General features: G+C 36.8%; 2 pseudogenes; one reads left to right on the forward strand and one right to left on the reverse strand.

The window, feature by feature from the left end:
- Positions 1-38219: 38219 nt before the first annotated feature.
- Positions 38220-38548, reverse strand: LOC114029267 (annotated as a pseudogene).
- Positions 38549-43407: 4859 nt separating this feature from the next.
- On the forward strand, positions 43408-44229 carry LOC114029268 (annotated as a pseudogene).
- The last annotated feature ends 27860 nt before the right edge of the window (positions 44230-72089 follow it).

The following is a 72089-nucleotide window of genomic DNA, read 5'->3' on the forward strand; positions in this document are numbered from 1 at the left end:
ACTTAGCTTCTCTGGAGGCAGCTTCTCCCCCACTTCCATCCAGAAATGCAGCTGGTCAGTATGGCAACTTGCAGGGTTCCAGCACCCACCAAGTCTGAGAGGCTCAGACTACCTGAGGCTGAAACTTTTCAAATCCCTAGATGAACAGAAACCTGCTTCAGGGAAGCTGAGTATAAGGCCCTCAGGCAGCCTTGTCTTTCAAGAAGTCTCACCATTTTGTTAGGGGAGGAAAAAATAGCCAGGGAAAGGCTGATCCTATCACACCTTTGTAAACTTGACTTAAAATTCGAATATAGAATAGCAAACCAACAAAATGGCAAAGTGGAATTACAACAAAACTTGAAGAAATAAAATAAATTATGAAAAAGTACTAAATTGACACACTGTTATATGCTGTAATAGAATTTGGAGGGGTGGAGGGTGGGGTGGAGGAGGGATCTAAGAGAGTCGGTACTCACCACTCAGGGCTCTTGAAGTTGGAGTCACAAAATAGCAGTAAGAAATCAATTAAGAGTGAAGAAAGAAGCAATTAATTCCAGATATCAAGGGTAGATACCAAGATGGAAGCCATCTACAAAGAGCCTGGCTGGCATAATTTGTTGTTCAGTCGTTTTAATCATGTCTGACTGTTTGTGACTCATTTTTGGCAAAGATACTGGAGTGGCTTGTCATTTCTTCCAGTTCACTTTACAAATGAGGAGACTGAGGCCAAAAGGATTAAGTAACTTGTCTAGCGTCACACAGCTAGTAAGTATAAGGCCAGATTTGAACTCAGGAAGATGAATCTTCGTGACTACAGGCCCGGTACGTTATCCACAGTGCCACCTAGGTGGTGTAAGAGTTTCCTGATATACAAATTTTTAGGGCAGCATTCATAGGCTAACCATTATTCAGTGTATCATTGTGTGAAACAAAGAAAAGAAGGATGGCTATTCGTTAAACACAAGTGGCTATACAAAAAAGGATAGCAACTTGGAGAAAAATGTATATTATTGGTTACAGGAACTAGATAAAGGAGTTATTATCTGAGTAGAACTTGTCTTACTAAATCAAAGGAATATTCTTGTTGAGCCAGACAGGGATGTGAACTTTCCTTGGACCCTGGAATACTCCACCTTTTACAAAAATCAACCATGTAATAGGGCACCAACCTTGCAAAGACAGTAATAGTAAACACATCCCTTACAAATTATAATACAATAGAGATAATAATCAGTTCAGGAGCATATTCAAAAGATGCAGACTTAAATGTAGACTTAAAAATGAAACCCTAAATAATGAATGGGTCAAAGAATAAATCATAGAAATAATAATTATGTGAAAGAAAATGATAACGATGAAACAACATACTAAAATTTGGGGATACTGTTAAAGCATTCCTCAGGAGGAAATTATATGCCTACAAACCCATAATAACAAGTGGTCAGAGAATAGGAATAAACAATTCTTAAAAGAGGAATCACAAACTATTGATAACTAAATGAAAGAATTTCTGAATCACTAATAATAATAGAAATGCACATCAGAACAATCCTGTGGTTTTACTCACACATTGAAATGTGTCAAAAGGGCAATAGATGGGAATAAGTTTCGGAATGGTTGTGAAAAAATAAGCACATTGATGCATTATTGATAGAGCTGTCAATCACTACAACCATTTTGTAAGACAATTTGGAATTATGAAAAGAAGGTGACTAAAATGTCAATACCCTTTGTCTCAGAGATCCCATTGCCTCTAAGGATCTCCTTGATAAGAATTCCTCATATACAGAAAAATATTTATAGCAGCGTTTTTTTATGATAGCAAAGAATTAGAAATAAGGTAAGTGTCCATTGATTGGGGAATGGCTAAACAAATTGTGTCAAATGAATGTAATGGAATATTACTATGCTGTAAGAATAACGAATGGGAGGAATACAGAAAGCATGAAAAGATCTCCATAAAATGATACATAAGGTGTAAGCAGAGCCAAGAAAATGATATACATGATGACTGCAACAATGTGAATGCAGAGAACCACACACATACACACACATATACATGTACACACACATATACATGTACACACACAAGCAAGAGCGAATGTTGGAAAACATTCAATAAGTGTAAACTTGCCAAGTAATTGGGATGAAGAATTGAGGTATGGGGCAAAGCATGCTGTATGTAGTAATAGTTCAGGAAAAAGAAAAAAAAACTGGGTTACAAAAGCAATTAAAGAAAAGTAATTAGAAAGGCTATGTAGATGAAAAAATGGAAATATGTTCCAGCATAGAACAACCCTTAAGAACTTTGTTGAAATGTCCAAAAGCCTTCATATAAATGAAAGTGGTACGAGGGTGTTTTAATTCGGAAAGAAATAAAATTATTACAGTGGACAACATAAGTGTGATATATGTAATATACATATAAATATACACACATACATATATATATATTATACTTACGCTGTATATACCCACCCACAAATATATATGTGTATGGGGGGTGCATGTGTATTAAAGGTTATACACATATATATATGTGTGTGTATATATATACATATACACATATACATATACATACAACATTTAGGAGAGAGACAGACAGAGACACAGAGAGACAGGGGGAGAAAGAGAATAGACCATAAAGCATCAAAGAGTTTTATTCAAAAATTTGCCCCAAAGACAATAGTCTTTGAAAAAATGGGTTCTAAAGAATATTATTTGACAATTGAAACTCTTTCTTGTTATTACATTACTGATCTGAAATTCAAGTATCTTTGGCATATCAGCAAAGGTTCACGTATGATGTCCTTGTTTAGAACATGGTCAAGACTACATTTTAGAAATAATATGAATCACCTTTCACTAAAGGAACTTGGATGTTTTCTATGACTTCGAAGAAGCCTTCTCCTAGAAACATAGTCCTGTATGGACTAGTAACAATCATAATGAATAAACCAAAAACACTCAGTATAGTTGGGCTCTCCCCAACTCAAGTTTATCAAGGGGTGAAATTCTGAAAAATAGTCTATGTTTTGGAATAAATATATTATCCATGACTTTTAGATGATGGAGGGGAGGTGTCATGAAATCAAAGGGTAGACCATCAATTCCCAAAAGCCTGTAAGTCACTATTCCATTTAATTCAAGCAAAAGTCATATAAATCATCTATGAGAACTGTAAGAGCTTCTATATTGGCAAAGTATCTTTTCCTTTCTCTTCCTTTCTTCCTTCTTTCTTTTTTCTTTCTTTTTTCTTTCTTCCTTTCTTTTTTTTCTTTCTTCCTTCCTTCTTTCCTTTCTATCTTTCTTTCTTCCTCTTTCTTTCTTTCTTTTTTCTTTTGAATGACCCATATAAGAGCTGCAAGATATCAAAGCATTAAAGGTTTAGACCTTGGTACTAGGTAATTTACAACATGCCAGTTTATCTTATACTCATCACTTCACAAATGTGCCAATTTGTAAAAACAGATTTTGTCTTATGATTGGATTATCAAGCAGAATCTAATCATTCAACCTTTTACTTTACTTGGGTCTAAGAAACCCAACCTTAGCAGAGTCAGATTTAAGGGAGGAAAGTAATATTTTTTGTTTAAATGTGTGGAAAAGCAATATGTTGTAATTAAAAAAAGATAAATAGTAAAAGCAATCAAAAGGCTATTCTGAGGAGTTAATTAAATTCAACAAACATTTATTGCTACCCTACTATGTACAAAACTTTGTGCTAGACACTTGTAATTCACAGATAAAAACAAAATAGTCTCTGCCTTCAAGGAGTTTATGTTGGGATAATTAGAAAAGGCTTAGAGTAGGAGGTGGTACCTGAGCTTTGAAAGGAACCAGAAGTTCCAAATTGTACAGGTAAGAAGATAGAATGTTCTACATATAAGAAAGGCATATTTAAAAAAAGGCAGAAAAACAAAACAAAACACAAAACAAAGAAAAAAAGCAGAAAATAGAGCACTGCATACACAAAGCAAATAGACCTGTATTATGGACAGGCCTTATTCAAGCTGGTCCTCTTATAGTATAGGCATGTTATTAGAATGAAATGAGGCACTCATAGGTCATTCAACAATTAACAAATAGAGATTTACTTAGGCAAAGCATGAGAAAAAATGTTCACCAAGGATACTGAAGCACTTAGCTTAGATAAATGCAACCTCCCTTACCTCCATAGGGAAATGTGTCTGGTGAGCAGGGCAGAATATAGTAATGCAGGGTCTTGGGATATCAGCCAAGTTTAAAGGACTTTTGTGTAGGTGGGTCTTTAATGTCCTTAGAAGACTAGTATGAGGGGCAGTTAGGTGGTGCAGAGGATAGAGCACTGGCCCTAGAGTCAGGGGGACCTGAGTTCAAATCTGGCTTCAGACACATGATCCTCACTAGCTATGTGACCCTGGGCAAGTCACTTACCCCCGATTGCCTCACTAAAAAACAACAACAAAAAAAACAAACAAACAAAAAAAAAAAAAAAAAGAAGACTAGAATGGTCAGAGGCCACCAGGAAGGTGCAACCCCCTGAGCCAATCAAGTTCAAGAGATAACTCAATCATCTTCCAAGGAAAGACCTATCCTAACCTACATAGTCCAATCATATCTAGAAACAAAAAAACATGTAGGAAGTCATAAACTATTTATTCAACTGTAAAACTGAAACTTTTATGAAATTTTTAAAAGCTATTTTGAAACATTTTTCTCCATTTATTTCATTTTCATGTTTTTATTTTCCAGAAGGATATGAAGATAGAATGTCAAACTGCCAGCATGAGGCATTTTCTTGTATTATTTCTGATTTTATTTAATGGAAAAAAGTTACCAGCATTTTCATGACAAAGTATTTTTGTTCACCAGGAAGCACAATTAATTAAACATCCTATGCTGCTATGTATTGAGCATGAATATGTTCCTGAAACTCTCAGACGTGATGAAGTAGGAAGAGCTTAATTAATTCATGTTGATAAGCAATGAGCATCAAAATCAGCAGTGGGGAACCTGAAGCCTTGAGGCCACACATGGCCCTCTAGGTCCTCAAGTGTGGCCTTTTGACTGAATCCAAATTGCACAGAACAAGGGCAGCTAGGTGGCACAATGGATAGAGCACCACCTTGGAGTCAGGAAGACCTGAGTTCAAATCTGACCTCAGACACTTACTAGCTGTGTGACCATGGGCAATTCACTTAACCCGAATTGCCTAAAAAAGAAAAAAAAAAAGTCAAACAAAGTTCACAGAAAAAATCTCCTTAATAAAAGGATTTGTTTTGTAAAACTTGGACTTAGGCAAAAGGCCCCACTCAAGGACCTAGAAGACCACAAGTGGCTTCCAGGCCACAGGTTCACCACCCCAATCTAAATAAAACTGAATATTGAAACATTTGCTACCATTTTATTTCTCCAGTACAAAGATAAAATTGTACTTGTGATTCAGGTGAATTTGTGTTCATATATAGGTTATGTGAATATTATATACTGATCTATCTCTATTTCCAAAGGTGAATAAATATCACAGTTTCTGACTTCAAGGCAAAAGAGAAAAAAAATGGGTCCTGAGGCATGGCCTTTGGTCTAGTAATACAATATCTCTGAATTCCAAACCCTTATATCCTAAACACTTTCTTTCTAATGTGAAGCAGAAAATCAAAAATAAGGAAGTTCTCAAAAGTATAAAATGGAGTTGATAACCTAAAGAAGTTACTTCTTTAATATTTCTTATGTTCAATTTCCTAGTCTCTCAGGTCTACAGAGAGTTCTCTAGGTGACTTCAGGAAATAAGAAACCACAAATTCTGAAATAGATTGAAAGCTACTGAATTTGAATTGGAAAGATGTGGTCAGCTAGAGACAGATTTAGGCTAAATCTTGAGAGAAATGACTACATTCTAGACATAGTAAAGAGAAGATAGAAAGGGGATTTGAAGAAGTACTCACTTAAAAAAAAAAGAACGTTGAATCTTTATTTCAGTAATTTTTCCCCTTCCTTATTTCCCTTACCCGCCCTTTTCATTCTTTTATAGTCAAGAAAACATAGAAGAACCAATCGTAGGCCCTCTACTAATTTCACTTCATAACCCCGGATGCAGATGTAGTTTCTGATGGAATATCTGTATCTTCAAACAGCTCAGATTTTTTTCATCAGGATTCTTAGAAGTTCTCTATTTCATTAGAGATTCATATTTTTTTTTCCTGCTACAGGGGTATAATCAGCAAAATGACTCAGTTTGGGTGTGTAGGCTATTCTTGGTTGTAAACCCATATCCTTTGCCTTCTGGAACTTCTAAGTTCTCTACTTATTTATGGTGGTAGCAGCTAATTCTTAGTGATTGTTACCATGGTTTCCTTGTTCTTGAATTCTTTGTTTCTGGCTGCTTGTAGTTTTTTGTTTGGTTTGGTTTTTTTTACATGGAAGTTATGAATTTTGGCTGTAATATTCCTGTGAGTTATCATTTTCGAGTTTCTTTCAGGATTCTTCCAAAGAATTCTTTCTGTTTCGATTTTGCTTTCTGTGTCTAAGATATCTAGATAGTTTTCTTGAAATATAATTTCTAGGTTCTTTGTTTTTTGGCTCATAGTCTTCTGACAGTCCAATGATTCTTAAATTATCTCTCATTGCTCTATTTCCCCAGTGAGTTGTTTTTGCTATGAAATACTTACATTTGCTTATTTTTTTAGTCTTTTAACTTTGTTTCATTATTGAGAAATGATTATTTCTCTATTGTATTAATAATTAATAATTGAATCAGAACCAAGGTTTTTCCCTTTTTCTACTCCCTCATCTAGAAATCAACCAGTGTGGGAAATCTTTCTCAAAGATTTACCCAGGCCAATATCTAATCAGACAGTAAAAGAAATTCTGAGTTTGGGCTAATGGGAGGATTCCTGCTCATTTTGTCTACTCAGATAGATCTAGGAAAATGTGGATCCTCCCTTTTGTCAACCAAATGATATGGAAATTGATGTCTCTTTGACCAAGACTTGGGTGATCCAAGTTACACACTTCAAGACCCTCATCATATCCCTGCCCCAGTGTAATATTCATTTTCTCATTAATTGTTAACAATCAGAGTTGATTGCCATGCTCAGGAATATCCCTTCTTCCAAGAGCATACAGACTATGAGCCCATCACCAGGAGGTGTCTTTACCATTCAAGAGTGTCCCTGAGCTTGTTTTATTAATAAAAATCATAGCCTTATTATTAAAATGATTAAATTACCCAGAAACTATGCCTCCTGAACTTTGTAAATGTCATATTATTTCTTGTTGTCTCATGGTATTGTTATTTTCTATTTGGTCTATTCTAATTTTCAAGGAATTTGTTTCTTGGTAAGGTTTTGTACCTCTTGTTCTAAGCTGCTAATTTTCTTTCCAATTCTTTCTTCCATTGCTTTCATTTCTTTTCCATTTTTTTTCATTTAGTTCTCTCATTTGGTTTTAAAAATAATTTCAGGTATTGTTCTTTTAATCTTCAAAATCTGTTCCAAGAATTCTAGTTGAACTTGTGCCCAAGCTGAGTTTTTCTTTGAGGCTTTGATTGTAGATGTTTTGGAGTCATTCTCTTCTTTGGGAGTTGTTTCTTGAGAGGTCTTTATTGAGGGATTTTTCATTTATTTGCTCATTATTCCAGTGCTCTTTCTGACTTCAGACTTTATGTTAAGACCAGGCTTCTCACACTTCTGGATATAATATCTCAGCTAAACTTATATCTCTAAGTTGCTGATGCTGATTTCTTGAGATATTGAGTTTTATGTTATTCCAGAATCTCAAGGATAGCTTTCTTCAATTTAAGTTGGAATTTTGCAATAAGAAGCTCATGATCTGAGCTGCAGTCAGCTACAGGTCTTGTTGTAGCCTACTGTATAGAGCTTTTCCACCTTGTCTGCAAAGTGTTTAATTAATCTGATTTCTATATTGACCATCTGGTGATGTCCATATGAAGAGCTGTCTTTTGGGTTGTTGAAAAAGAGTGTTTGCTATAACAAGCAAGTTATCTTGACAAAACTCTATTAGTTTCTGCCCTGCTTCATTTTATACTCCAAGGCCAAATTGTTATTACAATTAGCTTTTGATTTCCTAGTTTAGCATTCCAATTCCACATGATGAATGTGACATCTTTTTTGCATGCTATTTCTAGAAGATGTTGTAGGTCTTCATAGAACTGATCAACCTTGGTCTCTTCAGCATCAGTGGTTGGAGCATAGACTTGTATTTCTCTGAGGTTGAATGGTTTGCCTTGGATTCAAACAGATATCATTCTGTCATTTTTGAGATTGTACCCCAGTACTGCTTTTTCTCATCTTTTTGTTAATGATGATGGATAATTCATTTCTTTTAAAGTAGTCTTAATTACAGTGGTAGATGTAACGATCACCTGAATTAAATTCACCCATTCCCATCCATTTAAGGGCACTAACATGCAAGATGTCAATGTTTAATCTTTCTGTCTCCTGCTTGACCACATCAAGCTTACCTTGGTTCATAGATCTTACATTTCAGGTTCCTATGCAATATTGACCTTTATGGCATTGGACTTTCCTTCCATCACCAGCTTCCAAAACCAAGCTTCCTTTTACCTTTGATTCAGTTGCTTTATTACTACTGGAACTACTTGTAGTTGTCTTCTGCTCTTCCCTAATAGCATGTTGATCTGAGAGGCTCATCTTCTGGTGTCATGCCTTTTATCATTTTAATACCATTCATAGAGTTTCCCTGGCAAAGATCCTGGAGTGGTTTGCCATTTCCTTCTCCACTGGATCACCTATTGTCAGAACTCTCCACTATGACTTATCCATCTTGAGTAACCCTACATGGCATATTTCATAGTTCCACTAAGCTTTGCAAACCCCTCCATCATGATCCAGGAGGGGGAGATCTGAATAACAGGGAACTATTCTTTGTCCACAAGAAAACATAGGAGGTAATGGAATAATGTGTTCTGAAGAAGAATGGGACTCAAGATGCAGTTCAAGGTAACCTACAAAGCAAATATGAGCCTAATTATAAGTCAAAAAGGATGAACATTCAATAATAAAGAAGTATTCAAAACATTCTTAGAAAGAAAACCAAAGCTCAAGAGATTATTTGCTTCTTAAACATCATCAGTAGAAATCCAAGAAAGGCATTCAAGTGCAGCAACTAAAGACAACAACCACAAAATAACATCAAAGAGACCATTAAAAGATGTTTTATTTTTTTTTCTAAATGCACATGAGGAGACAAGGGAGAAAGCAGAATTTAAGTAGAACTGATGATGGAGAAATAGGCCTGAAATATTATAGTCTAATTTCACATCATCCTGCTTGCAGGTAAATCAATGACTTTTTGTGGGCCTAAATTGCAAAATAGGAGTGCACATGAAAAGGGAGAGTGGAAGAAGAAGAGAGAGTGAAATATGTTATGTACCTTAATCAAATCAAATGCTAACAAAGAAGGGAAAGGGAAACAACTCCAGTTGACTGTAGAAGAAGAAAGCCTACAAGAAAATGGGTTGGGTACTAATGGAAGAGATTGAAAAAAAAAGTGTCAGGGGGCAGCTAGGTGACACAGTGGATAGAGCAACCACCCTGAAGTCAGGAGGACCTGAGTTCAAATCCGGCCTCAGACCAAACACCTGACACTTAGCTAGCTGTGTGACCTCAGGCAAGTCACTTAACCTCAATTGCCTAAAAAAAAAAAGTGACAGGAGATTTTAATGTCACTTTTTTCAGTTTTGGAGAACATAAAGATAAACAAAAGGGAAAATATAGAATTAAACAAATTACTAGAGAAATTAAAGATAAGAGACTTACGGTAGCTTCTAAATGGGACTACTAGAATATACACTTTTCTCAGCACCACATGGAATTTTTTTACAAAAATTCACCATTTATTAATGGAGACATAGATTGCCAAAAAAAAGTAAGAAGAAATAGTAAATAAATCATTTATGGAACATAACACAGTGAAAATAGTCCACCAACAAAGACACAGACCCAAAAGAGACTTAATAATAAAATCCTAAATAATTGGTCAATCCTAAAGGAATTGGTCAAAGAGCAAATCATAGAAACAATAATTATGTGAAATAAAATTATAATGATGAAACAATATACTTAATCTTCTGGGAGGCAGCTAAAACAGTCCTCAGGAGAAAAATCATATCTCTATAAACATATATTAACAAAATAGAAAAAGAAAAGATTAGTGAACTAAACATACATAGAAAAAATGAGAAAACCAAAAATAAATGAAACTAAAATAAGCAAAAGAAGAGATATTGAAAATTAGAGTAGAAATAGATAAACTGAAAACAAAAAATATGGAAATGGTGAATTAAACTAAAAGCTCATTTTTAAAAATAAATTTATTTATTTTTAGTTTTAAACATTCACTTCCATAAGATTTTGAGTTCCAAAGTTTCTCTCCATTTCTCCCTCCAAGACGGCATGTAAATTGATATAAGCTCAACATATACATTCATATTAAACCTATTTTCAAGTTAGTCATGTTGTAAAGAAGAATTTGAACCAATGAGAGAAACTATGAGAAAGAAGCAACGAGAAAGAGAAAGAGAGAAAAAGCAGATAATTTGCTTCAATCTGCATTCAAACTCCATAGTTCTTTTTCTGGACATGGACAGCATTTTCCATCATGAGTCTTTTGGAGTTGTCTTGGATCCGTGTGTTGCTAAGAAGAGATAAGTCTATCAAAGTCAATCATGGCATAATGTGGCTGTTACAGTCTACAATGTTCTCCTGGTTCTGCTCCCTTCACTCAGCATCAGTTCATATAAGTCTTTCCAGGTTTTTCTGAAGTCCACTTGCTCATCATTTCTTGTAGCACAGTAGTATTCCATTACATTCATATACCACAACTTGTTCAGCAGTTCCTCAATTGTTGAACGTCCCCTCAATTTCCAATTTTTTGCCAATAATCCAATCTCAGAAAAAGAAATAGAAATGGTTATAATGGAACTACCAAAGAAAAACTCCTGTTCCTGTTGGATATACAGAACAATGCTATCAAACTTTTAAGAAACAATTGGTACCTATCTATATGTAAGTATATAAATAGGTATATAGATATATTCATGGATAGATAGATAGATAGATAGATAGATAGATAAATAGATAGAAAGGGCTACCTATCTAGTCAGATGTGGTCACTGTAGTAGGTATGTCTCTCTCTCTCTCTCTATACACACACACACACACACACACACACACACACATGTGTGTATGTATATGTATGTATGTGTATGTGTATGTATATGTATGTATGTATCCATATGTCCTTGTATTTCTGTTGTTCAGTTGTTTTCAGTCATGTCCAACACTTGGTGATCCCATTTGGGATTTTCTTGGCAGAGGTACTGAAGTGGTTTTCCATTACCTTCTCCAGATCATTTTATAGGTAAGGAAACTGAGGCAAACAGGGTTAAGTGACTTGCCCAAGGTCACACAGCTACTAAGTGTCTGAAGCCAGATTTGAACTTGGGTCTTCTTGACTCTAGACCCAGAGCTCTATCCACTGTACCACCTAGCTGTATTCCACCAAAATGACCTTAATGCTATTACTGGACAACCATGAGTTCAAGAACATAAGAAATCTCTCTCCCAACTCTGGACATTTTCACTGGCTGTCCCCCATATGTAGAACTCTTTTCTTTATCTCCACCTTCTGGCTTCCCTGACTTCCTTCAACTTTCAGCAAAAGTCTGACCTTTTAAAGAAGTCTTTCCTAATCCTCCTTAATCTTAGTGTTTTCCCTCTGAAGATTAGCTCCCATTTTCTTGTATATGTCTTATCTATACAGTTATTTCTGTGTTGTCTCTTCCATTAGACCATGAGTCCCTTGAGAGGAGGGACTGCTTTTTTTTTTTTTAACTTTCTTTGAATGGCCACTGCTTAGCATAGTGCTTGGTTTATAGTAGGTGCTTAATAAAAGCTTTTTGACTATTGACTAAAAAGAGCACTGGAAGAAAAGCTTAGTGCAAGTAAAAGAAAAACAGAAATGGAAAGACAATTAAAAGAAGTGGGGTGTGTGTGTGAGAAACATGGCAGTACTCTGAAGGAGTGCAGTCTCAGAATAACCAAGACAACCTAGACTCCATTTTAGAACAACTAAGACCCATATGATAGGTGATATTAGAGGCAGTTCACAGTGGATTTCCTGATGGAAAATGGTGACAATGAAGTGGAACAGTACCAGGAATATCAGAGACAAAGCACTGATGATGACATTTCCAGCACAATCACTAAACATTGCAGAGCAGGCGCTACTGTAGTATGGTAACTAAGATGTTATTTTTCTCTTGTGTGTGGCCTTTCCCTATGCTAGGGTTGACACTGAGACTTGTCCTAAACCACCAATCGATGCATCCAACTCACCATCTAAGATCTCTGCATCCTTGGAAGCCCCATAGAAGAGGAGAGGCCGTAGCAGGGAGTGATACTAAAATTTTGCCCCTTTAGTAATTTCTGATGAGGGGCTGCCATGTCTCCTTTTTGAGTTAGGTAAGGACTTTCCCTCACCTTCATCCAGAAACTCAGAATTGCTACTACAATGACTAAGGGGATCCTTATTTGAGAGATTTTATTACCCTATGCCCACTTCAACATGGCATGATAGCCTCCATTTCCCACATTCTCAAAAAGCCTTCACTGGATACATCCATCCCTGTTATCATTCCCTATCTCTACTGCCCTTTGTGGCTAAACTCCTCCAAAAGTTCATCTACAACAGGTTCCTCCTCTTCTCCTCTCTCTCTCCCTTCTTAATTCTCTTATAGTCTGGCTTCTAACCTCATCATTCAACTGAACCTGCTTTCTTCAAAGTCCCTGATAAGCTCTCAGTTGCCAAATCTAATGCCCTTTTCTCAATTCTCATTCTTCTTGACCTCTATGTAGCCTTTGATAGTGCCAACCACCCTTTTCTCTTTGATACTCTCTTTTTTTTTCTATGTTTTTTGGACACCAGTCTCTTCTGGTTCTTCTACAGAGATGCAAGTTCCTTCACAGTCTTCTTTCCAGGATATTTATCCAGGTCATGCCCATTAATTATGGGTGACCCACAGGATTCTGACCTGGGTTCTCTTCTCTTATGATTCCATACTAATTCACTTGGTGCAATTCTATTATCATCTCTATTCTGATGATTCTCAAATCTATGTGTCCAGCCCTAACCTCTGCCCCATCCTCCCAGGCTCAAATCTCCAACTGCCTCTTGGAATCTTGAATTGGATGTCCTGTAGACATCTGAAACTCAGTATGTCCAAAAGTGAATTCATTATGTCTTTCCCCTCAATCCTTTCCCCTTACAAACTTTTCTATTACTGTTAAGGGTACTACCATTGTCTTCATGGAAGTACCTCTGAGATTAATGTGTCTGTTTTCTACAAATTACCTCACCAGGCTGATGCACTGGACACCGAGTAAGCCTCCCAAAAGGAGCCAATCAATAGCCTGTTAGTAAGCCTTGCTTATCCCCAGACTCCTTTGCTGGTATTTGCTGGCTGACCTTTCTGAGCTTTGCCCCACCCCCCAAGCTGACCCAAACCAGCCTTGCAGTCAATTGTTCCTGAAAAACATTCTGCTTCTATGTTCATCTGTTGCTGGGAAAGATTTTCCATTCTTTCTCCAAACTCCTGCCTCAACCTCCCCTTTGTGGTTTTTAAGCATAAGTCTTCCCTGTCTCTCCTGGGCCATGGCCTCCTATGTACCTTGTACTGAGGGCCTCAGCACTAGTGTCTGATTTTCTTCTAATAAAATGTTTCTCCTTTCAACCCAGTTTGGACTCCTCTACATTTTGAGGGGTAGGCTTCACCTGGTTGACGTCTTCAACTCTTCACTCTCACTACTTCCCACATATCTAATCTGTTGTCAAGGCCTATTGATTTTGGTTTGACGGTATTTCTCATATATGACCCCTTCTCTCCTCTAATGCTCACCATACTTTTACAGGTCTTCAACAATTCATACCTAAACTATTGCAATAGCCTGCTGGTTATTACATGCCTTTTCCTCACTCCAGTCCATCTTCCACTCAGCTGCCAAAATGATCTTCCTAAAGTGCAGGTCTGACTATGTCACCCTCCAATTTAAAAAAAAAAACCCACAATGACTCCCTATCACAGCAGACATGTCAAGTGGCCAGCATACAACATTGTGGCTGGCAATACTCCTAAGTGCAGCCCAAACCAGATTAAAATGTAATTGCTAAATATTTAACAAAGTAAATAAAAATGCAATAGAACATAGATTATGTAAATATGTGGTTTTCTAAGTCAATATGTGGCCTGTAGCTATTCTTATGTATAATTTAGAGGACCTGTTTCTGTTTGAGTTTGACACTACTGATTTACAGGATAAAATATTGTTTTTCATTCAAAGCCCTTTATAATCTGGCCTCCACCTACCTTTCCAATCTTCTTAAACTTTATATACTCCTACTATGTTCACTGTGATCCAGTAACAATGACCTCCTTGCTATATGTACTTCATGTAAGACACTCTAGACTCCAGACTTTTTCACTGGCTGGTCTTCAATCATGGAATTCTCTCTCCTTTTCTCTGCCTCCTCACTTTCCTGGCTTCTTCAAGTATCAGCTAAAATGGTGCCTTCTCTAGGAATTTTTTTTTTAGTGAGACAATTGGGGATAAGTGACTTGCCCAGAGTCACACAGCTAGTGAGTGTTACGTGTCTGAGGTCAGATTTGAACTCAGGTTCTCCTGACTCCAGGGCCAGTGCTCCATCCCCTGCACCACCTATAGGTGCCCCTACAGGAATTTTTTTACAGAGCCCTCTTGATTCCAATGCTTTCTTTCTGCTGATTATTTCCAATATATCCTGTATATATCTTGTTTATTCATTATTATTGATGTATTATTTCCCCCATTAGATTTTGAGCTCCTTGAGTAAGTATCTGTTACCTTTCTTCATATCCTGGGTACTTAGCACAGTGCCTGGCACATTTGTTGTTTAGTTGTTTCAGTCATGCCTGACTTTTTGTCACACCATTTGGGGTTTTCTTGGCAAAGATACTGGAATAGTTTGCCATTTCCTTCTCCAGATCATTTTACAGATGAGGGAACTGAGGCAAACAGAATTAAGGGACATGCCCAGGGTCACACAGCTAGTAAGTGTCTGAGGCCAGATTTGAGCTCATGGAGATGAATCTTCTTGACTCCAATCCTGGCACTTTATGTGCTATGGCACCACCTAGCTGTCCTATATATGCTTGGCACATCATAACCAATAAATATTCATTAGCTGATGGATTGAGTTACTGAATTGGTCAATCCTTAACCACAGCAGAAGGTACATAATGTCTCTTATAGTAACTTCACCCACAAACAACTGTATTCAGGAGAAGAAAGTTTGTCCATTGATCTTGATCTCAAAGGGGAAGCCGTATGTGTATTTTGTTTTAATCAGCCAAGATCTACCTTCTCAACTCCCACCTACCCACATACCACATATTTATGGGGAATCAAAACAAATATCCAAATTGATCATGTCCTAAAAATGCATTTGTTTCATTCCATATTCTGAGTCTTCCACTTCTCTGTCAGGAGGTGGATATCAGGTTTCATCATTTGTCCCTTCAAATCCCATTGATCATTACACTGATAAGAGTTCAACACAAGAGTATTTCACTACATTTATATACAATAACTTCTTTATCCATGACCCAATTTATGGGCACTTCCTCAGATCCTCATTCTTTGCTACCTTACAGAGAACTATAAATAATTTTTCATATCCTTAAAATTTGTTTTGCTTGGGACTTATCCCTCCCTTAATCTATCCTCTTGTTGCCCTTTCCCCCTAGTCCCTTTTTTTTCTTCTTACCATTTTGAGCAAAATTTATTTCTGCAAGGTTGAAGGGTCAGCAGCAACCCATACCTTCTCTTCCTTGTTTGTATAGTTATGTACCTGTGCACCCTAATTATATGAAATGATTTCCCCTTCCCCTCCCTTTCCATTCATCTGTTAAGGATGATCAAGAAATAACAAAATCACTCTCAGGCCCTGTCTAATTGAACTCCCTCTATGAACCCCAATGGTGATAGGACTTAAAGGGGATGCATATATTTAAACTTAAGCAGTTTCTTATTTAGTTCCTTATCATTGTTCATTCATGTTTACTTTTTTATGACCTTCACCCCTGTGTTTGTACTTCATTCAAAGTTTCTCTACAGGTCTGTTTTTTGTTTGTTTGTTTTTGTCAGGAATGCTTGGAAGTCTTCTACTTCAACGAAGATCCATTTTTTCCTCTGGAGTATTATACTCAATTTTACAGAGTAAATTATTCTTGGTTGTAAGCCCATATCCTTTACCTTCTGGATTACCATATTCCAAGTTCCCCACTTCTTAATGGTGGTGTCTGCTAAGTCATGTGTGATCCTGACTGTGGCTCCTCTCTAACTGAATTATTTCTTTCTGGTTCCTTATAAAATCTTTTTTCTTTGACCTAGAAGCTCTAGATTTTGGCTCTGACATTCCTGGGAGTTTTTATTTTGAGATTTCTCTCAGGAGGTGACATACAGATTCTTTCTATTTCTACTTTGCCCTCTGGTTATAAAAGATTGGTGCAGTTTTCTTTCGAGACTTCTTTAAATTATATGGTATAAGTTCTCTTTTTGGCCATGGCATTCAGAGAGTCAAATGATTCTTTTCTCCTCTGTTTTCCACAGTTATTAATTCTATGAGATACTTTACATTTTCTCCGATTTTTTCAGTCTTTTGATTCTTTTAATATATATATATAATATTTATAATATATAATATTTAATATATATTGATTTCAATTTGGTTCATTCAAATTTTCAAGGAGTTTGTGGCTTGGACAAGGTTTTGTAGTTCTTTTCCCAAGCTACTTCTTTCTTCCATAGCTCTCATTTCTTTTCCAATTTTTTTTCCTCTAGGGTTCGCATTCCATTTATAAAAACATTTTAAACCATTAATTCCTGCTTCATCTCTTCATCTGTAGTTTAGTTTGTGCCAAAACTGTGTTTTCTCTGAGTTGATGCTTATGGATGTCTTAGAGTAATTCATTTCTGTGGTTATGTTGTCAGTACTATAACTAGAAGGGTTCAGTATGGTAGAGTTGGTTGTTGTTGTCATCTGCCCATTCTTCCAGCCCACTTCTTGACTTCAGACATAATGTTTGAGCTGGGCTCTGTAGCACTTTTGGAGGGCTGGGCTGGGCTGGTCTTGCTGCTTTCTTGAAATATTGTGGACAGTGTTATTCTAAGATCTCAGGGACAGCCTGGGGACTTGCAAGCTTTCGGTGCCACCAGAGTGGTTCGATTCAGGGCAATGTTTAATTGTTGCCCCTTGATCTGAGCTCTGCAAGTTCTTGACCTGGGTTTAAGTCTGAGCAAGAGCAGATAGCTGATGAACTCCTCTATCAGCCAAGTGGGTAGCTCTATTAGCTCAGAGTGGTGGAGTTATAAGCTCCTCTTTGGTCAGGGATTCCCACCTTGAATTTTACTCTGCAGAATGGGCTAGATGATGGAAGTGAGATGCTGCTTTGCTCCTGAGATCTGAGCTACACCACTACTGATGGTTTCTGAACTTCCATTTTTCTTAATATACTGCCCAAGGCCTCTCTCCCAAGGAGCACCACTGTGGTGTGCACACTCTCAGTCCCCAGTGTATGCAGACTTCTCTGTCTATCTCCTTATGCTAAGCTGGGTTGGACAAAGAACTCACTATGACTTTTTCTAGATTTTCCTGTTAGGATTCAATCTGGTACATTTACTAGGTCTGTCAGGAAAAGTTCATGGAGAAGAGCTCTTTGAATTGTTTTTATCACTGTGTTTCACCCAAAAGAATGACTAGATTTTTTAAAAGATTTATTTTCCACCTTTCAACCCTCATATATGTCACTGTAAAATCTAGGGCCTCTGCCACCATGGCCTTGTCTAATGTTGTCAACATTTCATTGTTAATATATTTGTGGGCATCAGTGTACTCTGAAAATGTTGCCTCTTTGAGATGTTTGACTACTAATCTATGGTAGTATGAAGGAGAGATCAGGTAGCTCTGGGGAAGTATGATGAAAGTATGCTGGACTCCTTTCAAGGAATGAACTGCTCCTTACTAGTCTCAGCCATAGAAATATAGAATGAGACTTTATTCATGTTGACAGCCCCATGACAGTCACCTGGCACCTGGCCTACATAGTCCACCATATTGATGAAAACAGGAATAGCCTCTGAAGTTGGTATGACAACTTGATTTAGCTCCCTGGGGTGCACTGTATACAACCAGGTGTCATCTACCTTTATACCAGTCACACAGATTTATTGCAGAGAGAGCTAATGTAGTGATCTATACTTATGGGAAGGAAATAGCTTTAACCTTTCCAGGACTCATTGTTTAGTGTTAACTTTCTAGGGTGTCTTGAGAAACTCCAAGCGCTTCCTTTTGTTCCTACTCACAATCATAGAGGGTTATCATAAGTCCCACAAAGGTACTAGATCCTGAAAGCTCATAATGCTTATTTCTTCAGTAATCTACTCTCACAAATACCACATAGAAGCTGAAGAATCTCAGTGGATCTAGTGGAGGTTTCCTGGTATGATCATACCAGGCTGCTGGTGTCCAAGAGTCATTTATATTCAAGTATGCTGGAGGTTTTAAGGGAGGTCTCAGGCTTGGTCAGGGTTAAAATGTCCTTACTGTCTTAGCCACCTAGAGATGATGCGGATCTTCTGGAATTTATTCTTCAATGATTAGCATATTCCCCATCCCAGTGATTCTGTACCCCTGGTTTTCATATAAACTCCGTTCTCCATCACTTACTACCTGCTCCCTTGTTCCCATTCCCTCAACCCAAATCACTACTCTCCCAACACCTAACTCAAACTCTACCCACCCCTTCCACTGTGCTCTCTGGAATGTATTTCTCCATAGTTAAAAGCTTGCTTTGATCTTAAAACTTTTAACCTCTCATCCCTTTCATCCTTTATTCAATGAGACCTAGATCTCTCCTAATAACAAAGTTTTCCTGACCACCATTTGGTGGTTTGGAAACACTGGACTTTTGCCCATGTCCTCAAACTCACTGGTCATGGTAGAGAAGTTAGAATACTCCTTGCTCTTGTCACTTCTCCGTTGCCACTCCCAGATACTCCCTCTGCATCCATTTTTCAGTAACCTCTCCTCCTCTGAGGTCCACTCAATCCATATTTATCACCCTCTCAAGATTATCATGTATGTGCATATATACATATATGTATTTGTATATACATACCTCTTTTGTATAGACCTCTATGGAGAGGGGGGAAAGAAGTGAACTTTTACCAGTAAGAAATTTGGGAGGCTGCTGAAGTCTAAACAAGAGCCTGATAGGAACCTAGCATAGTGGTTGTTGAGGGTGTGGTCCAATTGGGCAAATGCGATTTTCTCCCAACAGTAGAACTCCACTAAACCATGCAGATCTTTAGAAATATTACTTTTTACAAAGTCAATGGAATCATTTAGAGGCCAGGCCCCTAGTAGAGATCATTCTTAGTCCCTTTTTAAGTGGCAAATATGAAGAGTTCTGCCCCACCGACCACATAAAGATGATTTTCCTTTAGCCAGTGTTTCCCAATGTGGGTTGGTAAGGGGATACTCTCTTTCTCTCTTTCTCTCTCTCTCTCTCTCTCTCTCTCACTCTCTCACTCTCTCAGTCTCTCATATACAGAGAGATATTGTGTGTGTATATATTTATGTATATATACATACACACGTGTGTGTATATATGTATATGTATATACACGTGTGTATATGTATATGTATATATACATACACACGTGTGTGTATATATGTATATGTATATATACATATATGGCTGTAGAATATAATGCCTTCTGTGAATTAACAACCTTCTCTACTCTCATTTGTGTGAATTATCAATATAAACATAGGTTTAATTTGATTCAATAAACATTCATTAAGTACCTACTATGTGCCAGGCACTGTGTGACGCACTGGGGCTGCAAATAAGAAAAATAAACATGGCCGGTGCCCTCAAGGACCTTACAATCTGATGGGGGAAGAAAGCACACAAAAGGATGCCGGAAGCAAGTGGGGGATCTAGAAAGAAGGGAAAGATTCCAGAGAGTATCTTGTTCTGTGGAGGTAAAACCTAGCATAGCATCAGATGCAAAGTGGAGTGAACCGAAAGTTTAATTTTTCTCCTCTTTAAAGAAATGCTTTGGGAGGAGATTGGTACTACATCCTCTATCCTCCAATCAGAGGGGAGAGGAGGCTGAGTAAGGTGGTGTCAAGGCTTGAGCTAGCCTCCTAGCAATGAGATTAGAAGTGATGAGCTTATCCCCAGAGGAAGCTTCTTGTTCTGGTAGTTGAAACTAGACATAGCAGCAGATGAAAAGTGAAGATGTATTATCAGTACTGCTAAGGAAGTTAGAAAGCAGTCTGGCAGAAATTAGGCTTAGACAAACATCTTAAATGACACCTCACAATAAAATGTGTCACCTTTTAAGTCAAAGATCATACTATTAAAAATTAGAATATAAGGTGATATATTTTTCGTTATGGTAGGAAATATTTGTTAAACCAGCAGGAGTAGAGGTAATTACAAAAGATAAAATAGACAATTTTGATTGAGTGACATTAGAAAGTTTAAGCCCTAACAAAATTGATGAGTCTAGTATAAGAACAGAAGTGGTCAAATAATGGGGGAAACATCTTCCTATCAAATATTTCTGATAAGGGTATATACTACCTAAGATATGCAAACAACTGACAGAAACATATGACCAAAAGTTGTTCCTCAATCAAGAATTGTTCAAATATACATGAACAAACAATTCTCAGAAAAAGAATTGCAAACCATTAACAACCACATAAAAGAATGGTCCAAGTCATTAATAGGAGAAATGCAAATCAAAACAATCCTGAAGTTTCACTTCACACCTAGCAAATTGGCAAAGATGACAAAAGATGAGAATAGTCAATGTTGAAGGGATTATGGAAAAAAGGGGCACATTAATATATATTTTTGGTGGATTGGGACAATCATTCTGGAAAACAATTTTGAATTATACAAATAAAGCAACTAAAATGTCTATGCCCTTTAACCCAGAGATTCTGCTATTTGGTGTATACCTCAAGGAGGTCATTGACCAAAAAGAAAGGATACATGTACATCGAAAATATTTATAGCAGTACTTTTTTTCTGGTAGCAAAAAACTGAAAACCTTTGTTTTCAGATATAGGAATGGCTGAACAAATATAATACATGAATGTAGTGGAATATTACTGTGTTATAAGAAATGATGAAGATGATGAATATAGAGAAGCATAGAAAGACTTAACATAAACTGAACCAAAGCAAAAAGAAGTAAGCAAAGGTGAGGTGAAAGGGTGGGGAAGGGGTAGGAGGGAAATATACACAATGACCACAACAAGAAATGAAAAATAACCACAAAATAATCAAAAGTAAATGTTCTGAAATTAATAATAGTAATAATAAATAACACTTACTATTTACCAGGCACTATTCTAAGCACTTTACAATTAACATCTTTTTATGATCAATTTTATCAATCAGTATATCAATATTATCAATTATTGTGTCCTAACTTCACAGATTCACTTATTTTAGACAGGGTTGGTAAATTGTCTAGACTGTTTTGTCTTGTCTACATTTAACATAAACATGACCCTAAGCTTATGAGTCAATTTTCTCTCTAATCATATGAAGTAAAGGGAAAGGATTATTTTAGATTATATGAACACAATAGCATACAAAATCACTCCTTAATTCAGCCATTGCCTCTTTTTGTGGTATTGGAACAGAAATATCTTCATTTCTTTGCCGCTGATTCTCTATAAATGTGAAATAATATCATGCAAGTAGTACTGTAAAATTGTCATGCTATTCTATTCAAACTTCTTAGAGTAGATACTATTAGTTTGTACTAATTTTTCACTTTGTGTTTCTTTAACAAAAAAACAAAAACACAAAAAACTTTTTTTTTTCTCACAAATCTAGAAATATCTTTGGAGTTCCCCAACTCTCTTGTGTGACACAGATTGAAAAAAACATCAGTTCCTTTTCACATAAAGGGAATTTTCTCAAGGTCATATATAACTTCAGAAATGTACACAAAAGAAAAAGATATCTTTGCCTATTCACTGAGTAAGGAAGCTCTCCTTACTGTTTTCTATCACCAATTATAATGTACTCCTATGAATTTTTGTCTGTTTCATGAAAATATGACATAATATACCGTGCCCTGTTTTTTTCTATTAACTACTGAATTTATCATGTTAATGTTTATCACTTGGATGTCAATTAATGAATTTGTTTGAGGAAGAGAGAAGTCTCTGCCATTAAGTCACATGTATATACAGGGCAAGGAATGTATCTCCATAGAGCCATGGTAGGGTCTGTGTTGAGGCACTGGCACAATTAATTTTCTTTTAAAGACACGTGTGTGGGCAAATGTTTCTGATTTTGTCAAGAATTAAAACATTCAAGGATTTAGATCAAAATGTTTTATTATTTTACCTTCCCTACCTTATCTGAGGAGTGTAATGACCTCACAATGGCACACTTTTTGAATTCTTTCCAATTTCAGATCTTTCCTATCTCTTTTAATACCTCATTGCTTTTACATCAATTATAGCCTGACCTAAAGCTGCATGGGAAGTGGATATAATATATAGTGGAATCCATTTAAATGAATTTCTGACTAAAGAATAAAACTGTTAAAAGAATAAATTTATTGCACAAAGATTTATACAAATCCTGAATATACTCTAAATCCTCTTACATGAAAAAGTGATGAAAGATTAAAAAGTTAAATAAATTAAAATCCACCATACCAATGAAATGTAATGATGATTTGACCTACTAAATGAATGGAGCAAATGAAGATATAAATTTTAAGTGCTCCAATGCATGCCAATTTTAAAAGTGTAGTGAGCCAACTGTAATACAAATCCATGATCAATGGTTCTCTCTATTAAAATAATACATTCTTTGTAAAACATGGCTATCATTTTAAAACATCTTTCTTTTGTTCCTTTTAAGAAGGAAAACGCAAAATGTTCCTATTTCCAGGTGCAAAACTAACATTATGCTTTCTCTTAATCCTTGGTCTCTTTGTCAGGCTGAGTTATATTTTATGATCTATAGCATCTAGGAGGCTAATAAGAATTAATCCCCTTCTGTACAATTTTTAATCTTCACCAAGAGTATTTATAAAAATGCAGTGTATATTACTTGCAGGGAACAAATATGCCAAAAGCTAACATTATAACATAAATTTTTAATAAGTATAAGGTGTTATCCAAATAATTTCTATTAAGAATTACCAGGTACCTGACATAATTCTTGCCACTTGTGAATAACATATGTTCTGAGGTTTGTGGAAATTTGAGCAAGTCCGTAAACTAGTCTTTCTTTTGTCTATGAAAAGAAGAGTTCAGACTTAGAATAGGGCACAGATGAAATGCTATTTCTTGTTTAATGAACTCATGATTTGATCACTCAGAGATAATACTATTTAATTAAGCCCAACTTAAAGTTTGTTATCACAAACTGATTTATGATCTTCTCCTGAAGTCTTTGATTTAGGACATGCTAAAATATACATACAATGCAGGAGACCACACTATCATACAGGAACTGTTTTTTTCTTTGCATCCTTAGCACATAGTCTAACACATAATGTTTAATAAAATGCTTGTGGATTGATTGATTAGTCTACTTTGCAATCTGCTTTCATTAAGGGTTGGCACCCCTTGAAAACTGGCCCATTCTTTCCTACTATCCACAGACAAACACAATCCAGAAGCCAAGGGTTTCCTATTCATCCACAGATAGACACAGACTAGAAAGGTTTCACATTCATTGTGAAACAGCCAAATGAACAAATAAAAGTTCACACAAAAGGGCAATTGAGGAAATCCCAGATGCTGTAAGAGAAAAAATTCTTTGGCTTTAAAGACCTTATGCTAACATACTAGCTGTGGATTCATTCAGAGTTCACTCTATGTAATAACCTTTCCCAAGGAGCAATAAAAATATCATCTCCCTAAGGGATCACTTCAACTCTACACTGTTCTATATACTCCTCTTTTTGCCCTTTTATGCTATTGCCAATCATGGCTTGCTAAATTTCAAACTTTGATTACTCCTAACATTCGCAGATTGTGCTCATCACATGTTGCTGAACTGTTGAACCAAAACCACAAAACTACATTGCCTGGGTCCGCTACAGATTTATGTAACACAATCTCAACTGAACTGTCATTGCAGCAAAGCAATCCTTTTATACCACTTTAACTGATTCACTATTGCATTCACCATGGCAGCTATTCTAGATGTCTTGCCCCTCAGTAAAACCCCTGCTCTACCTTCTCAGCTGAAGACTTTGGGTCGTACTTCATGCAAAGAAAAGAGGTTGTTTACTGAGAACTCCTTCTTCCCCTGTACTACTCATCTTGAATCACTCTGATGTCTTTCCCCATCATGTCCTCCTTCACTCCTGTTTCATGTGAAGATTTGGCCCTTCTTGTGAAGATAAACTTATCTGAATGTACTTTTGATTACCCCTCCCATTTTCTCCAGCAGATTGCCTTATCTATCATCCTCACTCTCTAATCTTCAATCAGTCTACTGGTTCATTCCCTGCTACCTAAAACACAACCAGGTTTCCCCTATCTTTAAAAAACATTCACTTGATCTAACCATCCTCACTGGCTTTCATCCTATTTCTCCTCCATTTACTGGCTAAACTCCTTGAGAAATCTATAAGATAATTTCTCTTCTCCTTCCTCTCCATTTTTGTTCCTTAGTATGTGCATTTCCCTGTTCTCTTCTGTTACGACCATCAAAACTTTTTAAAAACATTCCCAGTTCCTCTGCCTTTTTACATTCCCTTTATCACCATTATCTGTTTCTCTAAGGAGAAACATGAATTATCTCTTTCTTTTTTAAAATGTTCATCTTCATTTAGTCTCTTTGATTGCTCATTCATATTAACATTTTTTATGCTTCATTGACTCCTGTGTTTGTATTTCAAAGTTTCTATGTAGCTCTGATCTTTTCATTAGGAAATATTTAAAAATCCTCTATTTCAGTGAAAGTCTATTTTTCTCCTTAGGATTATACTGAGTTTTGATGAATGTTACCTTTGAATATATCTTTTGCTGTATCATATTCCAATCTTTCTGCTCCTTTCAGTTGTGGCCGCTAAATCTTGTATGATCCAGACTATGGTTCCTTGATACTTATGTTCTTTCTGGTTACTTGCAGTATTTTTCTTTTATCAGGAAGCTCTGAATTTTGGCTGCCACAAACCTCCATGTGAGAAATTCTGGAGCTGCTTGACTTGAAGTTGATCACAGGAACCCAAGAGACTAACTTTAACCAACCAAAGCCAAAGACAAGTATGGATCAACATGGGTAATTAAGAAAGTTCTGATGAGGCATAAAGGTGTTTGAGATAGAGTGCTGGATTTGGAATCAAGAAGCTTGTATTTGATTTCTGCCTTAGACACTTACGTGTTCTGTGACCCTAAATAAGTCACTTAACCTAGAGTGGCCTCAATTTCCTTATCTGCAAAATAAGAGTGATGGACTCTAAGGTCAGTTTCCAGCTTTAAATCTATGATTTTAAACCTTCTTAAGTCTTCCAGTTACCTAATTGAGGTTCTAGGATAATTGTTTCTCTAATTGCTAGTCAACAAAATATTTTTGCTGGTTTGTAAAACTTTTACTACCAGTGATCCCTATTTCAAACTTATAAGCCTAAAAGACTGGCTCAACCTTCTCCTTTTTATTCCTGTGTGCTTCTTCTTGCATTCCACAGCTTCCTTTTTTTCCCTCCTTACCCCTAAACAATTGAATCTTATAATGATGAAGCTACAGAAGACTGACTGGTCCATGGTAAAGAATTTAGGCATTTTTCCCCAGAGTGCAGCACAGATTGGATTAGGAAACACTGTTACCCCTTCCCCATTAGTAAATTTCAGGATGGATCAGAAATGCCTTAAGGCATTCTAGAATCTAATGCTTAGGAATTCTGCAAAGATATTTATCAGTGGTAGAACAAAAACACCAAAAGCACATATCCATTAGATTCACAAATCTAATCAACCTTGCCAATGGTATGAGTATGACCATGTCTGCTGATTGCACACAATCAATAGAGCCATATCAGCAGAGTCTGAATGGCCCAAGTAATCTAAGGTAAAGTTAAAACAATCTGACTGTCCTCTAGCAGATAATTTTGTTTTGCACATTGTTTGCACATCATTTTTCTCTAGTAGTTGTCTCACCAGAAGTAGTCAGCCTTATGATATACTTACCAGCATTGGAACTTGTGAAACATTGACAATCTGATAACCTCTTTCTAGGCTTCTCATCCCCCCCCTCCACCACCATTCCACTGCCCTCACTTTTTCTTTAATCAGTAAATGAACATGTATTTATTAAATACTAAATATATGTCAGGCACTGTGCTAAGCACTGATGATACAAATAAAGGCAAAAACAAAGTTCCTGCTTTCACAATTGAATAGAGGAGAAAACATAAGAACAATCATGCGTATCTAGCATAAACACAGAGTAAATAGGAAGTAATTTCAGAGGTAAAGCACTAAGGAGGTATCAAGGGGACTAGGAAAAGCCTCCTGCAAAAGGAGGGATTTGAACTGAGTCTTGAAGAAAGACAAGAAGAAGAAAAGAAGGAGAGAATTCCAGGCATAGGAGACAGCCAGCAAAAAGTCAGAAGTCAGAAAATTGTATGTCAAGTAACAGGAAAAGAGGTATTTTGTATCATAGGGTATGTGGAGGGTAGTAAAGTACGAAATAACTGGACAGGTAGGAAGGGCCCAGTTCATGAAAGGCTTTAAAAACCCAACATAGAATTTTATATTTAATCCTGAAGTAACAGGGATCAATTGGAGTTTTTTGTGGGGGGTGGGGTGGTAAGGGCATTAGATGGTAGGATCTGTGCTTTAGGAAGATTAATTTTTTTAGTTGAGTATAGGATTTGCAAGAGTCAGGAGAGACTTAAATCAGGGAGATCAAAAGGAGGCTGCTGCATTAGTCCAAGCATGAGATGTTGTAGTCTCCATTTCACAAACTTCTCTCCACTTTAGTAAATCTTGCTCTTTCTACTTTCATAACATCCCTCCCATATTCTTTCTATTCACTCAGCAGTTTGGTATGAGACTTGGCAATAGATTGGACATGTGAGGTTGAGGCATCAAGGATACCACCAAATGACAGGAAAGATTGTTTTACCTTTGATTGCAATAAGGAAGTTGGGGAAAAGGGAGACCTTGGGGAGGGGAGAAGACAATAAATTCTGTTTGGGACATGTTGAATTTGAGGTACCTATGGGACATATAGCCCACAGCACCTCTCTTCTGGACTACTGCAATAGATTGCCAGTTTGACTCCCTCAAGGCTCCCAGAACCAGTCCCCCTGCTCTATCCACTGCTCCACCAGATACCTCAAGGAAGGTGTTCATACAGAGGCAGGTGGTGGCACAATGAATAGAATGCTAGGCCTGGAATCAGCATAACCAGAGTTTAAATACAGCCTAAGACACTACTTATGTGACTTTGGTTGAGTCACTTAACCTCTATTTCCCTTGGTTTCTTTAACTATAAAATAAATAGAGATAATAAATGGGAATAATAATAGCACTTAACTTGGTCAGTTTTTGTGAAGATCAAGTGAGATACTGTTTGTAAAATGAAGCACTTAAAGCAGTACCTGGTAATAGTTGGCACTATATAAATATTTATTCCCCACCCTCCTTCCCCCATACTTCATAAAATGATCAACTGGTGTTAATACTAACATTGACACCTCATTACTTCTATTATCTGCTTTTTGATTTCTCTGACAATTTCAAATGGACTGGGGGTGGGGTGGGTGAGTAGAACCAAGAACCAAAGCAATACTATACAACAATATAACATTTTATATTATACTATATATAACATAAAATATAATACTATTATATAACTACTAATTTAAAAATTATTACTGATATTATTACAATATTATTAAATGATAAGGAATTTCAACTATGAAGAAATACGAAAAAAAAAACTTACATGAAGTGATGAACCTTAATGTTAGGGGTACTGAGAAGGCATGAGTTTCAGAACTGATTTTATCTTGCACAGTGATGAGTTTCTGGAGATCATGAAATCCAGCTAATCAGCCATGTGGGAAATGATGACTATTGATTATTGACTATGTAAGCAGCCATAGCAATAAAATCAACCACATCTAGAAAATATAAAACAAATTTAAGGGCTATAGAGACATAAACAAATAAAAATGTATTATTATATCAAAGTTAACATAAATTTTTAGTAAATAAACTATGATGGCAATTTATGATCGTATAAATCTTTGCTTCTTTTTTTGTATTTTAAGATGCATTTATTGAGAGTTGTCTAGTTCAGGGCTTCTTAAACTTTTTTCCACTCACAACCCCTTCAGTACTTTTTAAACTGTGGGTCAAGCCCCAAGTGCTAGTCTAGTTTATGATAGAAGCATTTTTATTGTAAGAAAATATCCCCTTCTTATGAAATCAACTTAAGGCTAATCAAGATAAATGATTCACAAAAGCCTTTCTAGGCCAATTTTAAATGCTACAGAAAAAAGTTAAGTTTATTCAAAGCCATGTGATATGACCAAGAAATAAAAGCTAAATCAATGCAATGACTACTTAACATTTTAAAAGTACAATACTATATAGTAGACTACGGTGTACATTTATTACGTGCCTACCATGTGCCAAGCACTGTGCTAAGCACTGGTAATACAAAATAAGAAAAAGAAAGATGGTCTCTGCCTTCAAGGAGCTTATAATCCAATGGAGGAAGACAACATACAAAGGAAAACTGGAGAAGGTGGTTGATGAGGGAAACAAGGGTATCCACTGTGGTGGCATCATGTTCCTTGGAGTTCAAACCAAGAAGTACTGCAGATGGAAAGTGGAGAGTTCAGATCTAAATCTCTGTAAAGGAAAGCTTTGGGAGGAGTTTGGTACTCTACCCTCCAGCCCTTCAAAAAGAGAGGAAAAGAGGCTGAGGGAATTGGGAAAGTGTTGAATATCCAAAGCTGAGTTGGTGATATAATGATGAGATTTCAAGTGACCAGCTTATCCTGGAAGAGGCATCAAGTTCCTTGGAGTTTAAAACAAGTAGAACTGCAAATGGAAAGTGGAGATTTAGTAGTTATCCAGTAGACACAAGTAGCTACTCGTGGAGTCTTCATGCTTCTTTCCCTGAGTATCGTCTTTACTAGGCAAGCCACACATTTGAAATTCCTGAGTCTGTTTCTCTCCACTGCTCAACTCCCAACTACCAAGCGTATTTCTCTCTTGAATCAAGGCAGATCTATCTTCTACTGCAAGCAACTCATTGTAACTACTTCTTGTATCTTTTTGTTGGTGTCTGCATGGAAAATGTTTCTTACCTCAAATGCATCAAACTCTCAAGCTATTTGTCTATCTCCAGAGCTTAGCAGGTTGTTTTCTAAAAACTTACAGGAATGTAGGGGGATGAGGGTGAGGGATTAGGCATCACCAGTCATCTTGACGTACATCTTTCCACTGTACTCCAATGACTGGAAGAGACAAGTGAGGCTGATGATTTTGCATAGCTCTGCCTCACTTAAATCCAATTCGCTTGCAAGCCAAGACATCACCTTCCTGATGTCATTGGTCATCTTTTAGAACAAAGGATAACCAACAAACAAAACAGGAGTATAGCCAACTTTCATCCAGACCAGGGCCAGATGCCCTTTGATTTCAATCAGAGAACTCCTTCCCACTTCACAAAGAGGTGAAAGGCCTTGAAAACCCTTTACATTTGATTAACATATTATTACCTGATTATCTGTATAATCTACCTTTTACTTTCTGTCACTGAAGCAACTAACTGAAAAGCAGAGAAAATAATCTCCCCCAACCTCCCCCCCCACCCACTCACACATCCACTAACAAGCTTTACAAAACTCATTCTCCAGTCTTCATCACTATGGAAAATTAGTTTCTGGAGCCCTTCAACTACCATATTTCTTCTTCTATAGTCACTCTATCTGAAGTATTGTGTTATCATAGCTTATTGAAATAATAGATGTTTAATGTCTTCACAACTCGATTTCCAAATACCTAGGAGAAATGCCTAATGAAACTGTAAAAAACAAACAAACAATTACCTATAAGGATGCCTGGACCATTTTTAGTATCTATCATGTATTGTCTTGGACCTTCATGTGTGCCAGTGGCATTACTTTGGATAACTTTGAGCAACCTCCATGCCATGATGAGGTCTTTGTAGAGAATGTTAAGAATCACAATAGTGTTTGAGTGGAGATAATATGAACCTGAGACCAGACTCTACTATTGTTGGATATTGTGTTGGATCTCAGAGGTGATTGTAGATACAAAGAAAGGTAACAGTTATGTTTTTAATACCTACCTTAAAAGACTGTTACAAGGAAAGTAGCAACTATAGTTTTGAAGTCTCCTAACCAGGGACATCTTTACCCCTTTATTCATAGTATAATTATCCTTTTAAATGCCAAGATCATTATTACTATAAACTTTCTTTTCTTATGCCCTAAGATATTTTCCTGTTTACTATAATATTTCTTCCTTGATAACAAATTCTGTCATTGGAAAGTTTCCCCTCTTTCATTAATAAAGGTATACCAAATACCATGAAATAAAATAAGTAATTTTAATTGTCTATTTTTCTTGAATGGGATTAATAGCTACTCAATAGCATATATAATCATTTAGATTTTTTCCTAATTTAGTACTTTGAATTTTTAAAAGGTTGTAATTATAGTCCACATTTTGACTTTCCAGAATAGCATATGCTTTGACAACTTATGTTAAGTTATTAAGTGCTTCCTTAAACTCTAAATAAAGAATATAAAATGAACTGTCAATATCAATCTGCAGCATAATCTTATTAAAAAGTAAGGTTAATTAGAAAGGATTCCATCCTTTTAAATCTCGATAGATTTAATGCAATAAAGTAGATTAGTGGTATTAAACTCAAAAAAGAAACAGATGGAGGCAGGTCCATATTGACTTAGAAAACCAAAAATAAATATTATTTATGTCATATTTTTATTTATTTTGTTAAACTTAGAAGTTCACATCATCTTGTGGCTGGAAGGCCTCAGTGTAATATCTCTGGTGTAAATAATAGACTAATTACTAGTTACATGTCAAGAGCATGAATCTATATAATAATGATTGAATATTTGGATTTAATGTTCAAAAGTCAAGGTCATAAAGCACAAGAAAAAAGTGTAAGCTTCGGAGCAAATCATATAACAGACAGTTGATAATAAATCTGTTTGGGTATTATTATTAATACAATATATGATCTGAGTCTTCCACAGTCAAATACAAAATATATTTCTATATCTGCTATTGTTTAAATTTCTGAGCATAGCAAGAAATAGGGATTCTGGAAAGAGTACTGTATAGTAAGTGCTTGTTGATGACTACCATACAAAAAATGTAATATACTTATCAATTCATAAACTATGTCTAATGGAGATGCCAAGAGGGGTTTGCCTGGGCATGTCCAGATTTCCAAAGATGGAAGCCCTTTTCTTCCCCTTCTATGTTGGGTGGAATCTCCTCTGAGTTTTTTCTCTAACACTGGCTCAATTGAGATGGTCACTCTCTTTCTGTAACTTCTTTTCTGGCTCATATTCTTTCCTGCGGTGTCCAGAGGTTGAAGATCATACTTCACCCACAGGGTGGGCATCATGAACCAAACTGGTAAGAAGGAAAAGGACTTCTTTCTCCTCCTTTCTCTTTTACCGCACACCTGGAGTGTTTGTTTTCTTCTATTTTGTTTGTTCTTCTCAGTTTAGGGAGCCATGGCAACCTTGGAGCCAGGATTGCAGGCAATATATTGTAGTCAACTAGCCTATGTGGGAAGCCCAAGGGAAGATTAAGTCTCCTGTGGTGGGAAATAAAACATGGATATTTGTGATTAGAGCTTTTAAAATAAACAATCCTTTGTAAAAGCTATTCTGTTAGTGACTAAATAAAACCAAAATGCAGCCTCCCCATACACACACATAATTGGTGGGGGCTGGAGCCATTTGCAGAGAGCCTAGGCACCTCACACCCCATTAAGGGTATCAAAGAACTATGGGGGTGGAGAGAAATCTAATCTACTTGGCCATCAGTCATTGAGGGCCAGGGTAATCAATATTACATATGTATCATCGTGAACTATATGTTGATCAGATTAATGAGATGTTGATATGCAAAGTGCTTTAAGCATACATTGCTACTTGCTTGAAAAAATGTTCAATGTCCTCCCAGTGCTTCCAGAGTAAAGTTTGTCCTTTCACTCAAGAGTACTCCAAAATTTGGAATCTTTACCTTCTCACTACTTTCCTGAACAAACTCAATGCTCCAATCTACTTAGTCTCCCCAGAAGGAAGCATGCATATTCCCACCTTTGTCCAAAACATTACCCCTGCCTAAAATATCCATTTCCGTCCTTTCTATGAGTCTTAGTTCTTCTTGTCCTTTGAGGTATAGCTGAAGTTTCACCTGTGCTTGGAGGCCTTCACCCACAACTTGGGTTTTCAATGATTATACCTTTCTCTGAATTCCCGTAAGATTCATTATCTATGCAGGTATACCTCTTTTCATTGTTCTTCACTTTACTGTGTTTCACAGATATAGTGTTCTTTTACAAATTGAAGATTTGTGGCAATAAGTCTCTTGGCATCATTTTTTCAAAAGCATGTGCTCACATTGTGTCTCTATGTCACATTTTGGTAATTCTCATAACATTTCAAACTTCTTCATCATTATTATATATGGGATGATGATCTGTGATCAGTGATCTTTGATGCTACTATTCTAATTATTTTGGGATGCCATGAACTACACCTATATAAGACCATGAATTTAAATGTTGTGTGTGTTCTGACTGTTCCACTGACCAGCTGTCCTCCACGTCTCTCCCTGTCCTTGGACCTCTCTATTTCCTGAGACACAGCAATATTGAAATTAGGCCAATTAATAATTTCATAATGGCTTCTAAGTATTCAAGTGAAAGGAAGACTCAATTGATGAGCCAAACTTCATTGTGGTCTTATTTTAAGAAATTGTCACTGCCATCCCAACCTTTAGCAACCATCACCCTGATCAGTCAGCGGCCATCAACTTTGAGGGAATACCCTCCACCAGCAAAAAGATTACCACTCACTGAAGGCTCAGATGATGGTTAGCATTTTTTAGCAATAAAGAAAATTTTAGCTCATGTACATTTTTAGACATAGTACTATTCCACACTTAATAGAGTGCAATATAGTGTAAACATAACCTTTATATACACTTGTAAACCAAAAAAAATCATCTGACTTGCTTTATTGCTATATTTATTTTATTGCAGTGGTCTGGAACCAAACCTACAATATCTCCAGGTTATGCCTGCATCTTTCATTTGACATTAAGAATAGGCTAACTTGTATTATTATTTATTTTGACAATTATTTATTATAAATATTGTGAAATGTAAAAAAAAAACCCAATAATACCTGATTTGAAACTATTCACATGTAAATAGATTTCAGCACTTAAAAGTCCATATTAACATTTAGTCATTCCAGTTAAGTCTTTAACAGGAATCTCTGTCCTTTTATTTCCACTTGCTTTTACTTTTACATGGTTATAATTAGTGTGCATTGGATCAGCATTTTTTACTTCACATTATTTCCCTAAAGTCCTTCCAGATTTCTTCATATTCTTCAAGAATATTGATTTTAGTTGTATTATTATATTCCATTACATTAATGCACATAATTCATTTAACCATTCTCTAATGGAGAACAAGCAACTCTAATGAAATTGTCATTTAATTTGTTTCTAGTTTTGGTATTTTTTTTATAAGCAGATGTTTTACTCCATCTCTTAATGCTCATCCAGTATCCTACAGTGGAACTGTTTGAAAATTAGGCTACATTTGAAAATAATCATAATTGTAATAATAGTTTACTAGAACTCTCTTTTGTGAGGAATATATGCCTTCTATCTTACTCTCCTCAAACCTTTCTTTAAAAAAAGTTTTATTGTGTTTAGTTTTTACATTACAAACATTTACATATTATTCCTACTTCATGAAAGATCTCTTGTATCAAAGTAGAGTGGTTAAGTACTTCATCTGAAATAATAATATATCATATCTATAGCATCCTACTACAGTTCTCTATTTTAAAAAATTAATAGATATCTATTTTCTCCCATTTCCATCTTACAACCCATTGAAGAAAAAAAGAGAGAAAAACAAATATCTTGCAACAAATACGCATGGTGAAACAAAACAAATTCCTTCAGCAGCTAGAGAGATAGAGAAATAGATGGATAGATAGATAGCTAGCTACTGAAGGAATTTGTTTTCTCTCAGTTTTTGTAAATAGATAATACATAGATATAGACATATGTATGTGTGTATATATGTATATGTGTATGTGTGTGTTTATACATATATATACATATACATATATATATATGTCTTATTCTGTATTCCAAGTCTATCATCTCTTTGTAATGGATAGTGAGTTTCATAATTAATCCTCTGGAATCATGAATGTAATTTCATTGGTCATAGTTCTTAACACTTTCAAAGTTAATTATTTTTACAGTGTTGTAACTATATAAATTGTTCTACTGCTCATTTTATTCTTTTACTCATTTGTTAAAAACATTCAAAAGAGTTCATCTTTATAATATTAATGTTACTTCTGATCACATAAGCCCTTTCTCCTTACTCAGATGACAAATGTTTATTAAATATATATTATTTGCCAAGCACTATATTAAGTGTTGAGATAACAAAAATGAACTAGTCTTTTCCTAAAGGAGCTTATATTCTATGAGGGGAGGTAATGCTTATAAGTATAAACAAAATAAATACAAAACTTTTAGGTGTGTGTAAGAACTAGGAATTGACAGGATCAAGGAAAGACCTCATGTAAGAAGTGGTGCTTGAGCTTTAAAAGAAATAAGAGATACTAAGAGGCAGAGCAGGAGTGTTTTCCAGGCCCGTGAAAAGGCATGGAAATAAGAGGTGGAATCTTGTGTGCAAAGAATAGCTACAAGGTCAACCAGTTTGGCTGATCTGAAGAATGAATTAAGGGAAAATAATAAGACTAAAAAGGTAGTTGGGAGTCAGATCATGAAGGGCTTTAACTGCCAAACAGAGACATTTGTATTTGACATCACAAGTAATAGGGAGCAAGCTATTATAGGGTTTTGAGCAGGTGAATTAAATGGTCATCTTAGGAATATTCTTTTGCAACTATGTAGAGAATAATATATGGAAGATATTGAAGGCCACCTGGACAGAAAGAGGAATTAGATGACGAGTTTGGGAAAAAGATCACAAGCATGGAACACAGACATGATATAGTAGTGTTAGGACACTTAAGTTATACAAATATCTGCTGGAGCTTTCTCTGCCACAAGCAGAACAGCTAATAACCTCTTAACTTGACATTGCAATAATTTTATCCTTCATAATATGGAGGAACTAACAAAGAGAAGAGCAATTTTAGCTAAATGAGTTTAGAAGCCAGATTGCAAAGGGCTGTGGAGTAAGTAAAAGGAGGGGAATGTTTGGGTTTTTATTTTCTAGTTTTGCTGAGAAAGGGAAGAAGGACATAAGATAATAGCTTGAGGGTATGGTATGGTCTAGTGGAAGTATTTTAAGGATGGAGGATATTTGGACTATAGAAGGAAACAATAGTTAGGGAGAGGTTGAAGATTAAAAGGAAAGTAATTGAGTGGAAACTACTAGAGAAAACAGGAGGGAATGGAATCAAGGTGCATAGAGAAGGAATGGACTTAGGGATAAGAATTCAGAAGAATGGAAGAAGGAAGAGAGGGTACAGGGGTTGGGTTGAGTTTGAAGGAATTCTGAGGTAAAGAAAAAGGACAAAGAGGAAGCTCAAGGTGAACGGGCTTTTTTGTTGTTGTTGGAGAAGAGAGGAATCATATATACAAGGAATACCAACAAAGTCAGTTTGGCTGGTCTAAAGAATACATTAAGGAGAATATAATAAGACTTGAAAGGTAGTTGGCAGCCAGATTGTAAAGGGTTTATGTAATCAAAAACAATAAGTAGTGTGATCTAATATTATCTATATCTTTAAGTAAACTGTGTGATTTGTAATACTTAGCCTGCTGTGGAAAATTATGCAGTTTCCTTTCTTATAGTTTTGTCAAGTATGTTCTCAATAACATGTAGATTTTTCTTGTAAAATTTTACAGTAGTAAAAAGGTAGAGCTAGAACCAGTAGTTGGTCAGTCAACAAGTGTACATTTGTATATTTGTTTTCAATTGTATGTGAATTGGCCTCAGACCTAAAAAGAATTCTTGGAAGAGCTCAAAAAAGGAATTTTAAAACAAAATCAGAGAAATAGAGGAAAAATGGGTGGGGAATGAAGTGATGGAAGAAAATCATGAAAAAAAGACAACAGCTCGGTAAAGGAGGTACAAAAATACTAAAGAAATAACACTTAAAAACAGAATAGAACAAATGTTAAAAGAGGCATAAAAATTCAATGAAGAATTTCTTGAGAAGCAGAATTGGCCAAATGGAAAAAGAGGTACAAAAATTCACTCAAGAAAATTACTCCTTAAAATGTGGAATTGGCCAGATCAAAAAGGAGGTACAAAAGTTTAATGAAGAAAATAAGTCTTTAAAAATTAGAATTGGGCAAGTAAAAACTAATGACTCCATGAAACATTAAGAAGCAATACAACAAAATCAAGAGAATAAAAAATAGTAGAAAATGTGAAATTTCTCATTGGAAAAACAACTGACCTAGAAAATAGATCCAGGAGAAGTAATTTAAGAATTATTAGACTAAGAGCAGCTATGTGGTGCAGTGGATAGAGCACCGGCCCTGAAGTCAGGAGGACCTGCATTCAAATCCTGCCTCAGACACATAACACTAGCTGTGGGACTCTGGGCAAGTCACTTAACTCCAATTACCTCACACACAAAAAAGAATTATTAGACTTTTTGAAAGTCATGATTAAAAAAGAGCCTAGCCATAATCTTTCAAAAATTTTCCAGGAAAACTTCCCTGATATTCTAGAACCAGAGGATAAAATAGAAATTGAAAGAATCCACTAATCACCTCCTGAAAGAGATCCAAAAATGAAAACTCACAGGAATATTATAGTCAAATTCCAGAGTTCCCAGGTCAAGGAGAAAATACTGTAAGCAGCCAGAAAGAAACAATTCAAGTATTATGGAACCACAATCAGGATAACACAAGATTCAGCAGCTTCTACATTAAAGGATTGGAGGGCTTGGAATATGATAATCTCGGGTGTAAAGGAGCTAGGATTACAACCAAAATCACATACCCAGCAAAACTGAGCATAATCCTTCAGGGAAAAAATGGTCATTCAATGAATAGAGGAATCTCTAGCATTCCTGATCAAAAGAACCAGAGCTGAATAAAAAAAAAATTGACTTTCAAATACAATACTCAAAAGAAGCATAAAAAGAGAAATAAAGAGAAATCATAAAAAATTCAAAATAAACTATTTACATTCCTACATGAAAAGATGATATTTGTAACTCCTAAGAATTTCATCATTATTTGGGCAGTTAGAAAGAGTATACATAAACAGAGGACACAAGTGTGAGTTGACTACAATGGGATGATCTCTAAAAATATAAAATTAAGGGGTGAGAAAGAGGAATATACTAAGAGAAAAGGGAAGAGAAAGGCAGAATGACATAAATTACCTCACATAAAAGAGGTGTGAAGGAGCTTTTACAGTGGAAGGAAGATGCAGGAGGTGGGAGCACTTGAACCTTAATCTCATCAGAATTGGCTCAAAGAGGGAATAACATACACATTCATTTGGGTATAGATATCTATGCTTTAAGGCAAAGTATGAGGGGATTGGATAATAAAGGGAAGGGAACTGATAGAAGGGAGGGTAGCTTAGGGGAGGCGGTAGTCAAAAGCAAAATAATTTTAAAGATCAAAATGGTGAAAGGAAGAGAGAGATAGAATAAATAAGGGGAAAATCAGATGGAGGGATTTAAGCACAGATTTTTTTTTAGTATTTTTAATTAAATTTCTGTACAAAAAATTAAACTTTAACCAGTGTAAACAAACATATTTACACCAATGTACATCCTAAAATTCTGATGAAAGCAAAGATACATGAGAATGTTCTATTCACCCGGACATCCATCATCTTCGGTGGGATCAGGTTGCAAAGGATGGGATTTTCTTTTAGGTTTTCCTAGGCCACTACTTCCTGCCTCTGCTTCATCAGGAATTTTATTCTCTTTTTCTGATCCCAAAGAATTCTCCAATTCATTTTTGCCGTGTGGGTGTTGGCCATACACATACTGGGTTCCCACCTGCATACTTACTTTCAACTTTCTGGGATAGGAGAGGTGTTGGCAAAGCTGGAGTGACCCAGAGCCTTCCAGGGTGCTTGAGCCACCACCACTTTGCAGCAGGAGCCTGGCATGCAGTTGGCCTTAGTCTACACCATGACCAAAGTGGGAGTGGACAATGAAACAACAGGGACAGGGACAAGGCCAGTCGACACAGGTTGGATCCTCCCAAGAGCCATGAAGTTGGAAAGCCCCAGATGGTGGGAAATACAGTTAGTAATCATAACTGCAAAAAAAATTTCACAGCAAGTGTCTCTGATAAGGGCCTCATTTATCAACTATATAGAGAAATAAGTCAAATTTATAAGAATCTGAGACATGCTGCAATTTATAAATGTTCAAAGGATATGAACAGGTAGTTGTCAGACAAAGTAATCAAAGCTATGTATAGGCATATAAAATTGCTCTAAATCATTATTGATTAGAAAAATGCAAATTTTGAAAAACTCTTAGGTACTACCCCTCACCTATCAGATTGGCTATTGTATCAGAAAAGGAAAATGACAAATTTTAGATGGGATGTGTGGAAATTGAGACACTAATACACTGCTGGAGGAGTAAACTGATTCAACCTGTCTGGAGAGAAATTTGCAACTATGGTCAAAAGGCTATAAAACCATGCATAACCTTTGGCTCAGCAATACCACTATTAGGTCTATATCCAAAAAAGATTAAAAAAAAAAGAAATAGGACCTATGGCTCAATGATGAAATGCTTGTCACTTTGGGATTATGTGACAAACTCTAGGTAGTCCCTTGGTCCCCCACCTTTGATGGCTGTTGGAGTTGGAGAGGTGAGAATCTGTGTTCAAGCTGCAACTAAGTAAGAAGGCATTGCCCACTCAATGAACTTTAAAGGAATTGACTACCCTCTGGCTCTCTCTGTCTGCCAATTGTGTCAGGACTCTGACTCTTTCCTCTGTAAAAGTGGGAAAGGGGCTGGTCCACTTCCCCTGCCCTAGCAGAAAAGGCATATTGCTTGAATATGACAGCTAGAAGTTCAGCCTTTGGCTTGGGTTTGGGCTCCTCATTGTTTATCTACTTTGTGTTTCCCTCCCTGAGCAGAAGTGACTGGATAGTTATCTCAATATGAACATATATGTCTTGGAGGTAGTCATATGAGTTCAAGAGATCAAGAGTCCCCAGGTTTCTCAGTCAGAGATGACCACCAGCAGGAGTTTCTTCATCAGAAAGAATGACCATAGCAAGAGGATGAGCCAGACCTCTGGGATTGCCTTGCCAGGAGCATGTGCTTAAATGAGACAGTGAAGAGTTGAATCATAGATGAAATTCTGAACCAGCAAAATACTTTTTGTTAGATATTTTAAGCTACAACTTCACAAGAGACTATAAATGTAGTTATGAATTATTACTGCTGTTTATTTAAGTCTTTGTTAATGCATGTCCATGAGTCTCTTGTGCATGTATCTTTAGTGTGGAAGAAATAAATAGCTGTCCTATACCTGATTTACATTTTACATTAAATAACTTTCTACTCCTGCTTTTGGGAAAATCCTAATGTAATGTTTAAGTAATTTTAAGAGTATGAGAAAAAAAGAAACAACCATATACACATATATATGTATATATATACATATATATATACACACATATGTGTATATATATACATATATATATATATACACATATATATATACATATAAGCAGATCCAATGCTGAGAGAGGCCACTTACTGGAGAGAATAAGTATTCCAGATCCAGCAGTAGTAGTAGTAGCTATTGTTAAGCATGCATCATCTTATTTAATCATATGTGAGGTAGATGTCCATTTTACAGACAAATAGATTGAGAGGTAAAGTATTTTTATCAGGGTCACAAAAATAATAATTATCTGAAGCAGGATTCAAATTCAGGACTTCCTTGCTCTGAGTTCAGTTTTCTTTCCACTATACTATATTAGTCTGACACTAAGAATGGCTATTGAGCCCTCATAAAATACCCAAAGTTCATACAAAAAGTTACTATACTTATTGAAAGAAACAAATCGTATTTACTTGGATGATTCTAGAATTTGAATGTGGGCTCCCCAGCTCTTTTCTGTAATTGGCTGAAACTAGTCAGGATGGTGTGGTAGAGTAGTTGGAGTCTGAGAACTTTAATTCAAATCCTGCCTTTGTTATTTAGTTACTTGTGTGACCATAAGTACATCATTTTACCCCTCTAGGACTAAGTTTTTCCATCTGTAAAATGAGGGGGTCAATTTGTAACGTCTCTTCTAGCTTTATATCTATAATCCTAAGTACTAATTGAGCAGTAAAAAAAATCAGTTTAATGTAGTAGTGATCACGAAAAAAATATTACAAAGAGAGGCAGAATGGGCTCTATATCAACAAAATATAAATAAATTGTTTTCTTGATTTCCATAGAATGAGTTATCTGCTCTTTTTACACAGAAGAATTTATAAATATTTGCCATCTCTATTCATAAAAATCATACTCTCCAAAATTTTGGCAATAATACAAATACCACATAGTTTAGGAACTTTCACAACTAGACCATACAGGATATTTGCTTTTCCATTTCTCATTTCCTGAGTAACAATCCATTCTTTTCTATTAATATTAAACATTTCAATGACATTGTGGATAATTTTTAAATGTCATATAAAAATTGGATGATCATATGAATCTGTAAGTTATCTATTCATCTCATTTTTAGGAATATACTAAATAACATTCCTATTGGCTTTATTAAAATATGGAAAAGCATAAATAATGAATATCAAGAGTAGTCTTTACCTATTAAAAACTATCTATAATGATCAAAGAGGAAATATTTATTCACTAATCATTTCCTTTTTCATGAATCTTTTTTGGGAGTCCACTACTGCAATGAACTAACACAAAATAATTATTTACTGTCTTTACATAAAACTTCTCCTACTGTTGACAATCTAATCACAAGGATACACAGCAGGAGACTGAACTACCTTTACTCCTGATCTTTTAAGCAATTTCTTTTACATTACTTGGCAAGAAGCCTGTAACAGTTTGAACAGAATTCTACACAATATGTCCAGTGGAGCCAAAACTCATTAAGTGTCTTTCTCTCATGTATCTTGTGAACCACATTATTGCACCCCTGGCGAGCCATCCCTCTAAATGTTATGTTAGCATTAAGGCCACCAGAAACCATTAATTTACTAGTCAAATTACATCTCTCAGCAGTATTTATACAATGTTCTGTCAAATGAGCTATTGCCAGTCATAAATGAAAATGTAGTGTTTTCCAGGTATTTCTGAAACAAGTAAACATTCTAGAATTTACTTCACCAATTACTCTTTATAGGATGAGAATTTTATTTAAAGGTAACAAATTAAATTCCCATCAAATTGTGATAGGATTCTTTTCAGGAGGGGACATCAGATAAACTTTGCCTTTCATCATAAGTCCGATGACCTGAAATCATAATTTTGTAAATTTTCAATTAATCTCTATTTTAGCCTTGACTCTCATTTATTTATGTAAGAGACATATCCATGCATGTGATAAGAGCAGTTTGGAAAACTGTGAGGGACTGTCTGATGTTGGCAGTTGCCAGTTGGGCGCTGTGGCAAGAGTAGGGTAGAACCTGGGTATTTTGGAAGTCGAGGCAGGGGCTGTGGTAGGCGGAGTCGTGGTGAACTGGGATGGGCTGGGTATGGAGAAGCCCTGAGGCAGTGAGCAGTGCTATGTGAGATAAGCTGGGTGCAAGGAAGTAGCCGGAGCTTGTGCTCCTGAGGCAAGGGGCAGTGCCACGTGGGAGTGGGACGGCAGAGGACTGAGTTCCCTTTGCTTAGTCCCCTCCCTATATGCAACGTCAATCCCAGACGCCTCCATCTTGTGACCTTCCTGACTTCCTGGGTCCCTTTGTGTAGCACTGACCCCAGACCCCTCCTCCCAGTATCTGAGTCTGACTTCCTAGGTCACGTACTCTGTCTATGCACTAATCCCAGACTCCTCCTTCCTGTATCTGGTCCTAGCCTCCTACGTCACTCCCTCCCCCTTGGTGTGCTAAACTCAGACAGCCCCTTCCAGTATCTGACCCTACTATCATTGGCTAGTAAGCGGGCTGGAGAGGAGGGGCTAGTAGGTACTTAGGAACGAGCGTGGTCAGATCACGTGCTCTCTCTTGGCTCCTGCTCTGTTGCTCTGGCCTTGCTGCTTGGGCTTGCTGTGATGGCTTGCTGTGATGGCCTCTGAATAAAGCTCTGGTGATGGCGCCTCCCGATGGCTCGTCTCTGTGTATTTATCCGGCTGAGAACCGAAGACTCGAAAGTGAGTGTGACTCTGGCAGCCTGCTCCTCATAGGAGGAGAGGGTTGGCATGGCCGACACAAGGTCGGCGCGGCCGGTACAGAAAACCTCTTTTCCTAGACACCCACTATAAGGAATGAATTTACCATACTAGGATCCAATAATGGGGCCTTTGTTCCCATTAACTCAAGTAACTCAAGTTCCTAGCTTCAAAGTTGTGCAGCAGTAAGGAAGGATCATCGGACAGACTCCTGAGAAATGAAGACTTTTTGTTGTTGTTGTTGTTGTTGTTGTTGTTTTGTTTTGTTTTCTTTTGTTTTGTTTTTTAGTGAGGCAATTGGGGTTAAGTGACTTGCCCAAGGTCACACAGCTAGTACGTGTCAAGTGTTTGGTCTGAGGCCTGATTTGAACTCAGGTCCTCCTGACTTCAGGGCCGGTGCTCTATCCACTGCGCCACCTAGCTACCCCAAGACTTGGTTTTTAAAAAGAAATTATGAAGAGGAAGAGAGAGACCTTCTCCTGGACCAGCCTTTCTCTGCGAGACAACCCCTCTCCAGGGGACAACTGGCCCCTTGTCTGCTTGTCCTGCCTCATTGTCTCAGCCTCTACGGCCCTCCCTCTGGTAAGGGGCACCATCTCTGCCTCTGACCTCCCCTACCCTACTTGAGACCTCCCCCACCCCAATTCGACGTCTCTGCAGATATGTTCATCCTGTTCTTTACACTGCCTCTTCTGTGGGTCGCTGCCAACGCAGAGAGGAACAAAGATAAGATCATTGGTGGTCAAACATGTATTCCCTACTCCCAGCCCTGGCAGGCCATGCTGTTTGTCAATCAGAACTTCCACTGTGGGGGTGTCCTGCTGTCCAATAGGTGGGTCCTCACAGCAGCTCACTGTACCCATTGGAACCTTCGAGTGGTCCTGGGAAAACATAATATCAAGCACCTGGAGCCCTATTAGCAATCCGTCCAGGTGGAGCGCCAAGTACCCTACCCTACATACAACCCCATGACCAGCAAAAATGACCTCATGCTGCTCTACCTGCAGAAGCCAGTGAGACTGACCCCCCACCCCCACCAGGTTCATCCCATTCAGCTGGCCAAAGACTGTGTCAATCCCGGCACAACCTGCCTGGTGTCTGGCTGGAGTACTGTATCCAGTCCTTTTGTCAGATATCCCAGCGCCCTCCAGTGTGTAAAGATCTGTATCATATCTGAAGAAAAATGCAAAAATGCTTACCAAAGAGCCATCACTCCTGGTATGGTCTGTGCTGGGGACGAGGAAGGTGGGAAGGACTTGTGCCAGGGTGACTTTGGAGGCCCCTTGGTGTGCAATGGGCCCCTGCAGGGCAGGGTGCCTTGGGGCATGGAACACTGTTCCTTGCCCAGGTTTCCTGGTGTTTATACCAACCTGGGCTGTTACTGGACCTGGATCCTAAATGAAATGCAGAAGAAGAATTGGCAATCTCCCCCCACACCCCCAGGAGGATTGCCCAGTTCAACCTGTCCCCAGTCCTGCCCTTAGGGACAGGTGGCCTGAAACTACAACCCTACACCATACAAAGGAACCTTCCCCTCCCCCAAGGACAGGACTCAGCCATCCTGACTTCCCAACCATGGACCTCTGGAGGACCCATCTCTAGTATGGATTTGGATTCATGCAAAGGGAATCAAAAGGATTTAGAGATGGTAAGGACTTTGGACCCTGAAATAGTAGGTCAGGAAAGGACCTTTTAGAATGATCATATACTCAAATTTTTACAAATGGGGAAACTGAGGGTAAAAGTGATCTCCTAATGTCACATAGCTAGGATGTAACAATTCAAGACTAGTGTTCTTTCCCAAATCCTGGGGTCTGAAGGCAGACCTATCCCCAACCTCCCAGATACCCTAGCCGCTTTCATGAATCCACTGCCTTGCTCAGGTATCCAAACTAATAGGTAACTTAGCAGGTCCCTCTTGGTCACTCCTCCCCAACAGTCCTAGATTAATAAAACCTACAAGACTTCCTTTGTGAAAAAAAAAAAGAAGTTATGGACCCACCAGGCAGCAGAGGTAGAAGGGAGACAGAGGAGACACAGACATGGATACACAAAACAGGAAGATGGAGAGACTTTGAAAGAGACACAGGAAGAGTCCTGGGGCATCACATAGATTTGAAGAAAGGCCTACACATCTGCAAAATGAAAGGATTGGATTCGGTAACCTCTAAAGTTCCCTCCAAACTATCTCAAGCTATGATCTTGCGACATATGAAGTCTTTATAGGCAACCACATGCACTTAGGGGTAAGCACCAAAAGAATCCTTGATGAAAGAGAACAGAATGGACTTCAAAGTCGTGATGAGAAACAATGAGAGGGAGATAGGGGTACTCAAACTTCCTCAGACCTAGAAAAAAGGAAAGAGACCTGCAGACTACATTGCACTAAAGGGGAGGAAGGAAATAGACTTAACCTGTTCTTTTCATTTTATTGTGATAACCTGAAAAAAAATTTTGCACATAGAAGATGCTTTAAAACATTTTTTAAATTGAGTTTAATTAATTACATAAGTTGGGATACTTCATCTACTTATACGGATCAGAGCCTTTTTAATTTTGATCCAAATTTTCTCATAAGTTGTTTAGTAAGGGATCAACTCAGCTTAACTCTTTATTTTTTAGGATCTTAGGAGTGTCTATGTGATGATGATGATTAATAATAGTAATAACAATGTCTGGCTTTTATATGGTGCTTTACAATTTACTAAGCTATTTATATGATATCTTATGTGATCCTCAAAACATCCCATGAAGTAGGGGATATTGTTATTATTGCTATTTTACAGATGAGGAAACCAAGGCACAGAGAGATTAGGTGATTTATCCAGGGTCATAAAACTAGGTAAGTGGCTGAGTCAAGATTTTAATTCAGGTCTTCCTGAATCCAAGTGTTGTGTGCTATTTACTACACTACATAGTTTCCATATGTACCACTCAAGTTGTCCATCTGTTGTCACTCAGTCTCATACATCAGTCTCACTCCTTTCTGGTCATGCATATGCTCAATAAAGTATTTTATTCCATCTTTTGCACATAAGTTAATTTTGTAACACTGCATCCTACTCATATATGTAATGTATCTTTCTTTTACTTACAAAATCATTTATAATTTTAATTCAATTTTTATTTACTTAATTTTTTAAGAATAATGTTAAACCACAACACAAAAATTCACCACTTTTCTCCCCTCTTCTCACCTCTTTCTTCCATCCTAAGCCCTGACTTCAGTTATGGTTCCCTTTTACAACCACAAAGTTATCCAAAGGAGAAAATGAATCTGTTCTAAAAACAAGGGGATAGAAAGTAAGAAGAAGTCTAGTTATGTGTATATTCAAAGTTAAAATTACCCCACCTGCATTCTATGGGTTCTTGATTGATTGGTTTCTCTCCTTTTAAGGAAACTAGGATCTTAGTGTCTGGTGTCTTATCTTGCCAGGTGATCTTCAGAATCTTGCAAAAACATTTATTGCCAAAAATAATTTTTTATGGAGAACTCACACAGGGCAAGTGTTCACATGGTGGTCAGAAGGAGCCATACAAGGACACTCTCAAGGTCTCTCTTAAGAACTTTGGATTTGATATGGGAGACACTGGCACAGAACCGCAATGGCATACCCTCATCAGAGAAGGTGCTGTGCCATATAAGCAAAGCAGAATTGAAACAGCTCAAAAGAAATGTGAGATGTGCAAACTTAGAGAATCCACCCCAAATGTTCACCTGGACTATTTGTGCACAACCTGTGGTAGAGCATTCCAAGCTCATATTGGTCTGATCAGACACACTGTAACTTGACTAGGATAGTGATGTCATTTGGTCTTCAAGAATGAAGGACAACAACAACCAACCAACCAAGGAAACTTGGGGAGAAAGTGATTCTTTGAAGTATTCTCGGCCAAATATGTGATGCCATAATAATCTTTTCTCTTGACATTTTTTTTTTAGTTCTAGTTGTAACATTTTGGGAGAATTGTTGTATTCTTTCTTTTTCCTTGCCTCATATACTAATAGTCCCACTTTGTTTGCTTTTCCTGTGTCCATGTAACACTGTGCCCTGAGGTGTTTTGATTTGTCATTCAGCTTCACTATGTTCATGTGTTCTATTGAATCATCTAGTTTCCTAAGTTGGGAATTCGTGGTTCTGTAGTTATAGCAAAGTTTGGAGTTTGTTTTTATATTGTCGTGTTCTTTCCCCAGGGTGCTCTTTATATAAGGCTTCTTCTTAGTAAACATTTACACTCCCTTCAAGTGATCCTCATATCATATGAACTCAAGGACCTTTGCCATCCTTGTGGCTCTTCTCTAGACATTATTCAGTTTATTCATGTCTTTTAAACCATGGTCATGGTGTCTGGAATCAAACCAGTAAGAACATGAATCAACTTACTTTTTTGTGGATTCTAGGCCATTTGTAATGTAGTCTAAGACCCAACTTTCTTGGGTCCCAAGTAGCACTGTTGACTCATACTGAATTATATAGTGATGCCTCTCTCAAATTCTACTTGCAATGTTGATCTTTTTTTGAAGTCAAGTATAGAACCACTTCTAGGATACCCCACACCAAATCACACTTGCAAATTGGGGATTCAGAGGGATGATTACCCCAGATTCAAGATATTCTGTGTGTTCACAGTCCTTAAATTATCACTCATAAATCCCATCGCTGTATTTTCTTCTAATAGTCAGCAGACGCAAGCATGTGCAAAGCAACAGAGTCCTGTGATAGTGCTAGCGAAGAGGCTCTGCCCCTCACAAAGAGTATTTAAAAAAATTCACTTAATTAAAAAGTTCACTGGGGAAGATTCTCTGACAGAAACTTACAGCATCTAGAATGAGTTGCACATTTTTGAACATGGACAATGTAAAAGTATGATTTGCTTGACTATGCACATTTATTATAAAGATTTTTTTCTTTTTCTTTTAAAATGGAGAAGTAGGAGGAAGGGAATATAAATGCTTGTTAATTAAAAATATATTTCAAAAAGACAAACACAGCATCAGTGGGAAGTGTGGGAATACAGCCTAATAGAGAGAGACACATATGTAGGGAACACAAACAGCCAAGCCAATTCACATGTCTAGCTCTGCAGTGCCTAGTTTCTTTTTTTTTTTCCTAATCATAGGATCATCACCATCTACTGTTTGAGTATAAAATTTTTGTTAGATAGATTTCTCGGGCTCTTGGACTACTTTAACCTGTAATTCACTGTAGCTTACTCTCTGGCCCAGCTCTTGGCTAGCCTAGGCATCTCTATGGCTATGGTCTTCTGTGGTAAGACACTATAAGCTTGGAGGGGGAGAGGAAGGAGTTTTTATAAAGACAAAGAAATCCCATTTCCCACTTGCTCCAAGTTCTAGGACATGCAAATGAAAAGGTTAAGATCAAGAATTCCACATCTGAGTTCTTTCCTCACAGCTGTGTCTCTTCTCAAATGTCAAAGCTCCTCTCTCAATTGTCCCTAGAGCTGGTTACTTTGCTTTTTTATACTGATACAAGCTTGTTTTCTCAATCTCTAGTTGTTTTCTATGTGGTGTCAGTTGCCTCCATTTGATGATGCAGGCCCTATAATTAATTAATTATACTATTATATTATTATATATTATATTATTATAATATGTAAATTATCATATATTATATCATACTATATAATATATAATAATTATTATTGCAATCATTTTATTATATATTTTATTGTATTATATGTTGTATATATTAATTATATGATTAAATAATTATAATTAATTATTAGAAAAGCCTCCAAGGCTTCCATTTGGTTATATATACATGTATGTATACATATAGATATGTATATGTGTGTATATACACACACACACATATATACTGCAATTGTTGTCTATATATTCATATACATATATATATATAAAAATCTCACAAAATGGAAACCACACACACACATATGTGTGTATGTATGTGTATGTGTATGTGTATGTATATATGTAAGTGCATATATGTGTGTGTATATACACACATACACATCGTTGATCAGTGGAATAGATTAGGTAAACAAAATCCACAAATAAATAATTAAACATTGCAAAATGTTCAAGAAATTCAAAGATATCAACTATTCAAATAGTATTCCCAATTTATGCACAACTCAAGGTATCATACTCATGATGTCCTCTTCAAGAGTGGACAAAGAATAATAACAACAAAATACTGAAGAAAATAACATCTTAAAGACAGAATAGGCCAAATGATAAAAGAATTCAAAAATCCACAGAAGAGAAGAACTCCTTAAAAAACAGAATTGGCCAAATGGAAAAAGAGGTACAAAAATTCACTAAAGAAAAGAACTCCTTAAAAAGTAGTTTGCCAAATGGAAAAGGAGATACAAAAGTTCATTAAGAAAATAATTCCTTAAAAAGTAGAATTGGCTAAGTAGAAGCTAATAACTCCATGAGACATTAAGAAACAATAAAACAAAATCAAAAGAATGAAAAAATAGGAAAAAAAATTAAATGTCTGGTTGGGAAAACAACTGACCTGGAAATAGATTGAGGAGACATAATTTTTTTTCAAAACCATGTTTATTTCAAACAACTGTACTAATTTCCATCAGTTATTTTTTCCCAGTTAGTGTCAAAATCAGCAGAGGAAAGAAATTTAAGAATTATTAGACTATCTAAAAGTAATCCAATGATCAAAAAAAAGAGCTTTGACATCATCTTTCAAGAAATTATTAAGGAAAACTCCTTTGATATTCTAGAACAGAAAGTAAAATACAAATGGAAAGACTCCACCAATCACCTCCTGAAAGAGATCCAAAAATGAAAACTCCCAGGAATATTATAGCCAAATTCCAGAATTCCCAGGTCAAGGAGATAATCTTGCAAACACCCAGAAAGAAACAATTCAAATATGATGAAGCCACAGTCAGGATAACACAAGATTTAGTGGCTTCTACATTAAAGGGTTATAGAGCTTGGAATATGATATTCTAGAGGGCAAAGCAGCTAGGATTACAACCAAGAATCACCTACCCAGCAAAACTGAGTATAATTCTTCAGGGGAAAAAATGTACATTTAACAAAACAGAGGAATCTCAAGCATTCTTGATGAAAGACCAGAGCTGAATAGAAAACTTGACTTTCAACTACAAGATTCAAGAAAAGTATAAAAAGAGAAACAGGAAAGAGAAATCATAAGGGATTCAATAAGTTTAAACTGTTTTTATTCCTACAAGAGAAGATGATATTTGTAACTCCAAAGAACCTCATAATTATTTGGGTAGTTAGAAGGAGTGTACATTGACAGAGGGCACAGGTGTGAGTTGACTACAATGGGATGATCTCTAAAAATATAGATGAGAAGAGGGATGCATTGGGAGAAGGCGAAGGGAGAGGTAGAATGGGGTAAATTATCTCACATAAAAGAGATGCGAAAAAGTTTTTACAGTGGAGAGGATGATGGGGATGGGGTGGAGGCATGTGGCAGACAGTACTTGAACCTTACTCTTATCAGAGTTGGATCTAAGACACTCATTTGGGGACAGAAATCTATCTTACCCTACAGGAGAGTAGAAGAGGAAGGGGATAAAAGAAGGGTGGGGCTGATAGAAGGGAGGGTAGATTTAGGGAGGTAGTGGTCAGAAGTAAAACACTTTTGAGAAGGGACAGGGTAAAAGGAGAGAGAAGGATAAAATGAGGAAGGGGGAATAGGATGGAGAAAAATACACAGTAATGACAACTGTGAAAAAAATTTATAGCAAGTTTCTCTGATAAAGACCTAATTTCTCACATATATAGAGAACTGAGTTAAATTTGTAAGAATACAAGTCATTCCCAAATTGATAAATGGTCAAAAGATATAAACAGGCAGTTATCACATGAAAAAAATAAAGCTATCTATGGTCATATGAAAAAGTGCTCTAAATCACTATTGATTAGAGAAATGCAATATACCACCTCACACCAATTATATTGGCTAATGTGACAGAAAATGAAAATTACAAATGTTAGAAGGAATGTGGGAAAATTGAGACACTAATGCTCTGTTGATGGAGATGTGAACTGATCCAACCATTCTGGAGAACAATTTGTAACTATGCCCAAAGAGCTATAAAACCATGCGTACTGTCTGATCCAACAATACCACTACTACATCTGTATCCTAAAGATAAAAAAACCCCAGAAAATAAAAGAACCTTAGAAAGGAATTATAATCCTCATATTAATCAATATGATATGTGTAATGAATATACAAATAATTTAGTTTTCTCAAAAGCTGCCTCTCAGGCTTGGGAATCAAAGTTCACAATGCAGCTTAAACTGATCAATCAAAACTCTGACAATGCTCACAATCACTGGATCTTAAGTGAAGTGAACCAAAGGTTGTAGAACTTGTTCCTGTCACAGAACTCCGATTCTGTATTCTAAGGGAGGTGGTCATGACCCCCAAAGACTTGACTTTGGAATTGTATTGTGGGATTTGCGGGTTTTCATGGGAAACGTCTAAATGATTGTTTGTAATCCACCTTACTCCCTTCTTCCCCACTTATGATTTAAGTATATAACCTGTGCTTTTGCTTCAGCTATGAGAACATTCCTCACTCTGAAACTGATTAATTAAACTACTTGATTACTGGCACTCCCGTTTCTAGGCCTGCTTTGTGTGGCTCAGAGCACTCTCAGGTTAGAGACTGGCTCAGTAAAAACCCTGTTAATAAACCTATATCTACAAAAATATTTATAGCAGTTCTTTTAGTGGTGGCAAATAATTGGAAATTAAGGGGATCCCCATAAATTAAGGAATGGCTGAACAAGTTGTGCTGTATGATTGTGATGGAATACTATTGTGCTGTAAGAAATGACAAGCAGGATGGTTTCAGAAAAACCTGGAAAAACTTTCATGAAGTGATGCAAAGTAATGTGAGCAGGACCAGAATACGATGATCAGCTGTCAATGACTTAGCTATTCTCAGTAATACAATGATTCAAAACAATTCCAAAGGACTTATGATGAAAAATGCTGTCCACCTCCAGAGAAAGAATAGATGGAGTCTGAATGTAGATTGAAACAACCTTTTTTTAAAACTTTTTTTTCTTTCTTGTTTGTTTCTTTTGGTCTGTTTTCTTTTACAACATGGTTAATATGGAAACATGTTCTGCATGACTGTGCCTATATAACCTAAATCAAATTTCTTGCATTATCAATAAAGGGAGAAGGAAGAGAGGGATAAAGAGAATTTGGAACTCAGAATTTTAAAAAAAAAAGTTTTTACCTGTAATTGTAAAAATAAAATATTAAACATTAAAAAATTATTATTGAAAAAATGAATAAATCAAAGAGAATGATTTTAAAAAAGGTAAAAAACTAGTTGTTGGAGGAACTAGAGCTGTAAGACTGTCTTCTAAATAGTAGCTCAAAAGAGTATATTTATTTCTTAGCACTACATTAAACTTTTCTCAAAAATTAGCCATGTATTAGGGCACAGAAACATTGTAAACAAACATAAAAAGGAGAAATAGTAAATACATCCTTTACAGACCATAAAGCAATAAAACTAATCATTGCTTCATAGAGTACAAAACAAATGGCACAAACCCAAATGGAGACGTAAGGAAGTCCTAAATAATGAGGTTGTCAAAGAACAAATCATAGAAACAACCAAATATTATATGAATGAAGATGATAACTGATAAAAGGACACATTAGAAAGGACATAGAATGAATATTCAGCAAAGATTCCATCTTGATTCAGTTGCACACAGCTCTCCCGCACCTCTACATTTGCTTGGTAACACACCTAGTCATAAGGACATATTATTTTATATTGTAGTGGAAAGTTCATCAAGCCTGACCACCCATGTACTGGGCCTTCACGCTTTAAACAATTATATCAGTTGTTCAAGTCTTAGTCTGTTAGGTTAATTAAATCTTAAGGATTGTTTCATTGCCTTGTTAGGGGAAAACCAGGTTAATGGCAGGGATGTGGTATTCTTATTAACTTGTATTATGGTCAGAGTAGTAGAAGATGTTGTTTCACCTACAGCTTTAAATGCTAGACTGAGGCTTTTATACATTAGCCTGGAGCCAAGAGGGCTCTGAAAAAAAGGATAAATTGAAGAGAAGAAAGCCTGGAAGAAGAGAGACCAGCTAAAAAGTTATTGAAATATTCCAGGTGAGAGGTGGTGAGGCAAGAAGGACCTTAGTGATAAATAGGGTGATTTTATCAGAGACTGAACTAAGGTAGAGGTTTTTGTGAGTAAAGAGGAGAAAAATGTAAGAGATGTTGTGGAAGTAGAAACAACAAGGTGTAACAACTGATTTGTTAGGGTTTGGGAAAGGGAACAAAAAAAAAGATTGGTTCCAAGTTTGCAAAATTGAGTAATTAGAGAAGATACACTTAAGAGAAAGGGGTTAGCTTAGGAAGAATCAGTTCAGAAGAAAATAAATTATTTGGAGAAAAATGAGTTACAGATGCCTACAGGATATCCAGCTAGAAATGACTAGCAGGCAGCTTGTAGCTGATAATATGAATCATAGGATCATAGGTGTAGGGAGCAGCAGTATACTACTGTACAAATTTGCCCAGCATAGCATGGGGAATGCATAGTTAATAAGGACCCTCACCATCTAGGATTTTTCAATGGCTGAGCACAGAGTCACATGGACCCTTACTGCCTCTGATGCTTACAGCTCTGAGACTCCAGAGGCCGAAGAAGAACAAAGTGGTGATTAGATCCTTAGGGTCACCCAGCCCAGAAGGTGCTCTGCATATGGCCCAGGCACTTAGTTCTCACAATTTCTTTAAAGCCCCACAGTACCTTTGGTGTGTCCTTAGAATCTGTGATGCCTTTGAATCCTCTGCAGAACGGAACACTTGTTGCTCTCAGAGCCTAAAAAGCTGAGGTCTAATATGCTTCAGATTGTTTGGTCAATATAATGGCCACCTTTTGACAGATTTTTTTTTAATTCAGTAAAATAAGAATAATTGGTCCTCACTAATTGAATTAGTTGGCTAGTAGTCAAATTTTCTTCTGAAAGTAAAATTTATTAATAACATCAAAATAAGTTTACAATTCACTCTTTTAAAACCAGAAATGAGACCATATTTTGTCCCACCTGTAAACATAAGACAAAAGTTGTAAGGTTACCATCATTCTTTGTATTTTATTGTTGTTGTTGTTGTTGGCTTGCTTGCTTGTTTCTGATAGCTGAGGTATTAAGCAAACTTTGGAAATTTTTCTTATGTGTACTTCTGCATTAGCTGACGGAGAGATACCTAACAAAACATTAAGGAAATATGCCAGAAATTTAACAAACACATTATGGAAGGGGAATTGACACACACACACTAATAAAAGTGCAAAATAAAGGGAAGATTTGTTATTGGCAGTAAGATAATACATGAACTGTGGTATCTGCTAATCAATATTTAATGACTAGCCAGTACTAAAAACAAAATCTCATTTACACTATATGAAATAAGAGGAGAGTTGGAATGCAGAATTCCTTCATTCTTGTTTAACTGTAGTTTCTTTTGTATGAAAGTTAACAAAACAAATTATTCTAAATCCCTGAAATGTGATCACATACAATGTAACCACTGTATAGTATCTTGTAGAATCAATGGACTAGTAAATGCTAGCTATGAAATTTGTGATTTGGGGGAGGTAGAGCCAAGATGGCTTAGAAAAGGCAGCAACTCCCCTGAGCGCTCCCTTAAATTCCTCTGTACACCTTTAAATAATGCCCAAAGCAAATTCTAGAGAGGTAGAACCCACAGAAGGATGGAATGAAACAATTTTCCAGCCCAAGACAATGCAGAAGGTCGTAGGAAAGGTCTGTTGTACCAGGGTGAGAGTAGAGCACAATCTAGCATAGGTAGCACCAGGGTAGACTAGGTCCCAGCAAACCAGGATTAGACCTTGGAAGTGACTGAATCAGAAACTACAGTGATTGCTTTCTGAGCTCTCAGCCCACAGACAGTAAAGGGTTGAAAAAGTTGTCAAAAGGAGACTAATGGGGTCTCTTTGCTGGCACTGAGGGCAGAATTCTGTTACTTTGCCCTTACTCAGGTCAGAATCACAGACCAAGGCGGCAGTTCCAGGATGAGGAGGAGCACTAGCACACCAGAGTTTGTGGTCAGAGTGGAGCAGGGACCCTCATTACAATTCCAGGGTAGAAAAGAGAGCTTGAGGTCACTCACAGACTAGAGCACAGGCCAGGAGAGTAGTAAACACATCTCTCCTTAGAGAATAGTAAACACACCTTGGAAGAATTGCAAACAGCTGCACAAAAACCTCTGAAGCTTGGGACAGTGCCTCCTCCACCCTGGAAGCAGAGCCTTACTTTAGCAAAGAGTTAAAAGTCAAGAAATAGGCTGGGAAATGAGCAAACAACAGAAAAATATTCTGACTATAGAAGTTATTATGGTCACAAGGAAGAACAAAACACATACTCAGAAGAAGATAACAAAGCCAAAGTTCCTATATCCAAAGCCTCCAAGAAAAAAAAAATGAAGAGAAGTACGCCTTGAAAAGCAGAATCAGCCAACTGGAAAAAGATATACAAAAATTCACTAAGAATTCCTTAAAAAGTAGAATGGAACAAAATCTCACTGAAGAAAATAATTCCTTAAAAATTAGAATTAAGCAAGTAGATGCTAAGACTTTATGAGAAATAAACAATAAAATAAAATCGAAAGAATGAAAAAGACTAGAATGTGAAATATCTCATTGGAAAAACAACTGACCTAGAAAATAGATTCAGGAGAAATAATTTAAAAATTATTGGACTATCTGAAAGCAATGATCAAAAAATGAGCCTAGATATCATCTTTCAAGAAAATATCAAGGAAAACTGCCCTGATATTCTAGAATGAAAGGGTAAAATCGAAATTGAAAAAAAAATTCACCAATCAGCTCCTAAAAGAGATCTCAAAATAAAAACTCCCAAGAATATTATAGCCAAATTCCAGAGCTCCCAGATCAAGGAAAAAATATTACAAGCAGCCAGAAAGAAACAATTCAATTGTAGAGCCACAGTCAGGATAACCCAAGATTTCAGAAGGCTTGGGATATAATATTCTGGAGGGCAAAGGAGCTAAGATTATAACCAAGAATCACATACTCAGAAAAACTGAGCATAATCCTTCAGGGGAAAAATGGATATTCAATGAAATTGAGGACTTCCAAGCATTTTTGATGAAAAGATGATAGATGAATAGAAAGTTTGACTTTCAAATACAAGACTCAAGAGAAGCATCAAAAGGGAATCAGGGAAGGTAAATCATAAGGGACTTAATAAGGTTAAACTTAATAAGGTTAAATAAGGTTACATTTCTCCATAGGAAGATGATACTTGTAACTCATAAGAACTTTCTCATTATTAGGGCAGTTGGAAAGAGTATATATAGATAGATAACACAGCTGTGAAGTGAATATGATGGGATGGTATCTAAAAAAATAAAATTAAGTGGTGAGAAAAGAGGAATGCATTGGGAGAAAGGGAGAGGGAGAGGCAGAATAGGATAAATTATCTGACATAAAAGAGGCATAAAAGAGCTTTCAAAGAGAGGGGGAAGGTGGGGGAAGTGGCAAGGAATATTTGAACCTTACTCTCATCATAATTGGTCAAAGAATGAATATATACACACTCAAATGGGTGTAGAAATCTATCTTACTCTACAGGAAAGTAGGAACAGAAAAGGGAGAGAAGGTGGGGATGCTCATAGGAGGAAGGGCAGATTTGAGGAGGGGATAGTCAGAAGCAAAACACTTTTGAAAGGAGAGAAAGAATAGAATAAACAGAGGAAATAGGATGGAGGGAAATACAGTTAGCAATCATAGGTGTGAAAAAAATTTTGAAGCAAGTTTCTCTGATAAAACGCCTCCTCAAATATATATATATATATAGAAATGAGTCCAATTTATGAAAATAAGAGCCATTCCTCAATTGATATGTGATGAAAAAAATATAAAGTTTTCAGATAGAAGTAATCAAAGCTTACCCAGCAAAACTGAGTGTAACCCTTCAGAGGGAAAAATGGATATTCAGTGAAACAGAGGAGTTTCAAGCATTCTTGATGAAAAGACCAGAGCTGAATAGAACATTTGACTTTCCAATACAAGACTCAAGAGAAGCATGAAAAGATAAACAGGAAAGAAAAATCATAAGGGACTTATTAAAGTTCAATTGTTTACATTCCTACATGGAAAGATGATATTTGTAACTCATGATGACTTTCTCAGTATTAGGGTAGTTAGAGGGAATGTATATAGACAGATGACCCAGGGTGAGTTGAATATGAGGGGATGATATCTTAAAAATAAAATTAAAGGGTGAGAGAAGATTGTACTGGGAGAAGGAGAAAGGGAGAGGTAGAATGGGGTAAATTATCTCTCATAAAAGAGGGAAGGAAAAACTTTTACCATGGAGGGGAAAAGGGGGGAGGTAAGAGAGAATGAATGAATCTTACTCTCACTGGATTTGGCTTAAGGAGGGAATAACGTACACACTCAATTGGGTATGGAAATCTATCTTACCTACAGGGAAATGGGGGGAAGGGGATAAGAGGAGGGCAGATTGGGGAAGGGACTAATCAGAAACAAACACTTTTGAGCAGGGACAGGGTCAAAGGAGAGCATAAAATAAATGGGGGATGGGATAGGATAGTTTTTCACAACATGGTTATTATGGAAGTGTTTTGCAGTATAACCTGTATTGAGTTGCTTGCCTTCTCAATGGGGGTGGGTGGGGAGGGAGGAAGGGAGACAGTTTTGAACCCAATGTTTTAAAAACAAATGTTAAAAATTGTTTTTACATGCAACTGGGAAATAAGATATATAGTCAATGGAGTATAGAAATTTATCCTTCCCTACAGGAAAATAGAAGGGGAAGGGGATAAGAGAAGTGGGGGGTATGATAGAAGGGAGGGCAGATTAAGGAAAGGGGTATTCAGAATGCTTGCTGTCTTGGGGTAGGGGGAGGAAAGAGATGGGGAGAAAATTTGGAACTCAGAATCTTGTGGAAGTGAATGTTAAAAACTAAAAATAAATTAATTAATTAAAAAAAGAAAGGTGAAAAAAAAAAAGAAGTTATCAAAGCTGTCTATAGCCATATGAGAAAATGCTCTAAATCACTATTGATTAGAGAAGGGCAAGTTAAAACAATCTGAGGTGCTAACTCACACCTATCAGACTGGCTAATATGACAGAAAAGGAAAATAACAAATATTGGAAGGGATGTGTGAAAATTAAGGCATCAGTGCACTGCTGCTGGAGTTGTGAACTAATTCAACCATTATAAAAAACACCTGGGAACTATGCCCAAAGACCTATAAAACCATGCATACCCTAGCAATAATGCCACTAGGTCTGCATCCCAAAAGAGATAAAAAACAAAAAAGACCTATATGTACAAAAATATTTACAGTAGTTCTTTTCTTGTGGCAAAGAACTAGATTTTGCAGGAATGCTCATCAATTGGGGAATTGCTGAAGAAGTTGTTGTATATGATTGTGATGGAATACTATTGTGCTATAAGAAATGATGAGCTAGATACTCTCAGAAAAACCTGGAAAGACTTAAATGAACTGATTCAAAATGAAATGAATAGAGCCAGGAGAAAAGTTGAACAGAGTAACAACAATATTGCAAGATGATCAACTGTGAATGACTTAGCTATTCTCAATGATCCAAGACAACTCTAAAGAACTTATGATGAAAAATGCTATCCATCCCCAGAGGAAAAAACTAATGGAGTTTGAATACAGATCAAACCATATTTTCTTTTAAAACATGACTAATATGGAAATATGTTTTGCATGACTACATACATATAACCTATATCAAATTACTTGCCTTCTCAATGAGGGGATTAGAGAGGAAAGGAAAGAATTTGGAACTCTTTTTTTTTTTTAGGCAATTGGGGTTAAGTGACTTGCCCAGGGTCACACAGCTAGTAAGTGTCAAGTGTTTGGTCTAAGGCCAGATTTGAACTCATGTCCTCCTGACTTCAGGGCCAGTGCTCTATTCACTGCACCACCTACCTTCCCCTGGAACTCATTTTTTAAAATGAATGTTGAAAATTGTTTTTACATATAGTTGGGTTCAAATCCTATCTCAGACACTTATTAGCTGTAAAGCCTGGACAAGTTCTTTAACTTCTTTGTGCCTCAATTTTCTACTGTACTTACATGGCTGGGTAACAAAGGTTTCCTAGGCAACAGGCAGTAAAGTTTTTCTATTGATATTCAGCTCTTCTGAGCACCAGGTCTAAGGACAGAGACATTTCCCCAACTTTCAATCATCTCAAACTATATGTCCAAGTAACACTCAATCAATCTTTACTAAGTGCCTACTATGGGCCAGGCACTGTGCTAAGTGATGGGAATACAAAAGGAATAAAAAGACTCTCTGCCCTCAAGGAGCTTACAATTTAATGAGGGAGATAACATGCAAACAAATGTATTATACAGAGCAAGCTAAATAGATGAAAAATAGGAAATAATTAAAAGAGGGAAGGCACTGGAATTAAGAGGGCTTAGGGAAGTCTTCCTGTAGGTGAGATTTTAGTTGAGGCATAAAGGAAGGCCAGGAGTTCAGTAGTTGGAGTGGAGGGAGGGAGAGCATTCCAGACATCAGAGACAGACAGAGGCAAGGGATGGAGTATCTTGTGTGTGGAATGGTGAGAAGTCCAGACACTGGATCCAAGTGTACATGTCAAGGAGTAAGGTGAAAGAATACTGGAAAGGGGGCAGATTATAAAGGGCTCCAAATGCAAAACAAAGCACTTTGTATTTGCTCTTGAAAGCAATAGGAAGCCCCTGGAGTTTATTGAGTCGGGGCTGAGGAGGGTGACATGATCAGATATGTCTTTTAGGATAATTACTTTAGTGATTGAATGGAGGATGGCTTGTAATGGAGAGAGACTATCCACTTGAAGTAGGCAGACCCATCAGCAGGTTATTGTGATAATACAAGCATAAGGTGATGAGTGTCTGCACTAGAGTGGTAGTAGTGTAAAAGGAGAGAAAGGAGTGTATGTCACAAAGGTGAAATGGACAGGTCTTGGCAACAGCTTGGATATGAGGGTGAGAGATAATGAGGAATCCAGGATGACTCCTAGTTTGTGAGTCTTAGGGATTGAGAGGATGGTATTTCCCTTTACAGTAATGGTAATGATAGGGACTGGGGAGGATTTAGAGAAAAAAATAATGGTTCCATTTTAGACATATTAAGTTTAAGATGTCCACTGGACATGCAGTTTGAGATGTCTGAAAGGCAGTTGGAGGTGTGAGATTGGACGTCCTCAGAGATATTGGGGCAGGATAGGTAGATTTGAGAGTCAACAATGTAGAGACAGTAGTTAAATCCTGGGAGCTGATGTGATCACCAAATGAAGTAGTATAAAGGGACAAGAGAAGAAGATGATAGACCGAACCTTGAGGGATAACTATAGTTAAAGGGCAAGATTTGAAGGAAGATCTAATGAGGACGCATAGAAGGAAATGAACAGATACATAGAAGGAAAACCAGGAAAGAGTAATGTCCCAAAAACCTAGCAAGAAGAGAGTATCAAGGAAAAGACTAAAACCTCATCTATTGGAAACCTTTCCCAATTCCTCTTAATTCTAGTAACTTTCCTCTGAGTTTAGCTCCAATTTATCTTCTATATACCTTGTTTGTACATGGTTGTTTTCTTGTTGTCCCTTCCATTAGAAAAGAAGCTTCTTGAGAAGAAGAATAATCTTTTGCTTTTTTTTTTGCATCCCCACTATTTAGCACAGTATCTGGAAAATAGGAGGTCCTTAATAAATATTTATTGACCAAATGACTGACACTAATTAGCATGGGGATTTTTTCTCAGATTGACTCACAACACCAAAGCAGAGCTTCTTCATTGAAAGATCTCAATTCTAGCCCTGGGTCAGTTAGTCAGTCAATAAGTATTTATTAAGCACAGTGCTAAAAGTTGAGGATTAGGCAAAAGAAGACAAAAGCAACAATAACAACCAGTCCTTGCTCTAAAGGAATGCACAACATAATGAGAGAGATAACATGCAAACAACTATGTACAAACAAGTTACATGCAGGAAAAACTGGGAATAATCAACTGGGAAGGCACTAGAATTAAGGGGATTGGGGAAGTCGTCCAGTAGAAGATGGGATTATATCTGGAACTTGAAAGAAAGAAGCCTACTGGCTTCTCTAGTAGAGATTAGGAGGGTGAGAATTGCAGGCAGGGGGAACAGCTAGTGAAAATGTCTGAAATCTAGAGATGGAATGTCTTGTGCAAGGAACTGCAAGGAGGCTAATAGTGTTCTCATAGAGAACAAAGAGGTGGGGGAGGGGACAGTGAAAGTCATAAGAAGACTGGAAAGACAGAAAGGGTCCAAGTTATGAAGGGCATTGAATACCTAACAGAGGATTATATATTTGATCCTGGAAGTGAAAGGGAGCCGCTGGAGTTTATTGAATGAGCTAGTGGGGTGAGGATCACTTTGACAGCAGAGTAGAAGATGCATTGGATTAGGGAGAAATTTAAGTCCCAGAGAACAGCCAACAGGCTAATGTAATAGTCCAGGGAAGAGGTGACTGCTCTCAGAAGGTGGCAGTGCTAGAAGAGAGATGAGGAGCTAGGTATGGGAGGTTTGAGGAGGGATGAAAGGTTTTAGAAAAGCTGCTGAGGTAAGTGGGTTAATTAATTAATTATGGAGGTATAAAAAGATTGTGATTAATAATCTTTATTTCTGCCAGTTAAATCATAATCAGACAATGGACAATAATTACAAAACAGATGTCAACTCCAAATAATTCTATCAATCAGATGCTAGAAATGTAGCTATCTTTAATTTTCTTATTGCTGCAGCCTCTTTTTTAAAATAAGTATTTATTGATGTCTTCTTTTTTTTACATTATCTTAATTATCCTTCCCATCATAGTTAACCCTACCCCTTCCTCTCCAATAAATTTATCCCATATTACAAATAATGTTTTTAAAAACATAAATAGAAAGAAAAAAGTTCATTTAATATAGATGACTTGGCCCACGTGTCACATTTACTTCCCATTCTCAACATACACTAAAAGAAATGTAGTGCTTCACTGGGAGACATAAAAAAAAAATACACGGGGAAGGTCTGGTATGATTCTTTGAATTCCTGCTTCTGTATCTCTTTTCATTATAGGTAGACCCTTTTCAATATCTTATGGATATAATCTCAAAAGTAAAAAATGTGAATGTAATAGTCTGGAGAAAAGAAAGGATGTGGTTGAAACACTATAAAGTCCATTGGAAAAAAACATACCTTAAAATTGGAGGAAGAAGAAAATTACATGTCTGATAATATATTACAAATTTGGAACTCTTTATTTCTATAATTGTTTTCATAAGATCGATTTTAGTTGAAAAATTTTACTTTTCAAGAATACTTTTCTGTGTTCTCCTGTTAAAAAACCATATTCTTTGTTAGACAGTCAGATGAAGGTTATTAAGATTACTTCTCAAAATAAAACGTCTTTAGAAAGCAATGGCTTTTTGAAAAAGCTTCGCCCATTTTGAATCTCTCCTGCCATGCAGTTTTCAGATAAGAGAGCTAAAATCATATTGTTTTATGTATACACATACATATTTTTATGTATATACATAGATATTTACTTTTAAAATTTTTTTAATTTAAATTAAATTTAATTTAAAAATTTAAAATTTAAAATGATGCCTGTGTGTCAAAACATTACATTTTTAACTTAAATCCAGGAAATTATATCATTATTTTCTCCAAATTATTTTATTCAGAATGTGTTCATATGAATGAGACTTCTTTAACATGCTGATAGGGCACACAAGGGTAAATGAGTTGAGATGCTTCCTTTCAGTTTAGAAAGAATGGCCATTTAATTTCTTATGCTTTCCTTTTTCTATTTTTAAAAATAAGTTTTATTGCATGGGTTTTGTTTTTACATGATCATAGCTTTCCCTAGTATCCTTACCTCTTCCCCTCACAGAAAGACACACCATATATCAGGCAGTACTTTTAAAGAAAAAGAAAAAAGAGAGACAATCAGTATAATAGATAATACATTGAAAAAGTCTGAAAGCGTGTGCAATGTTCAACACCTGTAAGTTTCCCAAATTCATGAAAGTGTGGGTTATAGGTGTCCTCTCACATCTTTTTTATTTGAATCATGCTCAATTTTTATAATTTTGCTACACTCACTTTTGATTTTTTTATGATTATTTTTTTCACTTACATTGTTGTAGCCATAGTATTTATTGTTTTCTTGACTCTGCTTGCTTCAGTTTGCTTCAGTTCATGGAGATCTTCCATGTATCTCTGTATTTGCTACATTTTTCATTTCTTACATCCACAGTATTATACCATTGCTTTCAATCCCACAAGCTATTTAGACATTTTCCAAATGATGAGTATCGACTTTGTTTCCAATTCTTTGCTTTCACAAAAAGTATTTCTACAAATATTTTGGTGTATATGGATCTTTCTATCAATACCTTCCTTGGAGTATAAGCACAGTAATAAAATCTCTTGATTAAAAGATATGGCAATTTTTAATAACTTTATTTGCATAATTCCAAATTGCTTTCCCAAATGGTTGTACTCTTACAGCTCTGCCAACATTGTATTACTGTGTCAGCCATTCCAACATTAACTATTGCCATTTAAAAAAAAACACCTTTGACAATTTGTAGGATGTAAGGTAAAATTTCAGCACTGATTTGATTTGTATTTCTATTATTATTAGTGATCTGGAACATTCTTTCATATGATTGTAAATGCTTTGCAATTCTTATGTGAACTGTTTGTACATATCCTTTGACTACCTATCTTGGATACCAAACCTTTATCAGAGAAACATGATACAAATTTTTTTTTCTCTTCTCATTAAATTTCTTCACTTATTATCGTAGGTGCATTAATTTTGTTTGCGCAGAAGTTTTTCAGTGTCATTTAATGAAAGTTATTTATTTTATTTTTGTTATTAACTCTCTTGTTTGGTTAAGAGTGCATCTCCAACCCATAGATGTGGAGGCATATGAGAAGCTATGAGCTACTTCTCTTCTAATTTTAATAGTATTATATTTAATATTAATTTCATGTATCCATGTAGAATGTATTGTTGGAATATGGTAAAGGTATTGGTGTAAGCATAATTTCTGCCAGACTGCTTTCTACTTTTCCCAGCAGTTTTCATCAAATAAGTATCTCTTTCCTAGGTAGTTTATGTTTTCCACTTTATCAACAGGTTATTGAGTTCCATTGTTTTTTTTTAAATTTCTTGTCTACTCAGTTCCAGTGATCTCTCTCTCTCTCTCTCTCTTTTAACCAATATCAGATGGTTTTGATTACTGCCGCTTGATAATATAGTTTGAGGTCTGGAAGTGCTATTTCTCATTTGTTGCTACCTATTTTCTTGATTTCTCTTGATATTCTAAATTTTTTATTTCTCCAAATGTTGAGTAAACATGTTCAATACTATTTTGCTCTGCAGCTTTTCTTCCTTTTTTCTATTCATGAGTTTAAGAAAGATGCAAGCCTACCTCAAACCAAACAGCTATAACCTAGTTTTTAATCAATAGTCATATTTTCAGTGATTGTGTACTTCAGTTCAGAATACTCAGTATCCTTTACTGGATCTTTGTCCAGATCATGCCCAACAAGATGGGTGTCCCATAAGACTTTGTCCTGGGTCCTCTTCTCATCTCTCTCTATCCTATTTCATTTAGTGATCTCATCAGCTCCCATGGTTTTAATTACCATCTCTATGCTGTTAATTCTCAGATTTCCTTATCTAGTACTAGCTTCTCTTATAATGTACACAATCACATTTTAAACTCACTATTAGACATCTCAAACTGGATGTCCCATAGATATCTTAAACACATGTTCAAAACTGAACTCATTACCTTTCCTCCCATCCCACTTCCTATCTTTTTTTTTTATTTCTGATGAGGGTACCACCATCTTCCCAATCACCCAGGGTAACAACTTAGATGCCATCCTCAAATTCTCACTCTCATCCTCTGTGCTCAGTACATTGCCCAGCTCTATGTATTTTACCTTTATAACATCTTTTGTATACACCTTCTCTCTGATGCTGCCCCAATTTCCTCTGACGCTGCCAACTCTATGTTGGACAGGGGGTGGGCCTTCTAGGTCCTTGGTTGTGACTTTTTGACTGAGCTCAATTTTTACAGAACAGATCCGTTTATTAAGGGGATTTGTTCTGTGAATTTAGATTCAGTCAAAGAGCCCCACTTGAGGACCTAGAAGGCCACAGGTTCCCCACCCCTGGTGTAGACCCTCTTTACCTCATGCCTACCTCATCTTCCCCCAGTACAGTCCATTCTCCACTCAGTTGGCAAATTAATCTTCCTAAAATGCAGATCTGACCCTGTTACCCCCTATCCCACTCCCTTTTGATAAACTCCAGCTGCTCCCTATCACTTCCAGTATCAAATATAAAAATCTGTTTGGCAATAAACTATTCATAACTTGGAGCTCTCTTACCTTTCCAGGCTTCTTACACTTTACTTACCCTAAAACACTGTCTCCAGGCTCTAGGCATTCTCACTGGCTGTTTCCCATGACTGGAATACTCTCCCTTTTCATCTCATCTTCCTGAATTCCTTAAATTCCTCCAAGTCCCATATAATTCCATTTTCTACAAAAAGTTTCTCTTTTTCCTTCTTAATGCTAGTATTTTCCCTCTATGGATTATCTCTAATTTATCTTGCATATATTTTATTAGTACATAGATATTTGCTTGTCATCTCCCCCATTAGACTATGAATCCCTTGACAGCAGGTACCATCTTTTGTATTTCTCTGTATTCTCAGCATTTAGCCCAGTGCCTGGAACATAGTAGATATTTAATAAATACTTATTTACTGACTGACCAACCACCACAATACCTTATGAATGAAACCACTAACTAGTCTTTAGGTATCGAATAGTATATATTGTTTGATAAGAACGTTAATTAGAGAAAAAAGAAAATAATAATTCGACTCTCTTGGCAGATAGTCCCATTGATCAAAAACAAAATTGATTGTTGTATGCTTAATTGTTTATAGTTTCTGATAAATTCAAATGTGCTGAAAGAAAAATTCCTTGAATCTGTCAGTGAAAATTTCATAACAAATCGATGTACAGTGAAACAATGTATAATGTATGATTGGCACATAGCCAAAATCCTTAGAACCTTTCAACACATTAGAATCTTGGGAATTGTTTTTTTTTTCTTATTTAAAAAGGACAGGCAATTTCCAGAAGGTTAACATAAGGTTTCCATCCTGAGTAGCAACCTTTTCAAGTTCATATATACAGTTCTGTCTATATGCAGAATATGAAATTGCAAAGAGGAATGAAATGCTCATCAATCAAACATCAAATACCATCAGAATTCAGGAAATACTTTGCATTTCCAATTATCTTATACCATCTTACATATCCCAAGCTCCCTAGCAGGTAAAAAAAAAATTCTTGTGACCCTTTGCAGATGAGAAAGAGAGAGTGAAAGAACAGTATGAAGGTACAATCAAAGATATTCTATTTAATCCTAAATGATTAATGATATATTTCTACTGATACTTTTCATAAGAATATGATTTTGTCTTTATCCTTTGCTAAAGTTAATTCAATGAAAAACTTTCCTTACTATTAATATATAACAACATATAACTGGAAGGACTAATGATTAGTGTTGTTGTTCAGTCATAACTGATCCTTCACGACCCTACTTGGGGTTTTCTTGGCAAAGATACTGGAGTTGTTTGCCATTTTCTTCTCCAGTGGATCTGATGGATCCATTTTGTCAGGCAATCAGAGGTTAAGTGACTTGCCCAGGGTCATACAGCTAAGAATTGTGTAAGGCTGGATTTAAACTCAAGTCTTTCTGACTCTAGAACCAGTGCTCTATCCACTGAGCCACCAGTTGCTTCCAATGGGTAGTAGTCCATTCCTAACTCAAAAACAAAGAAGAAAAATGAGAGTTCCTATGGTAGGGTGGTGTCTGACCATGGAAACTGAGAATCTTTTATGTTAGTTAAGCTAATACCTACTAATGAATTCAGAGAGCCTGTCCCTATGTTTCTTTTGTAGGTGTTTTATGAATCAAATTTGCTCTCAAATGATGACAATATTGGCTCATCATTTCAAAGAGTCATAATTGACATATACTGTGACTTTTGTATAAACATTGGTAGTGATGGTGATTGTTATGCACATGTGCAACATAACCAAACAATGACTGCATATTTAAAGATTCTTTGTACATATAAAGTCTACACTTGGGTTTGATGCTAAATAGATTTACACTGACCAAAACATTTCTCAGAAAAAAATCCATCCCATTCCTTATGCCTCTCAAAAGTCCAAATTGCTTTACAATTTACCTAAAGTTATGCTTCATTATGTCACTCAAACCCCATTGCAGTGGTCCCATTGTAGCTTTATGTATCATAATCACTTGGCTAGCCTGCTAAAATACATTGTCCCCAAACTTCTCCCTTAATGGAGTTGTGATGTGTCCAGTACTGGTAAACTCCTTGCCTCCTAAAGAACTTAATACCATCTCTATTTCTATTTATTGCTAGGGTGTTCTGTGACTTCTCTCCCCATTCCCAGAGTGCCAATTTGCACTGACAGCAGTATTTACTCAAACTGTTACCGTCCTGACCCTCCTATTAAAATTTTACCAATTAATCAGCCCACACTTGTATGGTTATATGGTGGGGGGTAACTCTTAGCTAAATTCTGATGGGACTCCACCCAGAAGGAAGGATCTAATTTTGCCCCAAATACTGGCTGGGCAGAAGGTGTGACAGGCCTTGGTGGAGGGTTGAGGGGAAGACATATAAATCCAATCTATCAAACCCATTTTTTAAAGGAACTTTACCCCCTCCTTTTCAGATCCCCTTCTGGGAACTGGCTGCAATGTGAATTCATCTTCATGAGGCCAGATGCAAATAACTCCCCATATTAGCCACCCAAAAAGAGACAAAGAGCATACTCCCTCTGGAGTCTCTAACAAATGTAGTTGGCTCTGTAAAAGGATATCCTCAAAGAATTATGCCAGTCTATGGAAAACCAAATTGGAGAGCCCCCCCCCCCCCCCCCAGTATTGGACCCATTAGACCACACTCTCCCGAACCTTTGCTCCAAGGACTTCTCAGTTTTCTGTTTGAACTTTTTCTGCAACCACTCTAGGTCCTGGATGAAGAGGGAGTCACTATCTTCCTCCTGAGAACAGAGCTAGGGTAAGTATGGGGCTTTCTAGTCTCCTTTGAGTTCTCTAGTATCTGCTCCAAGCCTGCTCTCTTCCAGTCTCAGGGCTCCTATCTCAATTCCTATCTCTCCTATCTCTGAGCCTAGTGGATTCCTAGCACTTGGGGCCCCTCAGTAGCCATCCACATCAGGAGAGATCTCTTCAGTTGTGCAGTTACCAGGTCCATTAGCTGACCCTACTGTTCACTGCATTTTCCCTGAGAGGTGTTAGGTCCATCTGTAGCTGCTGAATGCACTGATTCCACTTTGATTCTGACTATGCTAACAGTCCGATTTATGCAGCACAGTCAACAACAATCAAGGAAGGCGGGTTTTAGTACTTTCTCAACCCTCTCAGCCAGCCTCTTCTAGCACACACAAAGCTAGTCCCCCTGCCAAAGTGGAAATAGATTCCACCAGGAAGGACTACCAAGAGAAGGTGGAGAGGAGGAGGGAAAAAAAGGGAGAGCTATGGAGTCAAAGAACCAGGCAGTGTCCCACAATCAGTTCAGGTCACTTTTCTTCTGTGTTTGCAGTGTTCTTCCCCCAACTTAACCATGATTTGAGCCATGAGACCAAATCATCTTGTCACAACCTGCTAAGGCTATGCTATTGGCTACGTCGTAGGCAAGATTTAACACCAACACCCTCTTAGTTCAGGTTCAATATCGGGACAAAATGAAGCATTCTCAAGTCACTGAACATTTAACAAAGGAGGTTTAATTTACACAGCAAGAATATGTAACAATGTACAACAAGGATACAGTGGCACTTAGCCTTCTCTGGATGTGCTTTCCTATCTCCATCTGGGTCCTTGTCAACAGGATAAGATGATTTGCAGAGACTGTTTATGCCTTTTGAACAGGAAGCTTCATCAGGGAAGCTAGGGCCAATCAGGTTGCATGGAGGAAGGAAGCTTGGGACATCAGGGAAGCTGGGATCATTGGGGAATCTGGAGTTGAAAAAACGTGTGCAGCAGGAAAACATTGATTATATCATGGATGGTGAAATAGTAGATCATCATGTAATAAATCTGCCTCTTCTTATCTCTAACGGTCTAAGGCAAAATATTTCCCCTGTGACTGATGTCAGTGGGGCATCATGGGGACAATCTAATATCAAGCCTAGTAGGTCCCTGGAAAATATGCCGATGGAACCTCATAGATGTCATTTTGGGAGCAGAACCAGTTCCTCTGGATCATACAGTGAAACCATTTCTAAATGTGAAAAGGAAGATGAGGGAGAAAAGCTCCACCTGACAGCAAATACAGGACTAAGTATGTTATGGCAGAGAAATGCTACTGACTCAATTTGGATATTTTCTCAGGAGAAGCTCCATACCCCACTGGGGAACAAACATGGGTAACCTGGATTAAACAGATATCAGTAGCACTTCCTGGTTGGCATGCATATGATATGGTGAAGAGGGAAGGGTTGACAAAGAACCTCAACAGAAAAGCCTTTATGCCGTTGGAAGGCCTGATGGTCAGGAATCCAGATATGATGTAGTAAAATTACTTACAAAAACTGGAAAAATGCTTTATGGATGGTGAAACACTGAGTCAAGCATATCCCATATTTGTTACATCTACATACCAGAATAGAGGTGAGAAGCTATACGACTTTGTCCTCTGTGTGGATACCAAATCTTGAAAGTTAGTAGAACTAGAGGTAGTAAATTCTGAGACAGAGGATGACGTAAGATTGAAATGAGTATATGTATGCCTTTAATGCAATGAATTTGTTAGATTTCATTTGGGAAGCTAGAATTTTAAGCAGAACCCTCCTAGTCTTGAAGAGTATACCTTATAGATACCATAAGTGACATGGTAAATAGGCACAGGGATGCCCATAAGGATTCTTACTAAGAAACCCATTGTACAAATAGTTCAGGAGCACATGACAGAACTTGAGCCAAAGACACAAGGTCTCAGAGGCACAAACTCCCAAAAGACATAAATAAACCAATGACTATAATAGTCCTAGCACTCTGAACTGTTGGGGCAGGCACCTGAGGAACAGAGGGAATAGGACAGGACACTTCAAGTAAAGGATTGTGTGGGGCTGTGTGGCATTTCATTGACTGAGGAAAAGTGACCAGCATCCACTTACCGGCACTATATCCCCAAAAGTCACTTGTGACAGAGACGTCAGAGGAAAACTGAACTGCCCAGTATTGTAGGAATCTGAGAATCTGAGATTTGGCCCCCAGGGAAACCACTATCAGAGGAGACGAAATCAGAGAGTGAGCAGTGGGGGAAAATGCAGAGGGATGGAGGGGAATGGAAATTGTCAAAGATCTCAGGAAGAAGAAAACTCAAAGAACTTGAACATATGCAGATAAGTCAATAGGAAAAACATTAACAGCAGAAGGAAACATGACTTCCTGATTTAGTAAATGAGTTCAAGCATCTATGAATAAATACTTCAAAACAAAGGAAAAAGATCCAACACTTGGTGAGACAGAGGATTCTATGAAATTTGAAGTCAGCATAGAACCATAACACACTATTCCTGAGTAATTTTAAAAGTAAATGAGAATTATGAGAGAAGAATTTATGGCCTGTGTGGCAAAAATAACGGTAGAATAGACAAACTTGAATCTCACACTAACAAAGACCTTATTGGAAATTTCTATTGCTCTTTCACACCCATTCTCATAGGTCATAAGACCTTGAACAAAAGTGGAAATTAAAAATGTGGATTCCCTTGCTGCCCTAGACAGTGGAGCACAAGTGACCATCGTGTTCCAGTCGTTCTATGGGAGACACTGGAAGAAAATACCTGTTTAACTTCTTGTTGTTCTAGCCTTGGAGGTCTCAGTGACAAAAATTACTCATACTTGAAATACATTGAAGTGACCCTGGAATTTTCTGAAGATGTTTTTAGTGTCAATAAAATAATGGAAATTCTTGTTTTGTTCTGTCTGTACCCTTTAGGCAGCAGTGAAGTTTCAGCACTTTGTTTGACTTCCAGACTGAAACTAATTCCAGGTCAAATGACTTAAGGTCTGCTTTAATATTTAAAGAATGAGGAATTTCCTTACAATGATCACAGTTTCCACTTGATTCACTGAATGCCCACAAAATCAAGTTTGTTGACTCACAGCCATTCTAGAAAAGATGTAGAACCATCCCTTTGGCTGTGACAGATGATCTCAAAGACTAATATTTGGTAGGAATAAGGGGAATAAATCTTGTATATAAAGCTTGGAGTCCTGCTTCCCTTCATAATGAAACTGTGATCAGAAGTTAGATTGAACTTGAAAACCACAACCCCTACACTAATAATATTTAAGGGAGCAGAGAGACATAATTCTAACCTGGTACTTCGTCTCTCTAAAGAGAGCAAAGAGGCCAAATGTTGGCCCCAACTTCTTACTTCCCTTCCATGCAGGAATTAAAGTCTCCCTTGCAGAAGAGTAAGAGAAGAAAAGATTAATAATATCTATTCTAACTCCCTTTGAGTCACACAATACCCCCTTGCTACTTGTGCAGACAGACCTCGCCAGGCTTCTAATTAAAATTCGTTATCTCCTTCAGTTTTGAACATGGGCAATAAACATTATCCTGCAAAGAGAACCATAGGCTGTGCCAGATTGCCACAGATTATCTATGACACACACACACGAAATTAAGAACCCTTGATTTATATGCTTTGTTTGTGGGAATAAAGGCATCATGGGATAGAAGACAGCCAGCCTTGAGAGTTACCTATACCACTAAAATCATGGAAGTGGGGAAGGGTGGAATTGACAGAGAGGAGATGAAGGTGAGACAGAGAGATAGAGAGACAGAATCAGAGACAGCAAAGAAGAAAAAGAAAGATACTTATAAAATGAAAATACAAACTTGAATTCTTTAAGAATGCCTCCATTGAGAGCAAAAACAAAACAAACACCATTGCCACCCCAAATAACTTGTTGTTTTTTTTAATGTCTTTTTAAATTACGTGTGATTTTGTTAACCCATAGGATAAGCATGCCACTTAAAGACAAACTTCTGCATTTTTACCCCACCCCACCCCACCCCACCCCACCTGCAGTAGGAGCTGAAAGGTCTTGGGACAATGGCAAAGCTTTCATGTTATA

This window comes from Vombatus ursinus, unplaced genomic scaffold (assembly GCF_900497805.2).
Source record: "Vombatus ursinus unplaced genomic scaffold, bare-nosed wombat genome assembly UNPS02014924.1, whole genome shotgun sequence".
Classification (NCBI taxonomy): Eukaryota; Metazoa; Chordata; class Mammalia; order Diprotodontia; family Vombatidae; genus Vombatus; species Vombatus ursinus.